A 58,312-nucleotide genomic window follows, 5' to 3' on the forward strand; every position below is an offset into this window, starting at 1 on the left:
TCGTACGACTTAACAACATGTCCGTCATGGGTTCAAGCCCCGAATGGGCCGAATCCCCTTCGTAGGTTTGACTATCCTGCTATGTGTAATAAGTAAGTCACTGAAAGCCATCCCCACTTAGTGGTACAGACATGCCTTGACCGACAACGGTTGTTGTGCCAAAGAAGAAGGTTTTAGAATATCAGTGGCCCTAGGCGGTAAGACGAGTTAAGGCCTCAGCTGGATAACGATACTATAGATACTGGATACAATAGACTATCGATCTACGGAGGATCTACCCCAAACCGACGGTGCCCCAGGCGACCGCCTAGTTCGCCCTCCGTCATCTATCTATTTGGCTCTTCACGTGGAACTATTCGACGGTTTTTATAGAAATTACCTCTTTTAGCCGCAAAATTTGCCGACCGTTGCTTTAGGATAGCAAGCCTTCGTCATCGGTATTATTAAACCAAAATTAAAGAAATAGGTATGTAAAAGTTTTCGGATTCACAATACAAACTTTAAAAACTGCACACTTTCAATGCGATGTTTTTGTATAAAAACTTATTTCATTTGCACCTTTAAAAGTTTTTGTTTTCTTCTGGCCATTCATAATAGATTGATCTATACATTTGAATTATTTCAAATACAGAGTTATAAGTATAAACTATACAATATCTACACCTTGCAATACTCTTATTACTTCACAGATGCTTACAATAATGTCAATAAATTAATAAAATAAATGAACAGTTTCACTTCCTAGGATAAACTTCAACTAAATGCTTCATAGTGTTGTACAATATGTTATAATTCCGTGCACTTTTATGACGCGTTTGATACAAACGCTAAATTATGGCCATCAGCACATCATCACGAGGAGCTTCCGTATTCCAAACTTTGTCTACACTTCAGATTTGTAAGGCTTGAACAGTTTCGGTTTCTCCGGTGTCACAGGAAGCAATGTTGTCTGGGGGCAAACAGACTGATTAACAGCCGCAGCGGCCGCGGCAGCAAGTAACAGTCCCTTTGTTGACCCGTTTAGTGATTTGACGGGACTGACGCTAGCATTACTAGAGTTGGAGGTCGATGCGGAAGTGTCAAACTTAGACACGGACACGGGGCTTAAAGAGAGCGCCGAATGTGGCGAAGCTACAGGGCTATGGCCTTGATGGTGAAGTTGATGCTGTGCTGTACCGACGGTGTCCTGCGGAGGTGTTTGCGACTTAGACATGCTGAGCGGTGCATATGGCGACGGTGGCATACTGCCAGTAACCAGCATAGAATTCGGTGCTGAATACACTCCGGGAGTCGTCGGTCCAGTTCCGGGGGCGACGGGTAATGAAGTAGCGGTTGTGCGCTGTGGGAGCGGGTATGGTGTGTAGCGCGGGTATCCGTAGGCTGTGAAGGCATGGGCACTTGCTGACATGCTGTTTGCACCCGGCACTACCGGTGGTGGAATGACCGGCATCTGGGTTAGCATAGGAGCCGGTGGGTAACCGTACGGCATGCCGACGGAGTTGGCTGCTGCCTGCAGGATCGAAGCGGCAAAGGCAGGGTCGGAGTAGACGGCAGCATAGGGCCAAGCAACCGCAATTCGCTGTCTTTTGTCCTTCATTCGCCGGTTCTGGAACCATACCTATAAGAGAAGGGGTGAACAAATAAAGAAACGGTCCATTAGCATAGGGCGTTGAGGATGAGTTTCACGGTTTAATAAAGCCACAAAGCAGCGCAAATTGTGAATCATCGGGATTCAAAGACAGTTTGAATCCGAAATGGAATTTAAGCAGAAAGCTATACGGTAGACGCAATTAGCACCTTCAAGCTGTAAAACTTCTCCTTTATCACCTTTTATCAGACCCTCTCGAAAGCATGTAGTGGCAACAATGGGCACAATTATTTCATTTCAGTAGCCATCGACACAACAATAAAAATTGGGTAGTATAGTGTCCTACGTTGAATTGACGAAGCTAAAAAGTAAAACATGAGAGGAATGTGCTACCGATCTTTCCAATCCAAACAACTATATTTTCGTATTTTATTTCATTAGTAAGCGGAATGCGTAGGAATCCGTCATAATCATAATGTTGGTGATCATGGGCAAAGGAGCCGACGAAGAAAGGATGGTGTTATTTTATTGACTTTTCTGTCTAATGAGCCGACAAAGCGCAATGGAGCGGCATCGCCACAAAGACAGGTGATAATTATATTAATTTTATAATCGTTATATATGATGGTTGCTCAAGACAACAAATGTATCGAGTGACCTGTATTGGTCCTGGGAACACGATACTAACCTTTATGGTGGACTCGGGCAGATTGAGCTGAGCTGCCAACTCACAGCGACGTGGCCGTGAGACGTAGTTTTCTTTGTAAAACTCCTTTTCCAGTCGGGCCAGCTGATCTCGCGTAAACGCGGTTCGGTAACGACGAACAGATGGGTCTAGTGGTGGTTGCTGGTTATTCCCTCCATGATCCGAAGAAGGTGGACTGTTGCAATCTGAGAGGAAACAGAAGAGCGGCTTTAGCATTTTTAGCACATAAAGTGACACAAAACCGGAAACGCCGCACGGATAGAAAGCAGAATAACTAGAGACAGTTGCATCCGTGTGACCTCACTTATCAAGGTTCAAGTGGCTCGGATCTTGCCGCCAGCAAAGGCAAAGGCTCTTCGGAATGATGAGACCATTTTTACACATGCTCAAAAGTACTTCCGCAGCTTTATTGTTGCTTGTTTAGCAATATCCACTTAGCGACCACTTTGATCTTCGGCAATCCATTTCGTCTAGTTTATAAAGCTAATGACTGTGTGACCGGAAGCGATTCTGCTTGATTCTTACCGCTTAGTGGGGATAATGGAGGAGACGCTTTTGAACTATATTGGTGCGCCATTAGATCCACCGCTAATCCGACGCTAGTCTCGCGATGCTGCAGTGCATCCATACTGTAATTTCTAAATCCTTGCATTTTCACAAAACAAGCGTTTTCAAACAATTGATCCGTGTTTTCGTTTGTTTGTTTGCACTATGCTTCACTGTTAGAGTTCTTCACTTTCGCAACAATACATTTATTGATAATATAGATTTGTTCATAAATTTTCCACACAACACTTGTACGCACACACAACCGATCAAACGATAGTGAGCAGATTTTAAAATCTATAGATAATTTTATACACCGAGCGATACGCACGGACGAGCAAATGTTTTGGACTGATGCTGTTGAGAAAAAGCATCTCACTATATATGCCTTTTATGTATTGTCAAATCTTAACGAAGAAAGGTCCGTAATTTGACCAGTTTTAGCTCCATAGTTCACTGTGTGTACGGACCAGAAATGGGGCGGAGTCTATTTTTCTCTCATACGAATAAACGAAACAAAGGGAAAACGAAAAACACGGTTGCACGCTACCTTTGGATCGCCAAAAAGGTAGCAAGGACGATTAACATTATTTTATTTAAAATTGTGATGGTTGTCTTAGAGTGAATGAAAACTGTTTTCAACATTTACAACAAAACTTACTGTTTGCACAAACTCTAACAGCCAAAGAATAAAAAAAACGTGAGCGGTCCGGTCACATAAGATTGTTTGCCGCAAGGATTATGATCCTTTTGCGATTATTACAGCATAATATCATATGCTATGTACTACTTTTCGCTACCCTATAACGAAACCACCTTCATCAACGCTGGCTAGAGAGCCCGCTTTTATAGGATATAATCGTTTGAATGCTCGAATTATTTGATACGTTTGCAAAATTAATAACGAAGACATAGGCAGCTATGTATGTAGGTGGAAACAGTACATGAATGCATGCTACTACCGTATCAGCTAGTACTGGGGAACGGCAAGGGGGAGATGTAGGGAAGAAGTTAAATACAGATAACGAACCGAGGTACATAAGCGTTATACTATGCGCGGGGCTAGGTTATCCACACCCAGAGATGTTCGTTGGCGTTGCCGTGTGTTTGGGAAAAAAAGAAACATTTCGTTGTATAATCGTACTACAACAATGCGCCTTTGAAAACATTTCGGGCGCCTTTTGGTTCGGGAATGGTTGTACGCGCTAGCTGCTAAAATATTGGCGAAATTTATGATTTTGGGTAAGTTTTCGAGCATGGTTGATGATGGCGTTTATGTGCTGTATAATCGAACATTATTACGAAAGAAAATTGATATAAAACGGTTACATGCTACAGAACTAGTAACAGTATTGTTTCATTCTTTGCTGTGCCAGGTAGATACAAATCGCAAAACAAACAACATTACTGCACGTAAATAATTACCAACCAAGGTAGTAAGATATGAAGCTTCTTACCCCGGTCGGCAACTAACGAACCTTACAGTAAGCTAGAATGCTCGACCGGGTAAAATATTAGAAAAACAAATACAGGGAGTGCAGTTTAACGCCCACAAGTTTGGAATTGGATGCTTTCGATTATCGGCGAACAATGGCTAAAACAAATATGTAATTTTATTGGACCCGACCCTGCATATTTCGTGTTGTACGTGACATTAGATCGCCTAGGTATAAATGGTCGAAGCTTCGAGGCAAACCTGGAAGGACGATCATTTAGGACGTCATTAGAGAATTTGCTTCTTTGCCTCAAATATGTTAAGGTATACATTTTCAGTTTTGTTTGGTAATATTTATCCTGGCAGGTAGATGCTATATGCCGTCAAATAACATGCTATCCGTGAAACCTTTACCACTGGATAAAAATGCAATTGATGTGAATACAATTTGTAATAAATTCGCTTCATTGGGATGAATTACTATAATGATATATACACTATGCTATAGTGATATAATACATTTATATAATATTTATTCATATTGATTGATATTGATGATATACATTCAATTATAAACCAAACTTGTTAAACTATCTATTGATATCTATAGAAAAATAAATTTGATGAGTTTATGTCACATTTCTCTTCGAGGTACTATTATTGTTGTGATTTTGTTCATGTGTTTGATTTAATAATGGTTTTTAAAATCTTCTTTTATTCACATAAGTCTTCAACAATGTAGCCTATCTAGAAAACAAACTGTCACATGGATCATGGCACGTAACATAGGCATTTATGGTGAATCTTTTACAGCTCAGGACCAAACTAGCTCTAAATGGTTTAAAGTTCAAATAGTTTTGATGTTTACAAAGAGGCAAGCACTGATAATCAAAGAGCAAAGGATTCATTTAGGATTGGGTTTTCTGGCAAAGGCTTAAACTTTGTATGTTATGATGGGTGGGTATGTAAAACAATAACAATTTCCACTAACCATCGGCATATACGCTATAAACCTGGGAGGCCTAGAAGCAGTAAAATTTTGGGCAACCATTTGGCAAATACGAAGCCCAAAATTGCTGCAATTCATTGTACATAGTATAAACGATATCGAACTGGCAAGGGCAGAAAACGCCAACGGTAAAAACCAGAAGTGTAGTTAAGTTTCAATCGGCCACGACCTTGTCGAAAAGATTGGGATGATATTTTTATGTTTATACAGCTTAATTAGTTCCAATAACCGCCTCCACAACCGCTATCGTTTGAAAAAGGTTCTCGTTCTTTTTCGGTGTCCCTGCTTTGTTTGCCTCTCGGGGTGGTTCGGTTGCTGGTCGGTGTTCATGGTGTTAATAAGATTTCGTTATGCTCAGTAGGTGCTTAGTCCCTAGAACCCGCATGAAAATTAAGTTATATGGCTACCGAAAGGTTAAGCAATACATGTCATTCAAATGGTGACCGAAGGAATGGCAAAACAGCAGTGGTAGTTTCGCATACTCTTTTTTTCAAAACAGACTACAAAAGAAAGCAACTTTTGCTAAGGACCCTTGTGGTGTCACAGCATGAAACCATGGAGTAGAGCACAATAAACAACAACAGTGGTGTGTAAACATACAAAAACAACCAACGGAGGCGACAGCACCAGTAGTTAGGACAGTATTGGGTGTTTGTTTCATCAAAACTCGATTGATTGCAACCTCATATTCTACATACGCATGGAAACAGTCGCCCATCTTAATTATGAAAGCATAGTGCGCAGAGTAGTAAATTTTGTGCAATTTTGCGTTTTATTGCCATAACGATCTTCTAAAAACCACATACTAAAGTTCCTTGGTGGTAGTGGGAACCATCAAACTTATAAAGTATTAAAGGATATTTTTTGTTAATACGGAAAAACACACAGTGCTCAAGCTATTGGAGAAAAAAGCGAGCATGATCTACTAATAAATCGTCTACGCTTATGATCTATGACAGCCATATTGTGGGAAGCTAAAAATGCTTATAACCTTCGAGGAAAACAAAATGATACGAGAAAAAAAAATCCTGCCCGAAACAGAGCTCACGGGAAAATGATCGTAAATATGAAGCGAGCGGCGTTTTACCTCACACGGAGGGTGATAAAACGCAAAATTAATATTGATCAAACGCTAAAAAATGGTAGGCAGGAGCAGCATTTAATGATGTTTCGCGCTCCGAGCAGATGAACGACATCTTAAATGGTCTTTATGTTGTCTGAGAGTGTTGTCTAAAAAAGAAACCCGAACCTTAACTTACAACATATCATGATGTAGAATAAATTTCAGAACACGCGTCTTCGAATATTACGACAACAGTCCACATGATAAGCTTTTCGTTGCATGAGAATAGGGGGGCTAGCATCATTTCACATTGTTACTGCACTATGAACTGAATGCCATGTTTGTGCACAAGTACATAGAAAATTATTTTCTTTCTGAAGCATGCGCATTTGTGTCTATTTAAAGGTATGAACAATTCGAACTATACCTAGCTGTTGCTTATGCTAGCTTTGTACTTGTTGTGTTTTTATGTATCACGCCGAGTAAGTTTAAAAGTGGCCGTAGTATAGGTATTTAAATTAGATTACCGAAGATTTCTGCAGAATCCAGAAAGTCTTTCTCGGTCAGGTAGACTAGGTGTAAATGTCTCAAACGTGCGAATCGTTCCATGCATAATTAATTGAAATGTTTCCAGCTAAAGAGATCCTGGTTACCGCTCATCACGTTGTTAAACGAAAATCTCACGTAACGGAAATAAATATCCCAAAGGTCGTGGTACTTTACAGTGAAATTCAAAAAATAACTCTTATTTCTTGTGGGTTATGTAACGTTTGAAAGAAATACAATTAAATTAAATCTTGAAAAAAAAAATCGCTGTGACATTTACGAGAGATGTTTAATAACTAAAACACTTCAGATAAAACGTAAATAAGAAAAAAATAGGTTAAAAGTACAGTATATGCTCGGTAATCCGCACTTGATTGAGTGCTGATTTGGTAAATCATAGGTCACTACTTTTGATAGAAAACTGTTCACCTCATGAATGTAGTTGTCAAAAGTGCAGATTGTCGAGGTGCGGATGATCGAGTAGGCGGATTAAAAAGGTGCGGATTACCGAGCGTATACTGTATCGGTATGCTAAATACGTACACTGTATCGGTATACCATAAAAGTAATACAACCGTCGTTTAAACCGTTGTTAAAATATCTCATACTTTTTCCTGGCTATAGATCAAAAGAAAATTAGAAAAAATAGGATACCGATAAGTGAGTACACCGATAAGGGTACGTAGTTTAAACCGTTAATAAAATATCTCATACTTTTTCCTGGCTACGGTATAATGTTGTCCTTGCATTTTTCCTGTTGTGTTCAACCAAAAGATCAATGTACACATTGAACTACTGAATTGCTCACTTAACACCCAACTGAACAAAATTGGGAGAATGAGACACTGACATATTTTACAATAGTGTCATAAATAAATAAAATAGAGATGAACTGTGAGAAAAAAATAAAACAAACTGAAGTAAAATGTATGCATCTACCTTTTTGCAAAGAGATTATTATTATGCATTTTGGTGTTTGAATTATGCTCTATGAGGATGGATAGCTTTAACAAAAGCTAAAGTGAGTTTAACAAATATTCGTCTAACTGAGTAAAATACAAAAAAGGTGAATTATGGCCGCAATAGGTATGAGTTGGTAAAACTAATGATGAGGTTTGGTAAAAACCCATTCAATTCACACGTATTGCTAAAAATTGAGCATTAAAATAGTGCAATAGCAACCAATACACTTAAATAACTGAAAAATTCCTTTGATGAGTATTCGCAGAAAGTGTTCATCTATCTAGGCTTTGAATCATCTACACTGACCAAACACTACGTAAACATGAATTAAATATATTATTATTATTATTATGAATGTGCTAGTGACTCGATTAAAATTTAATGCATTTCTGTTGTTTCAATTGCACTTCGAGCGGCCAGAGAGGCACTAAAGGCGGGAAAGGTCATGCATCGGAGCATGATGGCACAAATCATATCGTAATCCTAAGCTTAACCTATTCTAACCATTTTAAAAGATTCATTCAGATTGAAGGACATGCAGGCAACCTTATTCCTTCGTTTGATCAGCGTTTGAACATTTAACTGACACCAATTGTATGTCAAACTATCAACTAAGCAGCCATCTTTGGCCGTTATTCTAACTAAAGGAGCAGTTTAACCACCGACAAACCGACGTGACACTGGCGTTACAAAAGTGTCCCACACGAAAGTACTGTCATTTACCAGTGAGGCGAACACTTCTGTCAAAGTAAGCTCTGTTCACTGCTGCTTCGATGTAAACAACTTTTCTAAATACAAATGGCGAAGGAAGTGTGAGGCAAGATTTTGTGAGAATAATTGGACAAAACACACAGGAAAATCATTTTATAAGTTTTCAAATCAATGCAAAAGATGTGAGAAGTACATAACACAATACGCATTGGAATTTGCGAAGAAAAACAAAAAGGGGGTTTAGCAGTTTCTTCTCTGTGCCTGTGTAGTAAGCGAATCATTATAGAGATGGCGCTAGTATTTAACGTATTTTCATTTGAAATAAGGAGACAACTTTTGAAGCTCATTTTGTTCGAAGTGTCACGTCGGTTTGTCGGTGGTTTAACGTCCAAAAAATCAAATATAATACATTTAGTGAGTTATTACGAAAATATTTGAATAATACCAAACACCAAGAGTGGCCAAGTTAGGTTAGTCCCGGGTCTATGAAAATGTTTCGGTAAAATCCAAATCGTATGGACGAACTATTAAACTCATGTTGCTGGAACATTTTTGTTGCAAAAGAAACAAATCGATTTGTTTCATGTTTACTTGTTGCAGGAACATTTTCGGTCTTGTTTGCATATCAAAACGGATAAACAATAATTTCAACTTAATTTTAGAATGTTTTTGTGAGCAAATACGTGCAAAGCCTTTTAAATAAACAGACATATCCAGAAATATTGCCGCAGTATGTTCATAGATCTGGGCTTTGGGAACATCAAATAATTAATCCATTTCAAATAAGGATCTATTAACAAAATAACTTGTAATGGTTACACCATGATATCATGTTATTAGGGCTTAGTGAGGAAAGTTGATCAAACAAAATGATTCAAACTAATAGGAAAAGATATTGGGTAATATATTCTTGCAAGCTTTAAGCACTTTGAGCCCCAGTTCTGAGAAATTTTCCTTAAAAAGTGTTATGGAGAGCCGTGCTTGCCGACCCCTGGACTTGCTGTGGCAGTTGCGCTGTGGCCGCGGCAGTGGCAGATTCTAGGTGCAAAGGTGGATACAACTGGTGTAACAAAGAACGTTCTTCTCTGGATAACGCTTGAGAAGAACCAGATGCAAAAACTAGATGCAGAAGTAGATAAACCTTTAAAAATTAAAAAAAAAACGCGCCAAAGATCCTCGAACATGTAAAGAATGCCAGTGCACATAAATGATAATTTTGATGTCATATTTGTTCGGAAAAATATTTTCTGTAAAATGAATAAAGTGGGCACTTTATTTTGGCACAGTGCTTTTGATCAATTTTGGAAAACATATTTTTTCTTGAAGCATTTCTTATTTTTGACATGCTATGGTACTACACATTTTTAAGCATATCACGAACAATGTTTCAAAAAATAAAGCAGTACAAAAACTTTTTCACGAAAAAAATGTAAAAAATGTAAAATTGTTAGTAGTTCGCACTTTATTTTGCCGGCCACTGTACAATATTCTGCTAGACGAATACTTGTTAGACACACTGTGTGAAGTAGTTGCAATTTGTGTTATTCCCTGGTTTCAGAATAGTCATGAGAAAATTTCATAAAGAATTCCAACGTTGAGCCAACAGCGAGTATACTTTTCAGCGTTCAATTTCTAGGTTAACTTAAAAAATATTGTAAAACAAAAAGCTTTACTCAAGAACAGCGATTAGCTAGACTAGACACAAATCACAATAGTAAAAAATGAGTAATAAAACAATAGTTAAAAAAATATTGCCGATCTGGTCGTACAACTTAATAACATGCCCGTTATTGGTTCAAGCCCCGGATGGACTGAACCCCCATACGTAGGACTGACTATCCTGCTATGTGTAATCAAGTAAGTTACCAAAAGCCAAGACCACTTAGTGGTACAGGCAGACCTTGGCCGACAACGGTTGTTGTGCTTAGTATGTAAACCAAGTGGTCCCATCCTGTTTTTATATCCAAACTTTAACGTTACTTTTTGACAGAACGAGTGAACATTTTTATTCGAACAAGCTTATAAGCGCCTTGCAGAATACATACACTCATGAAATCTTGGTTCTATTCTCTAAAAGTTCTCAAAATGACATCAAATTGTCATTTCAAAAAGTTCTGAAAATGACATCAAATTGTCATTTCAAATTCAAATTGTAAACCTAACCAAATCCGAAACAATGTTTTTATTGGCCACGTTTTTACACGGCATATGCTGCTAGAAAATATCTATCAAACACACTTTTTCACTGAGGTAGGGAAGTCTAGCAGCCTGTGGTGAATCTTTTTCAAGCAATCCAAGCTATCCATACCTGGATGAATAACAAAAATACTTTCTCGATCGGTTACAGCGGAAAGCGAGCTAGAAACCGAGCACCTGTAGTGACTAACCAAAAACCAACAGAATAAAGGAAGAGATATGTTTAAGAATTTATGAGTATGAAGGAGAGTATAAAGTACATGGTAGTAAATCTTATCTTGTTAATCTTGACGCCAACAGCATGGAAGAGTTGCGCGCATACGCCTCTGAGACATGGACACTGTCCAAATCTGACGAAACCCTCTTAGCCGCGTTCGAGAGGAAGATGCTCAGAAGGATACTTGGCCCCGTATGTGTGGAAGGACAATGGAGGAGCCGCTATAATGACGAGCTATACGAGATGTACGGCGACCTCACTGTCGTACAGCGTATTAAGTCTTTTCAGGCCGTCCACAACGACAGAGGAGGCGTGGTAGGCCCAAATTGAGGTGGCAAGATGGCTTGGAGGCGTCCGCCATTAAGGCCGGGATAACGGAATGGCAGACGAAGGCGCGAGACCGTGAGCGGTTTCGGACACTCCTGAGGCAGGCCAAGACCGCAAAGCGGTTGTAGCGCCGGATAAGTAAGTAAGTAAGAGAGTAAATCTTATAAATCTACTAAATCTTCTTCTTCTTCTTCTTCGTCTTCTTCTTAACATTCGCTTGACAAGGCTTGCCAGTACCACTAATGGGCTAGGCTATCAATGACTTATCGATTACCATCGCAGGGGCTTGAGTCCATGATGGGCACGTTGTTAAGTCATACGAGTGATCACTGTACCACGGAACAGGTTCAAAAAATACACCTGTTCTAACTTTCCTCTGAATCTTTATCCGATTGCTATAGATCGCAATCCATGAGAATGGATCGCAATCAACTACGTCTGAATCGTTTTCAACTACGTCTGAATCGTTTTCAGCTACGTTTGGATCGCTCTCAGCTACCTTTGGATTTTGCGATAGCTCGCGCAAATTTCATTGCAGCGCACCGTTTATTCAGTACCCACGGGACACATTTGCATCCCAAGGAAAGAATTAAATAATTAATGCATTCAATTGTAAAATCTAATCGTTTTTTTTATTTGAAGCTTACATCACCATTCATACTTCATTAATTATTTGACCAAGTTTTCCAAATAAACCTATACAATTTTCTTCTTTTTGACGTCACGACCTACGTCGTCATTCAGTCCTGTTTAGGCTTTCGAAATTTGACCGAATATTCCTTCTTTGGTGTGGAGGGACAGTCTGGTTGAGAATCTATTCTGATGCGTAGAAGCGGACAAATCTGTCAAATGTTATTCATTGCTTAAATATGGGTTTTCAACACAAGCTTAATTGGTTTCAAACATAGAACAATATGAAATTGTTGCTTTTCAAATCGTCTGTTATGAGGAGAATCGTGAGGTACGCCGAACGGTCACCAAAAAAACTATGCGCCGCAACGAAATTTGCGCGAGCTACTGCAAAATCTAAAGGTGGGGGCCTTTTCGTTTTAAGTTGGTAGGCCTAAATTTCAGCTTGTCAGCTGTTTGCATTGTATAGCAGTTTTCGAGCAGCTATCTAAGTATCCATGCTAGGCTTGAACCCATGACGGGCATGTTATTGAGTCGTTCGAGTTGACGACTGTACCAAGGGACCGCATTCTGGGTTGTTTTTTTGCCGCTTTCGGATGTTTAGCCGGATAGCATACTGGATCATACAGAGGCGGGCAACTTAAGTTGGACACCTCATATTTTCACCAATTTTTCACCTATCTCTTTGCGGTACCCTGAACAGTTTTATAGACCAGTGATTTTAAATATTTTTGCAGCTTTTCCTCCATATAAGGTGCACGTAAGATTTCATTCCCCCCTCACAATTTCATTAAAGGGATGTGTGTGGGGGGGGGGGGGGGGGGGGGGTTAATGAAGAGAGCTTGGCAGTCCATGATCCATTTAGCAAAATTATGATCCAATGTATCTGGCATAGAAGCTTTGGTGTGCAGAGTATGCATCGGGCAGGACACAATACAGTATACGCTCGGTAATCTGCACCTTTTTAATCCGCACGCTCGATAATCCGCAGTTTTGACAATCAAATTCATGAGGTGAAAAGTGTTCGGTCAAAAGTAGTGAACTATGATTAAAAAGATATCTATATCTTTCTATGTTTTAAATTACAAACATTCGTTGAAGAACATGAAAATGTATGCAATGTAACAATTAACTCATGAACCGCGACAAAAATAAGAAAACACGTTAAAACGTCATTCGATAATCAGCACTCAATCAAGTGCGGATTACCGAGCGTATACTGTACAGAGTTTTCCGATAGAACTCAAGACCGTGGGACACTTTGATGAATCGACGGGAGTCAATCGCAAGACTTCGGAACGATACGTGCAAACGTTGACGATACCAGGGTCTGTGAATTTGTATCGCAAGACTGCGGTACACTTTTCTCGTGCACACTCGTGCACATTATCACCTCTCAGGGAGAGGGAGATAGAGTGGACGGTCACTTTCCCCGCGCTGTGTGTGTGTGTGTGTGTGTTTGTGTGTCCTGTATTGTAATGAAATTCGAAACGCATTTCAACACATTAATTAATTTTCGTTTATCGTCATAATAAAGCATCTTACAATATGCTTAAAATTTCATTGAAGATTTAATCAAAATAAAAAAAATATATTAGAAATGAAGTTAGGCGGACTCCTGTGCTTGTTTCAAATTAACTTCTTTACCGTTGATTGGCACGGGCAGTGATGGCCTCATCAGCAGCGGCTTGAAATAAAATAAACCATCAACGCATCGATATTGCTTCAATCCCCGAAATAAACCAGTTTCTCTCGCATCCCCAAGGTCCACCCACACAAATAGAATAAAAACATCTACCATTCAAAACACACAACCTCAATTCACACATAGCCAAATAGCCAGCTCGTACTTTATAGCTGTTTAACGAAAAATCGTTCCGATGTCGTACTTTGTGGCTAATTAAGAGATAGACGGTACTTTGCGGAACTATGGAGCTTTTTAACAGGCACATGGTACTCTCAGGAACCTTGTAGCTGATTAGTCTGATGTGTATGGTTCACGATGGAACTTGAAGGATTGTTAAGAAAGCGTACCGAACTTGGTGGAACTTTATTGCTTTTTAATGCATGACATCGGTACGAGGTGGCCCTTGTCAAAGTGTCAAAGACTGGTGCTGTCAATCATCTCGTTGCTGCTGCCCAAGCTGGTTAAGTTATTTGAAGGAGGAATATTGAGGGAAGTGATTGTGATTGTACACTAAATTGTGTGAAATGTTGTATAATTCATGAATATAATTTAAATTTAAAAATATATACATGTACACAAACAAAGCAAATCCTGTTGTTTATTTTATTGATGACGCTTGTTTGAAAATAAAACACAAAGAAAAATAATCCCCGGTACCCTGGCATAAAGAAGCTGCTTAAGCGCTGTTTGATAGACCCACCTGGAACTTTGATGTTGTTTATCTACTGCAAAAGGCGAATTTAAGCAACAATCTTTAGCATGCCAAAATTGGCTGCTTAAGCAATTTTGGCTTATTGGGTATGTACCAAGGCATACCGCAAAATTTTCTTATTTTTTTCTTCACTAAAGTTTTTTTTTTACTAAAACGGTTCAGTAATAGAATATGCTGTCAGTAATAGTAATAGAATACTGGTTTTCAGCATAAATGTCATATTTTTACTGATTTTCAGTGATAAAATTTACTGAATGCATTTCACTAATACACATTTTACCGAAAATCAGCAAAAATACAATTACTGAAAATGCAGCATCAAAACAAAACTGCCTGTCAGTCAGAACATCAAAACAAAACAATGCGGTGTCCTTTTGCTCATGATGAGCAATACAGGGTTTCCCAGGATTTATTGGTCGGGTCCCATCATTTTTTGGGCTCGTCTCACGAGTTATTCGTCGTATCCCATAGATTTTTGGTTCATTCCCATATTTTATTGGTATCATCTGATTGGATATCAATACAATTGAATTTAAAAAATCTGGGAACCAACCAATAAATCGTGCGAACACACTAAAAAATATGGGAAGCAACCAAAAAATTATGAGAACCGACCAATAAATCGTGGGAAACCCTGTAAGTTGATTTGGTAGGCGCTTACATCGGTAGGCATCGGTACCGGCAACCGTGGCGATCGTGTTGGTGTTCAAAATCTTTGCTTCAATTCACTGTGCTTGCTAAAAGTTCGTGGTGTCTGTGAGCGCTTATTGAACCATCAAAACTTATTGCTGCAAAAAATAGTATAAAAACTGTATCAAATAACATATTACTTGGATGAATATGAATTGAGGGACTGGCAATCTCTGTGCATCAATAAAAAAAACTCAATATTAAATAAGTGCAAAGTCGTCAACTCGTACGACGTAACAACATGCCCGTCATGAGTTCAAGCCCCGAATAGACCGCGCCCCCATACGTAGGACTGACTATCCTGCTATGGTATCAAAATGTAATATTAAAATGGCTTTACTGTGATTTCAGTAAACGAGCTGTCATTTTGGTGAGCACTGAACATTACTGAATGATTCAGTAAACATTCTTTTTACTGAAAGGATTACTGAACCTTCAGCTCAAAAAACTTCAGTACAATTTTACTGAACTTCAGTAAAAAAAGTTTTCTGTGCAAACACAACACACAATTAGCTGATGACGGAAGGCACGGACTGAAGCGCATGTAAGGCAAGGCAGCGATGCAGGAGGAAGAGGAAGAGAAAAAAGAAAGAAAAGCTTTTTTTTTAATTTTAGGCCTTTTTTTGCTCCGCTGCCTAAAATAGTTTGCCCATTCCCCCAGTAGAGGGTGCCAAAACTGCTCACCCCTCCGCAGATTTTACTGAAGTCTAGCACAGGAAACTGATCAAAACCAGTATAGATTTTGCACCATTTCCTGTACAGAAAACTGCTGGAATATAGCCATATTTTGACTACGGAAAACACCATCTATCGTCAAACATCAATAAAGATATTCAGCAGTTGCGTCATCTGTTGTCGTTATTATTACATTGTAATGTTTTGTATGCTTTCATCGTATGCAATTTTTTGTAAAGCAATGTTAAAAACTGATTTTATAAAGTACTCGCGCAAAACAAATTCGAGTAGTCTGCTAGCTCGCACGATGCCTTGCACTCCATACCACGTCATAGCCCCAGCGCCCTCGTATTAAACAGATTGTGTGGGCAAGCATAGTACCCCATGAACAGCGAATATTCAAGCTTGCTAAATACCTGAAATTTGATATTTCTTGTTGAAAAATCGGCAACAGAACTTATAACCCAGATTGGACGCATGTCTTAAAATTGCATGCAAAAGCACTGAAAATCTTGCCCAGATTAGGAAATAAAGCGCAATAAATTAAAATGGTTTTAAGTTTTAGCGATTCAACATTGTTAAAAACGTTTTACACAATCCGTGCTCCAATCCTGATGATTTGGTTACTCATTTTGAATGCAATTGACGTCTTGCGTGCAACCTGGGTTATAAGTTCTTTTTGCCCCGTTGCAGGTTGGACGCAAGTCTTAAAATTGCATGCAAAAGTACTGAAAATCTCGCCGCGATAGGGAAAGAGAGCTCGATAAAATGAAATTGGTTTTAAATTTTATTGATTTAACATTATAAAATACATTTAACGTAATCCGTACTCCAATCCTGACTATATTTTTAGTCATTTTGCATGTAATTTTAAGTCTCGCGTCCAACCTGGGTTATACTACTTTTGACCAAATTTGGAATCGTTAAAACTTTAAACTGATTTTTTATCGTTCTTTACGGCTCAACCGAGGCGATATATTTAGAAGTATACACTACACAAGAGAAACAACAACAAAATCACATCTATTGGGCTACGCAAAGATCTTTGTTCACAAATATTTATTTTGAAATCAACGAATGCATTAGTTAAAGGAAAGTTTGAATGGTTAATGGTTCTTTTCCTGGTGAAAATACCCAGAGGAAATAGTCTTACTTATCGCACGGTGTACCCTTAATAATTTCTCGTGTTTCTCCTACTAAAATACGATAATTGTACTGTTCTGCGTCTAAACTGGTAAAAATAAACATAGGCAAGCGATCAGAGAGTACCCACAATGTCCCTTCGTTGTCTACTTTTAAATCGTTCGGAAATACTAACGCGTCACTGTCGGAATCCACTAACCCTTGAGTGTCTGCATTCAGTGGCATTATCGTATTCCAGCATCCCACACCATCTTTGTTGACCTGCGTGTAAAAAATTACACCCGTTTCCGAATCATAAAACTCTGCGGATGACTGCGAGTTTGGTCCACGATCACCCAACAGTTTATAGTCGTAGTATGCTTGTGGGCTCTGTGCATATGATTCATTTTGCAGCACCATGTTTGATACCATAAATTCCTTGGTGCTTGAAAATGCGTGGAAATAGATGGGCCTCGTTCCGTCCTGCAAGCGTTTTCCGACAGCCATACCGAAAACACCATCAGTCCATTGAAAATTAACACCACCGATGTTGTAATCGCCGGCGAGAGGATCAAAATGGAAGAAGTTATGCTTTACACGCCACGATCGATCTTCTGCCAAAGAGTACACGATTACTGCGTAGCTTCCCAAGTCTGGAATATAGGCATGCGCATTATCGCAATCTCCACGCTCGGTATCGACAATCTACAGTTAAAATGGTACAATTGTAAAACAGGGATAATTCTTCTGATTGCAAATCTCTGACTCGATAATATATGCTACTTACAACATTGGCAAAAAATGAATCCTCTTTAAGCAGTGTGCTGTTGAAGAAGTGTCGTCGAATGAGTTTATCTGTGTACAAGTCAAAAAGCACAAGTGAAGGAGGAGCATATTGAACAGCATCACCAAGAATGTCTGCAAGTCCGGTATCCATGACCCAAAGACGGTCACACTCATCGGCGCGGACGCGGAATGTTGATATAATTGTGGCATTATTTTTCAAAAAATTGGAGCCTGAACCATCATTACGCTCTGGAAGGAAATGAAGAGTAGAACCGTGCAAAGGAATGAAACGTATGTTTATATTATTTACCTGTTGGGAGTTCATTTTCAGTCCACCCTGGATAAGGGCGCAAATCAGGACTTATCCCGTCGGAAACGTTAACATATGTCAGCGAAGCGGCTACACCCGTCTTCCACCTGCAAAGAGATATAATTGAGTTTTAACTAGTTTATTTTGGTTTAGTAAATGAGTGTTTGTAGGCTTTAATCTTTAACTATAGATTAAACGGATTTTTGATCCTGTGCGTGTAAAGACCACGGTGCCACTTTAGAACATAATAAAATGAAACGTATACTTGAACAAGGACAATCTGTTCGGGTTTCATGAGCAAAAATTAAAATTTATACCTTCTTGCAAAACAAGCCTATGTACGGCCTTTTCAAGGGCAACCCCTTTTTCTTTCGCCAGTATATATTGAGGTTGGGTTAAGCCTAAATGGCTGCCGTATATAATCTAGCAAATAAGGAAGTATTACAAGATACTACATGATTATTATTAAAATACTATGGGTGTGAATACTATTAAAATACTATTTAAAAAACACTTAATTTTTTTAAAGTTTTCTCTATCAGACTTTCCTATCAAGATCGAATGCGCTCTCCAACAGTGATCATTACAACAGTGGTCTCCAACCTGTGGTCCGTGGCGTAACAGACGTGGTCCGCAAATGATTTGATTTTTAAAAGAAAAGCTTATTACAACACACGTCTTTCATTTTTTCCCACAATCAAGATTGAACTTTAAACAGGCATGTCTAGAATAATATTAAACATAGTTTTGATGAAAAAGCTTTGAACTTAGTCTTCTAAACATATGCACTTAATATATGTGGAACTGTATTGCAAATGTATTTTCAAACACAAGTGGCCCGTGATCCTAAAAAGGTTGGAGAGCACTGCATTACATCACATATTTATGAATCATTGTTACATACAACACTAGTAAAGCAGGAAAATACAAGAGAGAACGCCGTGTACATTATTAATCAGTAATGTACAACAAATTGTATTTATTTTACACTGACAATCAACGTTAACAAAGCGAGCATGTATCCGGTCTCGTTTTATGATCAAAAGTGGGAAATGTATTCACATTTAGCACAGGTGTCGATAATATGAAATCTATTTCGATTGATTACCTTGGGACAGTAATAAACAGTTTGTCACGCCATCGTTCTAAACCCAGAGGCAGATTGTTGTGAACGATGTATTTGCCGGAATTCAAGGCAGCCACCTTAGCATCTTCTGAGGGCCAAGCGAACGAAACTTCACGCCACTTAAATTTTTCCTTCAGCTTCACACCAAAGACATCGGGCAGAAGCAACAACGCTCCAATAGTGATCACAGAGCGCACGATATTTGAAGTAACCAGTATCATTGCACTGGTTGTTTCGGTCAACCCTTGAAAGTACACTTCACAATAGTTGTAACTCACTCGTACTCGATTGTTCTACTAATGAGAGAACGATTTGATGTTGCGTCCGTATAGCTACGCGGACAATCGTCAATTGATGGTACCACCGTGTTTGCATACGAGAAAGCCTACCTACAAAACCACCAACCATTTCTCAAAAGCGAAAAGGTTTGCTCTCGTAAAACCGGCTACAAATTGCTATATCAATGCGGATCAGAGCCCTCAACCCGCGTACCGGTTTTTGTTTCATCGTACTGTTGTTCCCTGTGCTTCTCTTTCCACTTTTGTTTCTCTCAGCACTGCGATCGTCATCTGCCCGTCAAGCACACAGCTCGCTCGAAATCTGAAAACGATTTCATCGATCCACCTAGTGCATTTGTGGAGTTGTAGTCTATGGAATAGTCTTTAAAAAGATCGTCGGTGGCATGTGATGCATCAACTAGTTAAACAAACAACCGCTTTCAAGAAAGCCAAAATATTAATGTATGTTTAAAATCCTTCGACTGGGACTCGCCGAACACCTACGGTAAATTACCAGGGCATAGCACCGGGCATAGTAACAAAAGCATAGCGCCAAAACGCCTCTTCAATTGCATAAGATCACTTGTTTCGACGTGACGAACAATCACGATCGCGATCTTCTAAATTATAAACTTGGTTAGCAACGCAACGAGTTTTTCTTTTCTTTTTAAACGTGATTATTGCCATTGCGTTCAACTAACAAAGCTACCTGCTACCGCCCCTCAAACGTAAAGGTATATAGGCTTGAAGCCAGTAAAAAATAGCTGAATATTCAAAACATCTTCTTCCGACATGTTTTGCTTCGATCGCCTGTACCAAATCCGGGTCAAAACCACGATTTTACGCTATTCAAGTAGCTCTAACAAGGCATAACAAGATGTTTAAGTTCGAGATGATTATTGGGGTTTTGTAAACTATTCAGAGGGAATAAAGGTAGCAACTATCAAACAGTTACAGACAATTGATGAGTCGTTGAACTTCTCTCCTTATGATTACGTTCACTTCTGTTCGTTTGTAAATGCACTGTAAACATATTGTGTTTGATTTGCGAAAGCACCAAATATTTTATACATATCTCGTAGAGAGTAGCAAAACGGTGGTGTAAACAAATATTTAACTTTACATCTCTGTTTGTTGCTGTTGAATTAATATTACAATTTGATCTGCACAACTTTTGTTCTGTATATATACATTAAAATCGTTCAACAATTGACCTAGAACCAGTTTATTCTTTACGATTCGATGAGCATGAATAAATAGAAATTCGTTACAAAAAAGGCTATCGAAAGAGCAGTGATGTAATGTAATGGCATCAAATAGCAGTGGCACATAATGCCAAAACAATGAACACAATACGCAGAGGTGCTATACATGTGTACTAGTGATGGGCGGGTCGACCCGAACCTATCCGATCGGAGTCATCCGTACGCGACCCGGAGTCGTTCGGATCGACCCGAATGGTAAAAGTAGGTTCAGTAGGTGCAACGACTCCGGTAGGTTAGTTAGTTTGTTTGTCTGAACAGTTTAGAGAGGCTTTGGCTCCTGTGGAGTTCATTCGCCTCTTTACTCCGGTAGGTGCCAGATAACAGAAGTGACTCCGACCCGTTGGTGCAACGAGTTCGGCTCGGGTCGGGCCAAGGTGGGTTTATTTAAACCCGTTGTTGCATCGATCCGAACGATGAGTAAGTGCGAGAAAGCATAAGCGACTCCGATCTGTTGGTGAAGCGAGTTCGAGTTGGGTCGAGTCAAGGTAGGTTCAATACTTGACCCGAACTCGCTGCACCAACGGGTCGGAGTCGCAAATGCTTTCTCGCACCTACTCATCATTCTGGTAAACTCGAACTCGTTGCACCCGCGAGTCGGATTTGATTCCGACTCCGACCTAGCGCGCCCGTTGCACCCACGGGTCGGAAACGATTGGCTCGGACCCGACTCCGGGTCGGGTCGTGAAATGAATCGTATGTCCCACCACTATTGTGTACGTATTACGATGTTGCTTGAATGTGCTTTTTGTTTGTTCAACTAGTGTCGTTATATAAATGAAAATATTCAATAAATTGTAAAATTAACAACATCTATGTTGTCAGTCTTAGCAAACTTTTATTAAAAAGTGTACAAAACAAAAATCAAACGAATTAAATATCTGTAATGAAAATATGTCATTACCTTGTATGTGGTACTATTCCCTTGGAATGCTGATTACTTTTCACACAATATAACGCATGCTGTGCATTGAAAGTGTCAAGGAGAGTGCAACAAATAATTGATTTCACACCTATTCAAAACGTTACCTTACGTGATGTGCAGAATGACGTTAATTCATGTAGGAGACGTCTTTGTTGGAGCCCATGTTGATCATTTATCATCAGAATGAAATCGGAGCTGTTAATAAACGAATACAAAATAAAAACAAAATAATGATATGTTATATACTTTAACGTGACTCAAAGGTAACATACCTCAAAGCCTGCTATCAAAGATTTTTGGTGTGTTGTGAGAAGATCGACTACCATACATTTTTTCTAAAATCGAAATCGTATGAGTTGAATCTTTTGAATTTTAACGTTACATTCCTATTGGCCACATTTAACGCAAAATCACCGATTCCATTTTATTCACAACCGTGTAACCCTACCATTGCGATGAAATTGTAAGTTTACATGTTAAATCTTTCATCGTTCTGTATCTTGCAATTATATTACAATAAAAGTCCATGCGTATGGAATAATAATAACAGGAGACGTTATTGAGTTTTGTTAAAATATACACTTTTTAAAATATTACTTTATTACGCTTCATGTATCCTACATAGCAGAAAATTTATTTCAGTGTTTTGAGCGTTGCTTTCTCCTATTTTATTGAGGAATTGTCGTATGAATTAAATTTCACTAGAATTACAATTTATTCACTACTATGCATGCTTTTACTTTCAATTTCAATTGTATTCTGCAATTCAGATAAACCACCATCGTTTCATTTCATAATAAGAGTACATCATAACATATTTTTCAAGGATTCCTTCTGCACCTTCGTTGAAACATTTACAGTTACTTTTGAGCTAGCGCGGTTGAAGATGATCGATTGAATTGCATTCCTCCAGCAGTGGTGCCATTTGCGGATTCATTAAAAGGTTGTGCAGTATTTTTATTTTCCCGTTCTGTTAGTCGCTGCTTGAGCAGTCGTATTTTGTCTTCTTTCTGAAAATTTATCAAGCAAACAAATATTTTATCATTGTTTATATGAATTGAAACCATGCTAGAAAAGTACGAATCAACGATACAGTCTGAATTCACTGGTTGAACTTCGATTGTCTGCCAACTTTTGAATATGTGATTTTTTAGTTGGCACGTTTTTCCATACAAAAATATTCTATTTTTTCCCATACAAGCGAATGCATTTTAAATGAACTTTCAGCCAACTATCGAGCGGTCAACTAAAATGCACGCCAACTAAAAAGCGTTCAACTATTGAATTCAGACGGTATACAGGTAATTCCCGAAATAAAGGGGAGGGGGGGATTTAGAGGTGAATAAAATTCTACTTTTTTATACTAAAATATATCACTTATATATTTTAAGTATTTATTACTTGACCTAGAATCCTTATTCTTATTCTTATTCTTTGACCTAGAATCGTATCTACATTTTTTCGTAGCCTCCTATAAAACTATTCATGGAAAATACCCCACCATCTTTAATTGTGTATAAATAAGAAATATGGAAATACAAATATAATACGTAAAGCAGTTCACATTTACTCATACTTTACTTTAGCGGCGGTCGCCATAACCTGGAAATTTTATCATTCTTATACAATGTCCCAGATATATGCTAACTTTGAGACTGCCTGGACAGTCCGAGTGGTATGCATCATTTCCGAATTTTCCAAAAAGTCTCAAAGTCAGAAAATGGGTGAAAATATGAGTCTGACTTTGAGGAGCCACCAGCAAACAAGAACTAAAACACATGCTACATGCCATCTTCGAGGATACCTTCCCAAAAACAGCCACTATGAGTAATTTACTGCTCACATCGTTCATCGAATTATTAAGACTGAATGTTAAAATCTTCTTCCTCAGTGGATAACAATTAGTACACCCATTATTCCTGTCTCGTAATCTACAATCTACTTTAGTTTCATTCAAATAACTGCCAAAGTTCTTCGCGGGCCGGATGCAAAGAGTTAGCAGACCGCTTGTGGCCCGCGGGCTGTATGTTTGACATACAGTCAGTCCATAAAGTCTAGCTGAATATTTTGCAGAAAAAGGCAAGTTGTGGCCGCAATTGGCATGGGGCGGTAAAAGTAATGATGAGGTTTGATAAAAAAAACTATCAATACACACGTACTGCTAAAAAATAACCATTTAAATAGTGCAATAACAACTAAATTAATTAAAAAACTAAAAAAAAGTAGTCTGATTGGCGCGCAAAAAGTATTCGTCTATTAGACTTTTGGCGTAATATGCGTTAGACAACAAAGGCTATGGAATCAAAAAATGTTTTGATCTTGTTTCTCATTGTATTTATGACTATTATTGACAACTTGACCACCGCCATAACTCATTTGAACCTCAAAAAGGGCGTATTTTGACCCCCGCATCCTATGAGACTTGTTCCAATGAATCTTTGGTAGAAATATTATATTTCCGGATCACGTGGCCTAGTTCCATTGAAAAATTAGCAATTGATATCATATTGAGAGTCTTCCAAATCGTTTTCATCAGTATAGTTTCAGCAGGTTTGGTGTTTTGGACAAATGACAATGCTCTGTATGTTCTCCCGCTCGACTGACCTTGAAACATGTGGTACTTTTTATGTAAATTTTCTCAGAACTGGGGCTCAAAGTACTTAAAATCTGCAAGTATATGTTTCCAAATCTTTTTTCTTATCAATTTGAATCATTTTTCTAGCTCACCTTTCCTCACTGAGCCCTAGTATCATGACACCATGGTGCTACCGTTACACGAGATTTGCTGCTGCATCTTAGTAGACTGTTTTCGCTACAGTAGACGGTGGCGATATGACCTTGACGAGTTAAACTTGTAGTCATATGTTAGTAGAGCCTATTTTGAAATTAATTTTTGATTTATTTGATGGTCCTCACCAGATTTGGCCACATTCTGCGTATGGTATTATTCAAACAAAACATTTTTGTAACAACTCAGTCATTCAAGAAATAACATGACCAGCTACGATGAAATGCAGCATGACCCATCAACCAAATGTGACCCATATATTTTCCTGATCTTATTGGCCAACATAAAATTCACTAATTCCTGAGTAATATTTGATTTGTTGGACATTAAACCGCTTCTTTCGTTAGATTAACCGTCAAGGATGGCTGCTTACAAGGCAGTTTGTCACACAATTAGTGTGAAAAAATGGACAAACGTTGATAAAATGAACGAATGAGGCCTCCCACATGCCTTGTAGCCTTCGAAAACGGGTAGGATAGGTTATGCATAGGATTAAGGTACGATTTTCATCATCATGCTCGATTCATTTAACTTTCCCCCCTTAAGTGTCTCTCTGACCGCTTGAAGTGCCATTGAAACAACAGAAATGCATTGATTTAGAAGGAAGTCACCAGCAGATTGATAATGATAAATCTAATTCACGTCTTCGTAGTGTTTGTCCAGCGTAAATATTTAAAAAGCTAGATGGACGAATACTTTTGCGCGCCCATCAAACGACTTTTTTTAGTTTTTTTATGGATTTTGGTTGCTATTGCACTATTTTAATGCTTATTTTTTAGCAATACGTGTGTATTCATAGTCCTTTTATCAAATCTAATGATTACTTTTACCGTCCCATGCCTATTTCGGCCATAATTCGCCTATTTCTTTAAAAAAAATGAGCTAGACCAGCTCTGACAAACTTATTTCATCAGAGGACCGCAAGTACAAATTTTCAGTGATTCGCGGGTCGCAAAGTTGAGAATGGAAAAAATACCCCAATATTTATGTAAAATACTACTTAGATTTTTATTGTTAATCTAATTGATTTTTTGTACTACTCGCCTCTTATCTGGAATCGTTTGTTATGTACAAATTCACGATGTTATTTTTATATGTGCTCTTTTTTATATTAGAAAAAATGTTTATTGTACTTTCAATGGTATTATTAAAATAGGATATTTTTCATTACTCGCGTTCTCTTACGGCAGTTGTGCTAGAAAATATCTGTCAAACACACTTTTTCACTGAAGTAGGGGAAGTCTAGCAGCCTGTGGTGAATCTTTTTCAAGCAATCCGAACTATCCATCGCTGGATGAATAACAAAAATATTTGCTTGCGTAAAGAGCTTTATTTTTCACAATTGTTGCTTTTATCGTACACGAGGGCTTTCTATCGTTTTTTGTGTGTCGTAGGAAAAGCCGTTCTGTTCGCTGTCATTCCTATTTTTTGCAGTTCTTGTAGATTAGATTATTTCACCCGAGATAAGTATAAGTAGCCTAATTTTAAACTGTTTACACTTGTAATTTTTTGACAGATCAAGGAAAAAATTGTAATAACTCGTGTTTGAACATTATTTTTCGCTAATTTCCAAGTTCCAAGTGTTCTGGTGGCATATTCATTTCTTATAACAATTCGTATTTTACGAATAACTTTTTTTAAATAACGATAATTTTATCTGACGAAGATTCGTGGAGTGTGATCCCATACAGATCGGCAAATCTGTTTTTGACACTTGAAGGGAGATGATTCACGAATTGAGGAATTGAGGACTGTGTGAGCTTATCTATTAATTAGCTTTGTATTGCAAGACTTCGGCATTTCGATTGTTTTTATCCTTGATCTAAATCCTTTAGGCTTAAGCGTAATCATATAATTTTTGTTTTAATTTTTGGGGAGGTTGGAAAGTACATTAATTCGTCTTGCAGAATGGGGGGTACAAATAATTGCAACTTGGCTACAATCACTTTTATTAACATTTATGGTGGCATGATTATGACCAAAAACAGTGGCTCCAATCGAACATCAATGATGTAACATTCTAAGGTTGGAAAAAATTCGGAACCGAATGAATCCTTTACTCGGCAGTCGGGGGCATGGAGATTGTCAAATTTGGTGGGACAAACGATGACTCCAACGGTTCCGAATGGCTCCTAACGGCTCTATAGGCTTCGGACGGCACCGAACGAAACTGTTGGTTTGATTTGGCCAGATTCGACGTCGGAATAGCTAAGATCGGAAATGGTTTTGAGCCGTGGATGCGATTCTGAAATCAATCACTAGTTCTTGCGAAGTTTCCTAGTGTGTGTATCAAGTTATTTTCATTCCTTTTTCGTTTGTAGACAGTTGACGCAAATCTATTTTTCCATACAGAATGTGCAATCGAGTGTGCACAAAATTTTGCTAATAGTCAGAATTTAATCAAAACATAATACGACTGAGCTTGCATTCGATTGCATGATTCTTAAGGGTCTCGATTGATATGTACGATTGTGTAGAATAAGTTTATGAGATGTTATGGGTACATTTATGTCAATTTCGAAAAATATACCAACAAAAGGATTGTTCTTCTCTGGAAAATTTAATACACTTTGACAAATAGTAATAACAGATTTATGGTTTGTAGTGCTTTTAACCAATTCTCAAAATATTCTCGCGGGCCGCATTCAGAATCGACGCGGGCCGCCAGTTTGACATACCTGAGCTAGACGAATACTTTTTAAACTGACTGCATCTGCTCTAGAAGGTTAACGGCAAAAAGAACTTATAATCCAGGTTGGACGCATGTCTTAAAATTGCATGCAAAAGTACTGAAAATCTCGATTGAAAAAAATAGAGCACGATAAAATGAAATCTCTTCTCTATAATCAAATTCTAGTAAATGCTAATCAGCGTTTCTTTCCAGCAGTAGCTTGGATGCTTTTTGATTAGTTTACATCGATACAATGGTAACCGCTTTGGTAGTGGAAAATGCAACGCCGACTTGATTTAGTGTTTTTCGAGAAGAAAGGAAAGAATGATAATAGATAATTCGATAGTTGAATGCCTTTGCGTGGACTTTCGAGATTTTTCCATATTTTTGCCTAATTTTTAGAAAAAAAACATAGCTATAGAATGCCATCAACGACGTGTTAGGACAGTGTTTCAATAAGTGGTCTGAGGAATTGTCCAGGAAGCCTCAAAGTCAGAAGAAAGGTGGCGCCACTGCAAATCCGGATGTATGAAAAAGTCGCCACAACATTTCTATAAAAAAGTAGCTGAAAAAATAACCTTCTTTTACTGTTAACGGGTTATGCCGGCCTATACAGGCTTGCGATACTTATTAAGTACCGCGTAGTCGGATAGTCAATCCTTGCTTAGGGCGACCGTAGATATGAGGCTTGAATCCAGGATGGGCATGTTGTTAACTTGGCCTAGTTGACGATAATACCGTTACGCCCACGATGTAAAAACAAAAAAAAACTATAGGAAAACAATTGAACTGGACTGGATAGTTTTATAACTGAGACATATTTAGATACTATTAAGGTTCTAAATTACAAAAGAGGACCAGTATGGGTTTGGAATTAGTTCCAGTAACCATAGGTATATGTTACACGATCTGCATGGGGTTAGGATCAGTTCCAGGACCGTTATAGTTTCAGTGTAAGTTCTGGTATGCTTCAGTGTCGTTAACAGAAGTGGTCCGCAAAATAATGGATTTTTTTATTTATTAAATTCAGTTCTACGGACTTAACTACAGACCTTAAGCTAATTTTAAACTAAAGTAATTTTTAACTTAAACTAGTTTAAAATAAATAAAAAACTTATTACACTATATATCCTTGCAATTTAGTTACCCAAAATCATGCTAATATTTTCAAATGGCATGTCTAGAATAAGATTTATACATAGTTATTATCAAAAAGCTTTGAACCAAGTCCACGAAATTTATGCCCTCAATATACGTCCGCCGCGATTGATTGTACGTATACGCTCGGTAATTCGCACATGACTGAATGCAGATTATCGAAAGATTTTTTGACGTGTTTCCTTATTTTTGTCGCGGTTCATGAGTTAATTGTTACATTGCATACATTTTTATGTTCTTCAAAGAAAGTTTGTAATTTAAAAAATAGGAAGATATTATCTTTTTAATCATAGTTCACTACATTTAGCCGAACACTTTCGCCTTTTCGAAAAAATGCTATGAGACCACCTGGACTACATACACTTTGATTCCAGATTCCACCACCTGATCTCTTTAATGCATCTTGGGATAAATGTAAACAAAACCGTGTTTTCGAGCAGGTACTCGAAACTAATTCTAGCTTTGTGGCTAGAATAATCTAGACTGAAAATTGCAGGCTAGTTTTTTGTGTGGTTTTGTATGGAGTGTTTACATGATTTCAGCCTCCAACTGTCAAACTCCATACAAAAAACTAACTAGAATCGTGAAGGCCCCCAATGTTGGTGAACACTGCGGTATTGGATCGAGATCAATTCCATGACCGGTAAGGAACTAGGATCAATTCCAGGTACTGGTGCATGACTAAATTAAACACCTTAATGGGATTGGAATCAGTTCCAGCACCAGAATGAGTTCGGTATTTCAGGATCGACATAGGTTTGGGATTAGTCCCAGGATCGGTATACATGAATTCTGAACCAGTTTCTCTTAATGCATCCCTTGGAATTAAACATCGCCAGGAACATGCGTTGCATTTTCAAAAATACTTTTCACGCATCATAAAGGGTTTCCCACGATTTTTTGGGCTCGTCTGACGATTTATTTATCGTAGCAACCGCACTAACTACCAAAGCGGTGGAGAAACTTGCGAGCTCGATATTGCGTTCATGGTGCTGGGTACGATGCAACAGAGAGTGATCGGGTGGTGGCCGGTCAATGAACAGATGTCTAGGTTGAGGTGCATGGTGCAGGTGCAGGTCGTGGCAGATTCTTCAACCTGAGCATTATAAATGTGCACAGTCCTTGAGAGCACCGATGACGAGAAGGAGGCCCTCTATACGCAGCTGCAGAGGGAGTACAACCGTTGCCCAAAACATGACATTAAGGTCGTCATCTGAGACCCTAATGCTCAGGTCGGACAGGAGGAGGTATATAAACCAACGATTGGAAGCTTCTATGACCCTTCTATTCCACCAGCTGACAAACGACAACGGCCTCAGGCTCATAAAATTTACCTCCCTCAAGCACATGAGTATCCGCAGCACCTTCTTCCAGCATGCACGCCGTCTTAGCTACACCTGGAGACACAGGGTGATTCGAAGTCCTATATCGATTACGTTCAGATTGATGGAAGGCACTTCTCGGATATTATCGACGTTGAACGGTATAGAGGCGCAAACGTCGACTTGACCATGTCCTGGTTATGGTAAAGCTACGCCAGAAACTCTCCGTGGCTAACAACCAACGGAGCCACCCCAAGGCTCAAACTGAACTGGTTGAAGTGTACTGAGATGCGCTCGGGGAAGCGCTTCTAGCCGACAACAACATCGCCGCGATTCCCTTCGCAGACCACTGGCGTATAGTGGAACAAGCCATCAGCAGTGCAGCCCAACACAAAATCGGCCGCTTACCACGCAGAGAGAAAAAGGAATGGTTCGACGAAGAGTGCAGACAAGTACTATCCGAGAAGAATGCAGCGAGCGCCCGCATGCTATGGCATGAAACCCTTCAGAACGTGGAAAACAACAGACGACTGAGGATACAGTAAACTCTGCTCTTCCAGGCCAAACATTGCCGTTTTGGAGAGTCAGATGAACAGCTGCTGGAGCAGCTAGCCAAGTAGAACTATCGGAGGAGTGGAAGCTGGGTGTCATCCATCCAGTCTACAAAAAGGATGACAGACTGGACTGCTCGAACTTTCGAACCATCACAGTCCTTAATGCGGCCTACAAGATCCTATCCCAGATCATGTTCTGCAGCCTTGCACCCCTTGCTACAAATTTTGTCGCCAGTTACCAAGCTGGGTTTGTTGAAAGCAAACCCACCACCGACCAAATCTTTACTCTAAGGTAGATCCTGCAGTAGTCCTGAGCGCAAATCCCTCGCCAAATCTCCAATTTCTTGTCTTCGCAGATGACATCGTCATCATCGGCAGGACAACGGCGCAGGTGTGTGAGACGTGCAACTGACTCAAACACGAAGCAGCAAAAATTGGATACAGGTGGGCTTATCCCGAACAATTTGACAGACGTGCTGCAGAAAAATGAAAACGAAATGACAGGAGGGGATTCGATCATTTGTTGATGTATGCGTGTAAATTCCAATGGCTGTTTTGTTTGATGTGTCGTAGTGTGGGTGAAAAGATACGTATCACCGTATTAATACACGATGCGCAATCTCACATTGTGCATATATTCGTTTTGTCAATAAAAATATCATATCGCGTAGCCAACCCTGAGCTATAAACGTCATTTCCATACAATTTCAGATTGCGCCATGATTGCGCATAAATTTTCAAGATTATATGGTCGAGATATATAAATATTTTTTGACAGTTAAATATATCAAACCGATCCGTTTGACAGATAAATATATGCGCAATCTGAGATTGCGCATCGTTTATTCATACGGTCACAATCGAATCCACTCCATTCGTCATTCGTTCGTCCAATATGGCCTTCCCGCCAAACCTATAAGCCCACCTAGTCCCTATACCCACTTTGTTTAAATAGGCTGTTACATGTAGGTGTTTAACTCTAATTTAGCCATGATGGATGGAGGTTTCTATGGAGATGGGCAGTTAGGTAGTTATGCGTGCTAAAGACTTTGTATAAGTTAGATAGTGGTAATCGCTATTACGGGCGTGCGGGCGTGTGTGCGGGAAAATCAAAATTGTTTGATTCTGACGCATACGATTTCAAACTGTCACCCGCTGCGGGTGTCAAATTCCATACATTTTCAGAAAACGCCCGCACGCCCGCAAGAGCGATTACCACTGCCTTAATAAGTAACTTGAGATGCCTTACCTGTCAAATGAAGATTTATCAAAGTACACTGGACCAAAGTGGGTAAAGGGACCAGGTGGGTTAATAGGTTTGGCGGGAACGCCATATTGGACGAACGAATGGCAAGAGTGAATTCGATTATGATACGTATTTTTTTATCCATACTAAGAGGTGGTTCTGTTGGCAGTGTATGTAGCAATACCGCACTGATACGGGTATGGTCCGACACCTCTCGAAGGTTAATATAGGATCTCCATACCCTACTCCGACTCAATACGTCCATGGCGTACAGAACGGTAACATATCTCTCCAATAATCTGAGCTTGAGTACACGGGGAAACCCAACCCCTTGGGAGTATGGGTTATATGGCTAATTTGAGCGGGGGGAGGGGATGGTCAGCGTCTGGTCTCCATGTTAGGGGCGGCTGGCTGGCCCTTCTGTCCTGGCATCCTAAGGGACATAAATCAAGGATGCGTAAGCCCTTCGACGATACAGGAGGTTGGGGGAGAGGCCTTGCAAGCCACCCCTAGAAAACCCCAAATGCAAAGAAAAGTAACCAAGAGATTTCGAACCGGACTAAACGATACCGACCCACGCAACCGAACAAGGCTAACGATTGGAAACTCGGGACATGGAACTGCAGGTCCCTCACAGCAGCTGGAAGTACCCGCTTTCTTGCGGACGAGGTGAGGGCCCGTGGCTTCGGAATAGTAGCACTTCAGGAAGTGCGCTGGAAAGGAGTGACGGAACGCCCGTATCGCAGTGATTGCATGATCTACCAGAGCGGTGGTGAAAAACATGAACTCGGTACGGCGTTCCTGGTCATAGGTGAGATGCGGAAACGAGTGATCGGGTGGTGGCCGATCAATGAGCGGATGTGCAGGTTGAGGATTCGTGGCAGGTTCTTCAACCTGAGCATTATAACTGTGCATATTCCGCATCTTAAGGGCACCGATGACGATAAAGACAACTTCTATACGCTGCTGGAGTGGGAGTACGAATGCTGCCCACAACACGATGTCAAAATTGTCATAGGGGATTTTAATGCTCAGGTCGGACAGTAGAAGGCATTTAAACCGACGATAGGAAGTTTCAGCGCCCACAAGCTGACGAATGATAACGGGCTTCGGCTCGTCAACTTCGCCTCCACCAAACACATGACCATCCGCAGCACCTTCTTCCAGCACGCACCTCGCTTCAGCTACACCTGGAGATCACCGCAGCCGACATTATCCCAGATCGACCACGTTCTCATCGATGGAAGGCACTTCTCGAATGTAATCGACGTAAGAACCTACAGAGGAGCAAACGTCGACTCAGACCATTTCCTGGTTATGGTTAAGTTACGCCAAAAACTATGCGTGGCTAATAAACTGCGCTACCAGCCTACTCCAAGGCTCAACACAGACCGGCTGAGACAAGCTGATATGGCGAGGGTCTTCGCAATCGTGCTTGGGGAAGCGCTGCCGGAGAACACCACTACCGAGGCGTTGTCTCTCATCGACCACTGGCGTGTGGTGGAGCAAGCCATCATCAGCACGGCCGAGCGAACAATTGGCCGCGTGTCCCGTAACCAGAATAAGGAATGGTTTGATGATGAGTGCAGACGAGCACTCTACGAGAAGAACGCCGCGCGTACCCGCATGCTCCAGCGCAGAATGTGGAAGAATACAGACGACTGAGGAGGCAGCAGACCCGGCTGTTCCAGGACAAGAAGCGCAGCTTCGAGGAGTCGGATGAGCAACTCATGCAGCAGCTATCCCAATCGGGGGAAACTCGCAAGTTCTACAGGATGCTAAATGCGGCACGAAGTGGGATTTCTCCCTTGACCGCCATTTGCGCAACGAAGAGGGAGATATCCTGTCGGACGAGCGAGAGGTGATCGACAGATGGAAGTGCCACTTCCACGGACACCTGAATGGAGCAGATACCGGAGCAAAAGCAGGAAGCAGAGGAGAGCAGCCCTACGACAGCCAGTATGGCGATGACGAAGTGTCCCCGCCATCTTTGGACGAAGTCATTGGTGCCATCAAATATCTGAAATGTAACAAGTCAGCTGGCAGCGATGGTCTATTGGCCGAACTGTTCAAGGATGGGGGATCAGGAAGAACTACCGGACGAGTGGAAATTGGGTGTCATACACCCAGTGTACAAAAAGGGCGACAGGCTGGACTGTGCCAACTTACAAGCCATCACAGTTCTGAATACTGCCTACAAGATCCTGTCCCGAATACACTTCTGCAGACTTTCGCCCCTTGCTGCTGATTTCGTCGGCAGCTACCAAGCTGGATTTGTTGGAGGCAAATCGACCACCGACCAAATCTTTACTCTACGGCAGATCCTCCAGAAATGCCGAGAGCACCAGATCCCTACGCACCACCTGTTCATCGACTTCAAGGCAGCCTACGATACCATAGATCGGAATGAGCTATGGAACACCATGCAGCAGTACGGATTCTCTGGGAAGCTGCTACTGCTGTTTAGGGCCACTATGGACGGAGTGCAGTGCAAGGTGAGAGTGACGAACATACTTTCGGATTCGTTCGAATCTCACCGGGCTCTGAGGCAAGGGGACGGACTCTCCTGTTTGCTGTTCAACATCGCTCTGGAAGGTGTCATGCTTCGACATCCGGGGCACGATTTTCACCCGATCTCTTCAATTCCTTGGTTTCGCGGATGACATCGACATCATCGGATGTACAACTGCGGCGGTGTGCGAAGCGTACACCCGACTGGAACGCGAGGCTGAGAGGATTGTATTGAGGATCAATGCGACGAAGACAAAGTACTTGCTTGCCGGGGGCTCTGTACGTGATAGAGCTCGACTCGGAAGAAGAGTATCAGTTGACGGCGACGATCTCCAGGTGGTAGAGGAGTTCTGCTACCTTGGTACGATCGTAACTTCGGACAACAACGTAAGCAGCGAAATCCGAAGGCGCATTGTTCAGGGAAGTCGTGCCTACTACGGGCTCCACAAACTCCGGCGATCCAGAAGACTCCAGCAACACACGAAATGCGCCATATATCGCACACTGATTCGTCCGGTAGTCCTCTACGGGTACGAGTCTTGGACTATGCTAACGGAGGACGCCAATGCACTTGCCATTTTCGAACGACGGGTGCTAAGGACTATCTTTGGCGGTGTGTGCGAGCAGGGCGTGTGGAGAAGGAGGATGAACCACGAGCTAGCTGAGCTTTTTGGCGGTGCTGATATCCTGACGGTCATGAAAGCCGGAAGGATACGATGGCTGCGATACGTGATGAAGATGCTGGACTCATGCCCCACCAGGAGGGTGCTCGTCAGCGAGCCGTTCAGCACGAGGCGTAGAGGAGCACAGCGAGCTCGTTGGCTGGATCAGGTGGAGTCGAACCTGTCGGAGATCGAATGCAGCCATGGTTGGAGGACTGCAGCCCATGACCAAGTTTCCTGGAAACGGATTGGCGACCTGGCCATGTCTACTCGCACATGAGCAGGCCAAGAAGAAGAAGAAGACGAGATAACAACCACAACAGCCATTGGAATTCACACGCATACATCAACAAAAGATGGAATTCCCTCCATCTTTTCGGGAATCGTTCGGGATAAGTGCACCTGTGTATTATACCCACTTTGCACTAAACGGACCGACCCGTAGTAATTTATGGATCGTGATGCAAACGCAAGCTTTCTAAATAAACTGTCACTCAAATATCAATTAAACGGAAAGCATGCTAACTAATAAAAGTTCAACTATTGAATTTTGACTGTACTCTATTTCTTAACACTACTTACTTGAGCTATCAATTTCTGTAAATCATCATTTTCGGAAATTAATTTTTGGTATCGTTCCTCGTCTTCCTTTGAAATTCCAGTATCATTGCTGAATTTGGATTCGACCTTATCCTTTGGATGTCGCAATACTTCTATCACCTGCATTGAATGAACAAATAAAATTCATGTGAATAACATGTTGGCGCGTATTGCTTTTTATACACTGTATACCTTCGGAACGAATATGAGTAACATGCTGAGAAAACAGCAAAATATGACAGCTAATGCAACAAACGCAAAGGAAGCATCTTGTTGCGAAGCTATCACCATGGCAACAGGGGCAGTTATTAGACATAGCACTACAACGTTGTAAATGCTCATTCCTACGTAGCGAGAATCGTTTATCTGCTTCACTTTAATGGAACGTGTTTCATATGCCAAGAATAGTCCAAACACCAGTATTAATCCTTTGAATCCATATATAACCCCTGAAAAAAAAATCCTTTCTTTAATATTCTCAATCAAAAATTAATATTATAAATTGCAAATGTACAATTAGCCAGATAAGAGGTTTCTCTTGTGTAACTGTTTTTTTTTTTTATTTCTCGTTCAATTGATAACGGTGATCCCTGTGAATGTTCTTAAGTCTAATCTAAGTTTAAATTAAATAGATCGATCTAAAAAATCGTTAGTAACTCATTTTGAAGGCTATTTTTAAAGGATTGTAATGTGACCCCAAAATCGAAAATATGACATGCTTCATTAAATACCCGAATCATGAAGTTGACGGAGCAATGAAACTAAAATCTGTAAACATTTATTTATACTGTTTCCGGGTTAGTTTCTAATGTGAACGGCATTATTCAACAATCGAGGTTCTTTTAACAACCCAGTTGCTACAAATAATGACGGCTGTTGAAAACAGAGCCACAAAACAGTGTATTATCTAATCTTAAAGCCTCAATCTTCTTTCGGTCTTACTTCTCATATAGCAGTCGAAAATGGTCATGTTTGAATTGCTTGATTGCTTAAGTCTCGCTTAATTACCCCGTATGTGGTTCTAATTACAGAATGTATTTTTTCTAAGTTAATATTTTGAGTGCAGTAATTGGCACGAACCTTAGGCAACTGCCAAACACACCGAAAAACCACCTTCTTTTTTCGATCGACTGATTTCGATCCACCCGTCGGCGCATTCAAATCCAAATGAAATTGCTGTCAGTTTGTTTCTGTTGTGCAAACTAACAATTTGACACAAATATCACTAAAGTTTTGCAATTATTCTCATCAAAATTGAGCAAAGAAAAACTCGGTTGTATTTTGCTTACAATAACAAGCGTTATTTTTCGGTTGTACTTTTTTCGTTACGGTGATTGTTTTGGTGTGTTTGGCAGCGGCCTTTAACTTCTATTTCAATACTTAGCTCTTTTCACCAACGTGGAAAACTCTTGAAGCGTTGGTTAAATCTCAAATAAAATACTGTGAAATCTCTCCAACATGTAGTCTCTTCAAGATGAATTGTTTCTTTAAGATGAACATTTTGACGGTCCTTTCATATTCCATACATTATATGTCTCTGCAAGACGAATATTTCCCATATTCCCAGAAGAGACATTTAATGCCATAATGCCTTTCATGCATTTGCGATTTGGCAGCCAAAATTCGTTAAGATGAATTTTTGGATGATTGTATTGATGATTGTTTATAAAAATATTGATCAAAGGAGACCATGTTTTTCAGTAGTTTATTGGATACATAGCAACACAGCAACACCTTCATCAGTTTTGTTTCAAAACGTGAATATCCCTCTAAACTGACGGTCCCTTGAAGATTCACCTTAGAGAGATTTGACTGTGTAGCATATCTGCTATACATAAAATATTATAATACACACTATCAGCTATAGACATATTGTAACACAAACTTTGGAAGCCAAACCACACTATTGTAACACATTCATTACACATTCAGTAAATCAGATCATACCATAGCCACGCAACCAGAAGAGCTCAGGCCACACCGTTCATATAAAAACAATTGTGACACACTTAACAGAACCAACCGAAACGTATAACATAAGCAGGAACAGTTTATGCATTATAACCCAAAGCAGGAACAGTATAAGCATTAAACCCAAAACAGGAACTTAGTGATAACAACCATCGTTCTTGTCAACAAAAGACAAACGTAACTAGCTGAGTGAAAACAATAACTTTTCGACATACAACCCGGAACCAAATATGAGAAACCCTTAACTTCTTTTGAGCATAAATAAAACCAACTCCGATCATGACAGGTCAGATTCGTTCGGACTGTCAGGATAGGACTATGCCCATCCTACATCTATCGACTTCTCATTTAAAGAGTTTAGTTATGTCCCCCTACCCAAGGTAAGGCAAACGATGACCTTCCTTACACGATGTTTGAAGGCCACCCTGGCCAACGCGAGTTCAAAGTTACTACATTGCGATGGACCCAAAATCGAACATACCATGACTATCTCAAAACATACCACATGGCGACCGTAACAGTCATCAAACATACCACAACTGTATTTAATATCGTTGTATCCATGGAACGATATCTGCTTGAAAACTCCTGTCCGCTGCACGACAAACCGAAAAAAACACGAAACGTAACGAAAAAATTGTCAGCTGAAGTATAATCCATTGTAACGCTCTTTTTTCGGTCGACTGATTTCGGTCCACCCTTTCGGCGAGCGAAAGCGTTACCGCGCGGCTACATGAGGTGAAATATACAGAAATAAAAATAATATCTTCTTAAGCAGAACATTCCCTAAATGGAAGAAATTATGAATTGTTGACTCAAAATTACCGAAGTACTCGATATTGAAGTTATTTAATTGATTTAATTACGATTTTGTGCACGTTATTGGTTTAAATTGCACATCAGCTGGTTGCTGTGATGCTTTATCCGTCAGATATTTCGCCTGTCAAATAGTTCATTTCGCTGTATATTTCACCTCATGTGGCCTCGCGGTTAGGAAATTGTTGTTAGTTTGCGTCTGCATTGCAATCCAACAATTTGACACAAATTAATCTAAAATTTTCCAATTATTCTCATCTAAATTGAGGGAAATAAAACTTAACTTTTTATCATTCCTTGCATGCAATCTTTTGACGGGTGCAAAGAAAAACTGTGTATTTTGGTACTTAAATTTATTTTAGGATCCCAGCACATAAAAGAACATGTATCAAATTGTTTTCAATGATTTCAAAACAGTGAAAATATGTAAGGGATACAATTCGCCATGAAACAATCGTTCCGTGGAAAGTTACAAAAACTATGGCTGATTAATTTTTAAAGCGCAAAAGACAAAGACATTTCATCTCGGCTATAAATTGGAAATACAAGGATGTATTGACAGAAACAAAAATGTTATCAAAATTATCTTGGGCTTTTGGGTTAGAAGCAGTGTATGATTAATGCTGCTCTAAGGTGTAAGTCCCCCCGAGCTTATAGAAACTTCACTTATTTAATTAAATACATAATATGAGGATTTCCATGTTTATGTTTCTATTAAGATGAATTGTATGTTCTTACCTAACCAGACTGAATTATTATGACTCTCGCAGTGTTCCAGCTCCGGTCGTATTTTAACGTCATCATTAGATGAAATCGGATCTTCCAGTGGAAATGTTTCCAGTCGTCTTTGAAGAGGATCCTGCATTTGCCAGGTGAGTAGTATCACCAAGTCCACTGCCAAAAGTCCCGATACCATAGTATAAAGTTTCCACGGCTCTACTTTTTTCTACAAGATTGAGTAAGAAATCACATTATTCCTCTTTAGTTTCATTCTCAATCACTCAATCACCGAACCTTAGGGTCTGTTTTAGTTTTCGTTGTAAAGCGATGCACACGCCAAACTTTGCTAAACATTGCTCCATACGCTAAGGTGAAACCGGTAGAGAGAATCCATGCTCGTGCTTGGCATACCTGTTGCAAAAAAAGAAAAAAAGAAATAATTTCAATTGCTCTCTTTTTAAAGCATCCTGAAAGTACGACTCTACCTTAGGGTAGTTTTCAGCGGTTATAAATTGTCCATCAATACCAAGCAAAATGACAGAAACGAGGCATATAATAACACCAAACAGCATGATAGTATTGCAAACTGGATGTGACGACTGAATAACCCTGCAAGTTGAATTGGTGTAGTTTAGCAAATATTTTGTGCAATAAATGAAGTTTGGTCATGCCAAAAATAGCTATCATCAAAAATAAAGTACATTATTTAAAATCTTCAATTGCCTGCCAACTATAGAATGTCAGGAGGGACGAGTTTTGCGTATTGGTAGATTGTGTGTGTTTATAGTTGGCCAATTTTCCATACAAAAATTTAACATTATTTCCTTATAGGTCTGGACATGGACGATCATATCAGTTGCCATGGATAACGGTGATTTTGACTGAAGTTTTCAAGCAGCAATCGTTCCGTGGAAACAAGGCTTATGCTTTATAATTGAACTAGCACCTGCCAACTATAAACATCATGTAAAAACATTCCAACCAAAAAACGTTCATCTATTGAATTCTGACGGTATTGTAGTATCATAAAATACGTTGATCGGAACTACCTCAACAATAGATTCCGATGTAAAAAATGGATCAGGCTTAAATTAATGGCAATTAACTACGAAAAACTGCAAACAATGCCGATGGTAAGCTGACAGATATATAAGATAGCCTCTACTATTAGCACGATAATAGTTTAAAACCAATAAGTCAATTAATTAAGTTAAAGCACGAGTAATTTCTCGAATTTGAAGTTGTTTAAAATGTAAATCAAGCAATACGGCCTTTTGGACCGTTCCTCCTCAATAAATAAAATGCGAATCAAAACGGAACAATGTTCTGTGTTAATAAAAGAATGTTAAGGCTATAACAGTTACCTTCGATGTCTGTGCCAAATGTTGAACACAATCAGAGTTACCGCCACTAATATGCCAAAACTCGATATTGTACTCATACAGATAAACAGTGGCAATGAAACTGTTCTTAAAACCCTTCGTACAATCGTTCGATCCTGTGGAACCTACAAGTTGCAAGAATGGTACGAATTATTTTTCATTCGCGCATTCAAAATACTAAAGACGACAAATATTAACAGCTAACCTTTTCTCCATCCCACTTTTCCTTGTCAAACCAGGTGAGATTATCAGCCTGTGTATCGTAGTAACCCAACTTGTAATATTGGCCATCAATCATTTGTTCAATCTGAGTTAATGCAATTCGATCGCCTTGAGAGCTGAAGGCAACCACACCCTGTTGAAGAAAATAAGATATTGGATAAAAGTATATCTAATCGGTAGTTATATGCTGTGTGTAATGTTCTACTTACTGAAACGCCTAGAAATTGTGTGGAATTCATGGCGGCATAAATAGCGTTCGCTATTTCCTTATCGGTATATGTAAAATCTTTAAGATTTTTTCCCGAGTTTTGCTCGGTAAGCCGTTGCATCGTCTTGTTGAATGCAAGGGCCACACTCCATACTGCATCGTAGGCGAGTGGAGCTTCTTGATATCCCTCTGGGTACCGGTTATGGTTGATGTCATATCCCTCTTCAATCAATGCAGCATTCAAACGTTTCCTAAATTATATCAAAGTTAGTGTGTGCATCTTACTATTGATAAATGTTTTGGGTAGATTGTCAACATACCGAAAATCTTCCGATGACATTCCTGAGATTGTTTTTTGATTGTTCTGGTTCCACATTAGTGCTTCAGTGGTCAAATGGCCTTCGGCAGCTATTTTCATTTGTTCTTTAGTGCATGAAATGTTTTCATTTTTCAGGTTCACCTCGTACCAGTTATCCTCGTACCACCCTTAAAGGATCGTTAGGATAGTCATATAAAAAGAAGGTGACATACAAAGCTACTTATTAAAAAGACAAATTACTAACCAATAAAAAACCATACGTATGCTCTCCCGTATAGCTGTTGTTTATACATCTCACATAGTACACGACGTGCAGCAACCACATAAAACAATCCCACTATAATACGAGCATCCTGTCGCCGTAAGTTCCGTACTGCATCCGTAGGATCAGAAAGGAATGATTGTCTTGTTACTATTTCGATGCCAGCATCTTTACATCTTGTTTCTAAATCTTCCACTGTCTTTAAGTAGAATTGGTTAAGGAAATCAGATGATCGCATATCGATGACTTAAATGCTGTATCCTACCGATATAAACACTTCCTCTGCCTGTTGTAAGATGGCAACTCTAGACCAACCAAACTTCTGCATCAGCTTAATTCTAGTGGGATTATGTACAGTAGCAGATGGATGTGTTCTGAAGAGCGTTGGAAATCGACTTCGATCGGATAGAGCTGGACTGGAAGCACCGTAGCATAGCTAAATCATGTGGAAGTAATAAGGGAACAGAATTGTATGTATATATCTGTATACAGGTGTCCCTCGAGATACGACTGTATTTGGGACCGAAAAAATGTCCCAAAGCAAGGCGTAAGTCGAAAAAGTCGTATGTCGAATATCTATGAATATTAAGTTTATAACCGAAATTGAAGAGTTGGAATCTATGATATCGTGTATTTTATTTAAAATAATGTTTGATAATGTAATAATTATATTTTAAAAACCGTACACAATATAGATATTCAAGATAGGGTAGTTGTGGAATCTTTGGAAATGTGTGTATAACGGTTATCAGCCCAGATATTCAAAAAAAAAATACATCAATTTCTTGTCAATGACAACTTTTAACTGTCAAAATCAAAATCATCGTATCTGCGAATCGTCGTAACTCGAGGGGGTCGTAACTCCGGGGACGCCTGTACGTGTATACATGTATAATATAAAATAATATATATAGTCAACTGCCGATGAGACTGTCATAAAAGAAGGGTTTTCCAATTAGAGAGGTTGAAAGTGATTAAAAATTTTATTCAGTTCAACACGATTACAGATTAAAGCATACATCATTCAATAACCATGGCAACACTATACTCTGATAAGAGGGATTTCAGAGGTTTTCCAAATTAAAGGGGCAAAAATGTACTGAAGATGAGGGGACTGTTGTTCAACTAAGAGTTGTTGTTCAACAAAAATGTTCAACTAAGAGTGGTTTTCCAATTTGTGGAGGTCTCAGATTAGAGAGAGAGACTACATCTTCAAAGTTAACATCCTCCTCCCTTTTCATCGTTTCCAAAACATATTCGACGTTGCATTTTCTATAGTCAAAAGATATTGCCATAGTATGGATCTTTGGAAGAGAACAGGTCGATGCAAAGCCCGTTGCTAGGATGTCATTTTCAGTTCGCTTTTAATAGTTTCATGAAAAAGTGTTTGCAAATAACGGGTAATAGTGTGCTGTGGCCAAACACTCATGGAGACATATGAAGAAGTAATTTGAATCCATTTTGTATTGAACATTGAACATTGATAGACTTTTTCATTGTTTGCCATTCTGTAATCACGAATCACCACCGTTTGCAGCGGTCTTTCCGGAGGAACCAAAAGCTTATTAGTCTTAAAACGGCACAGTACATGTCCCCACTTGATATGAGAAGTCCTATTAACGTTCAATTAACCACTGGGAGTAAAATGAAACATCCAATCGGCACACACAGGAACTATACACATACCTTCCTTTGCTTATAACCCGGCGACGAATGATAAATGAGATCCTTGGATTGTATCAGCCATATAATATTCTAATTACTCAAATGAGGAAAAGAAAATGAGTGCAAAATGCTGAACAAAACGCTCTTTCACTTCATAGCAACGTCCATCGCTAAACATAAACAATCTTCACTTCAAATGTCAAATTTTTCCCATGGCTTTTAGTCAATTTATTCTAAATGCATCGACCTGGTCTCTTTCAAAGATCTTGGTATGGATGTTAGCTGAGCAAAAGTTCTGACATCCATAGAACTGCAAGAAAGTAATGCTGATCAACATTTACTAGATTTTTATTATAGAGAATACAGTGAAATCTCATTAAGGTGTAGTCTCATAAAAAAAAAAAATATTTCCATAAGATGAACATTTTAACGGTCCCGTATCATTCCATACATTTTATTTCTCTTCAAGATGAATGTTTCCCTAAGACGAATATCCTTCAAGCTTCATATGCTTTTTGGCAACCGAAATTCTCTAACCGGACTCCCACATAACGGGACTTAAATCCTTCATCGAAGGCCTGTCCTTTAACGGACTGCTGCAGTTATCGGGGATTAAAAATCGTAAACGCCAACTTGACATTGTATTAGCAAATGCTAATACTGCTGCGGTCTATTCGATTCGTGTCTTCGTATCTACACGTCTTCCTCCCCTCCATAATCCTTTTCTCCTTTGTTATGGTTGCGCCTTTACCCTTACCCCGCCCTTAGTTTTTTAAGTTAAATTATGTTTGTTAATCCCACGAGCAAGCCAAAGTAAGAGAAAATAAATAAATCATTCAATCAACAAAAGTAGTGGTATTTGATCAAAAAGATAAATACCGTTCTATTTTGTTTTAATATAAGCTTTCTTTGTAAAACACAAAAATTTATCATAAATTATAAATAACTCATGGAACGAGACAAAAAAAAACACACCAAAACGACATTTGATATTCCACCGAAGTGCGAATGAAGTGCGAATTACCGAGCGTGAACTGTAATACCTTCATTCATTCATTTCCTCAACATGAATATCTCTCTAAACTGACGATCCCTTGAAGATTCACCTTAGAGAGATTTCACTGTAGTTAATTGGGACCTTTATGGGTACATACCCCCATATATTTGTGGAATCAGGATGCGCGCAAAGGTTTTTTAAGGACAACGCAATTCGCAGGTAGCCTCTTAAATCCAAAATACACATTAAGACTAAGTAGTTCCATGAACTTTTACATAATCCGTACTGGAACTGAATCTGCATCCAGGACTTAGAGTTGGTTTTAAATCTACACAGGGCTTGGAACTGATTGTGACATCAGACCGGTCCTGCAGCTGATCCTGGTTTCATTTCGGTTTTGGAACTGATCTTGACACCATACCTATACTGAAACTTCTATACCGGTCCTGGAACCCATATACAGTGAACCCTCTCTTATTTGACACCTTAATTTGAAAAACCTCTCTTATTTGAACATTTTCTACAGTCCCTTCATTTTCAGTACATTTTTGACCCTCTAATTTGGAAAACCTCTGAAATATGTATCCCTCTTATATGTGTATGGTTATTGAACGATGTATGTTCAAATTGGCAATCGTGTTCGCAGATTCCTATAGCAACAGTTAAGCCTGCATACTAAATGTTCTGTCTGTTTCTTGTTTGCATGGACTTTTCATTCACTTTCAACCTCTGTAATTTGAAACCCCCTCTTATTCAACAGTCCCATCGCCTCTCAAATAAGAGAGAGTTTACTGTAAGTACTTAAACTGAACCCATACCAGTCATGGAAATATACAAGGCAAACAATGGAAATAAATTGAATGTTGAATGGAACAGATCATTTGCCTTTACTAATTCTGGCATTGATTCCGTTTGCATAAGACTGACTATCCTGCTGCTTGCTATTGAATAAAGCCTAGAAAGTCTGTGTAGACCAGCATGTTCTAGTACAGCGATCGGCAAAGTGCGGCTCGCGAGCCGCATGCGGCTCTGAACAGTTCATATATTTTATAGAACTTTCACACATTTTTGCTGGTGGTTTAACAATTTGACTCTTCACGTGAAACTTTACGAAAATTATTGTAGAATTTGGCTCTTTCGGTCGTAAAGTTTGCCGACCGCTTTTCTAGTAGGACGGATGTTTAATTTGACATAAAAAATTGAAAAGTATCCATCTCAGTTAAGGATCCATTAGGCCTTGTTTTTCCTGTTTTTTTATTTATAGCAGGAACATTTAGGTCACTTCTAAAACCCAAGATTTTTTAAGGACTTGTGGAGTACTGCTCGATTGTTCAGTACTGAATCAACCAGTATACACACATAAACATCCACACACATACACCATAAACATACGCACAACATGATTCGAACATTCTTTATATATCTTTCTTACGCTAACGCTATCGACTGAGTAAATTGTTATTTCCGTGCGATCCGAAAATAGTAGTAAAATGCTCCGAAGGGTAATAAGTGCACAGTAGAATACAAAAAGGAAAGAAAAAAGAAATAAGACGGTAGTCCAATACACAACTTAAACAAAAGTATCCAGCAAGTTTCAAAGTTACCACGCATCTAATGTAATGCATAAGAAACATTAGGTATCTGATGTAAGATGACAGACTCTTTCTCAGTTAAAAAAATATCTAAACTATCCAACTAAAATTGTATCATTCTTCTCCTAACCTTTCAGAACACTCATAACTAAGCCGGCGTTGCGTTTTCCATAACCAAAGCGGTTGTATTATATGGATGTAAACTAAAAACATCCAAGCTCCCATGGAACGCTGATTTGTCTGTACTAAAAGTTTATTACAAAGATTCTTCACAATTTAGTGTAAATGCCGGGGGACACTGTCCGTACTCGCTAGTGTAACTTCAATTTTCACTAGCGCATCTGGTGGCGCCAGACCGAAGTATTTTTTCAAACAATTTTGAGCCGCTTCAGAAAATATGTTATTTTTCCATGTTTTTTACTTAAATCGGGCAAGAAAAGTTTTGTTCAAGGTAGATATGTTTTCACATGTTTTCTACGCATTGCATCCATTTTCGGAATGTAAAACAATGAAAATAATACTTTATTTTGAGATTCAGCACGACCATTACCTCCATGACCAAGAAAAGCTTCCACCAGCCGCCGCCGAATGCGCTAGTCAAAATCGAAATTACACTAGCGAGTACGGGCAATGTTCCCCAGCCTTAAGGAAATAATATATTTCTACTTATCAATACATTCGAGTCTGTATTCCTTCATTAAAACTAATTATATTGAATTATTTGTATCCAACTGGCTATGGAATAAAGCAATCATTTCAACACATGAATTTCCATCGGTCCAGTGGTACAATTTTACAACATGATGGTCATAGGTTCATGCCCCGTATGGATCGGCCATCTCAAACTTAGGACTGACCATCCTGCTATGGGCACTTCGATTTGGTACCAAATGGCCAAGACTATTAGCGGCTAAGGCAGACATAAATCATCAAAATTGGTGGCGCTATTGCTCCAAAGAAGAAGAACAAGAATAATCTCGGACATAAATGGTCATTGACTGTATGTCCGATAAAGGTGGATAAGGAGAGGGTTATCTATAAGGCACAATCTTAAACCATAAAATAAATTTAAAATAATCAATACACGTTTCGTTAATTAGATTCATCCTATTAGAAGGCAAAATTCATTTTAGGAACGAATAGAAACAGGAGAGAGCGCCACCTGGAGCGTGAGGTGCATTTGAGAGAGTTAGTGAGAATAATGCTCGCAAAACACGGCGATGTGAAACTTATGAAATAAACTGGGAAAATACGTACGTTGGCAATACTCGATAGCCATAGGCAATAGGATCCATTTAGTGCGATAAGCAAATAAATCCTTCGAAAAGTGTTCAAAAGATTGTGTTAATTTTCAAAACAATTTTGCTTTCCCTCAAACTTAGCACAATATGGCATAGCCGTGAACTTTACTGACATTGCGCAAGTCCCCGAAAATTTTTGATGTACAGGCGTACCCCGAGTTACGACCCTCTCGAGTTACGACGATTCGCAGATACGACGATTTTGATTTTGACAGTTAAAAGTTGTTATTGAGACGAAATTGATACGTATTTTTGAATTTCTGTGCAGATAACCGATACAAACATATTTTCTCAGATTCCACAACTCCTCCATCTTGAATATCTATATTGTGTAAACGGCTTTTGGAGGAAAAAATGATACATTATCGTATATTGTTTTACATAAAATATACGATTTCATAGATTCCGACTCTTCAATTTCGGTTATAAACTTTATATTCACAGATATTCGACATACGACTATTTCAACTTACGCCTTGCTTTGGGACATTTTCGGTCCCAAATACAGTCGTATCTCGGGGGACACCTGTATATCCCTATACCCGGTTAATATAATAAGTATATATAAATAATAGATAATAATAACAATAACAGATAGACGGACATAGATTATATTTACCACTACCAAATTCCACATTTTGGCTGCCTCTGCCACAGTAGTGCAGACAGTGCTACACCCTGCCAATAGCATGAGTTTTTGAGGGGAGTTGTACAGTAAATTATACATGACGCTTGCTCCCAAGCCTGGTTCACACTGTAAAATAGCAGATTTGTTTTCGATTATCAATAGTAATACTACTGGGGTTTTGCCTATCACTCGCCTCACTGTCGTTGCTGTGTAGTGTTAAGTTAAATCCTGGCAAGAGATCCGGATTTTCATTCACGTCCTGTAAAGCAAGCTTGGCGGCTGGCATGCAGGCTTGTCCTCCTTGCCAACCACCCTTTCCTGCTATAGGAAAGATGCCACCAATATGCAACTGATTAGCTCCATTCACGCTACTGATAAAAAGTATCAAAATTATTAGATAAAACACTGATGAATTTTTCCAGAAATATTCAACCTATAAATAAGAATAAAACAAACTTGTAGAATAGAGCGTATAAGTAATATAATTGTCGCATGATGATATACTCACACTATTATCTGTTGTGTTAAAACATCCCTTATAAGGGCTTGATGTTTTATATTTCATCGTGATGGTGATATTGATTATTGCACAATTTTGCTAAACGCAGAGTATTTAATTTAACGTCGTTTTATATCTGTAAAAGCATAACATTTACATTATATTATATTCTTTATATCATTCTAAATTATATCACATATCTTAAATACACCACCAATCATATTCCGTAGGGTTTAAATAATGATTTTAAAGAACAAACTGCATGGTATTATTATAAACACAGTGAAAACATTATGAATACTTATATTTTCATACCATTTATGTGAGACTGTCAAAATATTTTATCTGTATCGAATACTTTAACTGTACCCTGTGTATTGAATTAAGCTATAGTGTGCGACCATATACATCATATCATACTAAGCAGTGATGTAATTATACAATCTGCATTATCAATCGATTTGCTTTACCCGATTACTGTAGAGAGCTTACATACTCTCATTATTCCATGTACAAGATAATGAAAAAAAGTAAATAAATTATAAATTCACCTGTAGTAGACGGGGTGTATACCAAAGTGGCTAAACAGTACTGAACAAACTGTTGAATCGCTGCAAAACAGAAGACTTTCTGTTGAAATCTTAAAGAACCTACATCCTGGACCTACATCCTGGTCAAATATTTTCATATTATCTTCTAGAAAAGTTGGTTTTACTGGGACACTTACACTGTTTAGTTAAGTTACACATCTCAAAAAAAATTATGTATATACACATTAAAATGCAGGATATCTAGTAAGCGTCGAAAGTAATTACCATATCATTCATTTTATTACACCAGCGTGTTGAGTAACACATTATCGAGATGATGTATACACACAACATTTCCCAAATAAAACTGTGGATAAACGATAAATGCTATCGATATTCACCGTTAACGTGTTTGGTCACAGTTACAAGATGTACATAAATTATTTAGAACTAAAACGTACCTTCTGTGAAAGCTTTACTAATATCATTAATCCATTTAACAAGCAGTACATTCTATTCCAATGTTTCTGCCTTGTTTCATTTTTTGTAATGTAATTGTTGCGCATGCGCTATCATCACAATTTGTCTGTGTGAGTGTAGAGCCTGTATGGTAAAATATCTAACGCATGCTGCCGATATTGTAAATGTGTTAGTAAAGTATATGTTTGGGCTTTTATCTTTTTATGACGTTTACACTTCAATATGACGTTAAAACTTCAAATTATTTGAAACAAACATTTCAACAAAATTTGTTGTTCTTTTTTTCGTTTGAAACAACCATTTAAAGCATATTTCTGATTCTTTTGGTAATAGAATAGACAATGTTACCCTGAAATTAAGACATAAGAGAATTAAACATATGATATTACCTGAAATTGCTAATCAAACTTAGCGAGTTAATTAGAAAAATCGTTACATCTAAGTGATATAAGTGTTGCAAAGTGATAAATAAACGGCTGTAGCACAGTGGCGCTGATGTTACGAATACTAAATCTAAAGGCCGGGGGACATTGTCCGTACTCGCTAGTGTAATTTATATTTTCACTAGCGCATCTGGCGGCGGCTGGTGGAAGCTTTTTTGGTCATCAAGGGAATGGTCGTGCTAAATCTCAAAATAAAGTATTATTTTCATCGTTTTCCAATGCGAACATGGATGCAATGTGTAGAAAACATGTGTATCTACCTTGAACAAAACTTTTCTTGTCCGATTTAAATTTAAAAAAAATGGAAAAATAACATATTTTCTGAAGCGGCTTCAAATTGTTTGGAAATATGCTTCGGTTAGCCGCCGCCAGGTGTGCTAGTGAAAATTGAAGTTACACTAGCGAGTACGAACAGTGTCCTCCGGCCTTAATGTAGATGATGACGCATAGCTCGGTTTTATCAAGGTGTGTTTATTAAGGAGGTGAATTGTTAGCGCGTTTTCCGGGCGCCATCATTGAGTATTGTTATGTCAAATCGCATACAATTTTCTATACCCCCCTCCAGCCCTCACCGATTTTACAGGGTTTCACACTTTATCTCAAGACCGCGGGACCTCTTCCCGAATCTGTCTTAGCCAAAGCCAAGACTGCGGTATGATGCTTGAAAACGTTGATGATACCTGAATTCATCGGATGCAATGCTGAATCTGCGGCACATTTCTCGAAACACACTGGTCCGCGCCGAGGACATGCGGTCGAATATTTTTTTACACGGATAACCTTTGTGTACATCTATGTACTGAAAACAGTAAATTATTTTTTAGTGTTTTTACCAGAAAAAATTATTTAAACAGTTCAAACTACTTTCTTAACACTTGTAAATATTTTAATAAAACAAATATGCATTCACTCATTTTATTAAATTGTCTTTTTTGGTAAAAACACGAAAAAATAATTCACTGTTTTCAGTACACTGATGTACACAAAGGTTATCCGTGTAAAAAAATATTCGGCCGCATGTCCTCGGCGCGGACCAGTGTGTTTCGAGAAATGTGCCGCAGATTCAGCATTGCATCAACGTTTTCAGGTATCATCAACGATTTCAAGCATCATACCGCAATCTTGGCTTTGGCTAAGACAGATTCGGGAAGGGGTCCCGCGGTCTTGAGATAAAGTGTGAAACCCTGTAATACCGGAGCCCACAGTATTGTTATGTCAAGTCGTGAAATGTCAATTTGCTCTGAAGCACTTCACCTCCTAATATCCATACACCTTGGGTTTTATTGCCCTTTTCTCAAAAGTGACAACTAATATTTTTTTGTATAAAACGAAAGAACTATTTTCAACCAAAGGTGTTTTTAACCGGCAAAATATAACATAATTATAAATTACATATTACCGTGACATTTCAGTTACAAGTACAGTAGAACGTCGATTATCCGGGGACGGATTAACCGGCGGGCGGCTTAACCGTGCGCATAAAATTGACAGCTGTTCAATCGTGACGAACATTTGCATCGATAGTCAAGTTGGTAAACAATTTTTGTATGCAGCTATCTAGTGTTTAGTGATATTTTAGTGTTTCATTTTTGTTCATAAAAAGTTGTCAAACCTGTAGTAATTTATTAAAAGCGTATTCTACTAATGATTAACCGATTGTTTCAAAGTGAATTGTTAGTAAAATCAGTAAATGTTATAATTTTTCTATGAATTTGACGTTTTTTGAACAATTATCCGTGGATTTGATTAACCGGCAACCGTCCGGTCTCGAGATGCCCGGATAATCGACGTTCAACTGTAATGGTTTAAAAGTACACAATCAGGACACGAGCAATCTAGCTATCTTCATTTTAAGGTAATGAAGATATAGTAATACTACTACTAGTAATAGTACTAATAATTATAATTATAATTATAATTTATAATATAATAAAAATTATAATTATAGCAATACGGCCGAAGACTTTCCTTATAATTATAATACCCAAAAAGCCATAATTGCTTAAGCAGCCAATTTTGGCAAGCCAAAGATAGCTGCTTGAATTCGCCTTTTGCAATACATAAACAGCATCAAAATTCCAGGTGGTCCTTCTAAATAGCGTCTAAGAAGCTTCCTTAAGCCAAGGTGCCTGGGATTATTTTTCTTTGTGTTTTATTTTCAAGCAAACGTCACCGATGAAATAATTGTCGATTGACAACAAGATTTGTTTTGTTTAAGTAAATGTGTTTATTTTTAAATCCTTAACATTCATGAATTACACAACATTTCACACAATTTACTGTACAATCACAATCACTTCCCTCAAAATCCCTTCTTTTTGTCTAACTCTAACTTTTGCAGCAGCAATGAGACGCCTCGTGTCTCGTGTCGCCTGAGACGCAATCATGTCTGTGTTTGACACTTTGACAAGACCCACCTCGTACCGATGTCATGCATTAAAAAGCTGTAAAGTTCCACCAAGTTCGGTACGCTTTCTTAACAAGCCTTAAAGTTCCAATATGAACCATACACATCAGGCTAATCAGCTACAAGGTTCCTGAGAGTACCATGTGCTTGTTAAAAAGCTCCATAGTTCCGCAAAGTACCGTCTATCTCATAATGAGCCATAAAGTACGACATCGGAACGATTTTTCGTTAAACAGCCCCCAATCAGCTATAAAGTACGAGCTGGCTGTTTGGGTATAATTATAATTATAATTATAGTTCTAGTTATAATAATAATAATAATAGAAATAATAATAGTAATAATAATAATAAGAATGAAAATTATAATAATAATAATAATAATAGTAATAATAATAATAATAACAATAATAATAATAATAATAATAATAATAATAATAATAATAATACTTATAATAATAATAATAATAAAAATAAAAATAAAAATTATAATAATAATAACAATAGGTGGGAGCACAGGCTACAAAACTCCTGGGCGTCCATGAAAAACCACCATGGAGGAGTGGGAGTTTAGGGTACAATTTATTTATTTATTTATTTATTTATTTATTGAAGATGATTGCGTGGCGCGCGCAGGGGCCTTTGCAATATTAAAAATAAAAAAATACTTAAAATAACCTTTATTGCTATATATTTGACAACAGACATGAACATTGAAACGTGGCAAAGGTAATATTGAAGTCAAAAAAGCAGTAGAACTTATTGAAAGCTTTACACATTGAAATAATTGGATCATGAGCTCCTCTGTAAGTACGGGCCCGGTCTATTTTGATCAGAAAATTCCGAGGACGTAGTGCGTGGTCAGGGGCGTATAAATTGATCTTAAGAAGAAGCTCAGGAGCATCAATTTCGCCTTTTATTAATTTTGCTACAAAAACTGCTTGTGCTACCTCCCTACGTCTCTCTAAGGACTGCAATCCTAGAAGAAGCCGTCTAGTTTGATATGTTAGAGGCTGGTCTATGTTCCACCGTAAAGTTCTTATAGCTATTTTTGTGATTTTTTGTTAATGTGCGGAGACCATGTTACAACATTGAATTCAAGTAAGGCGACGAACAGGTGTTTTAAACAGAAACTGTCATTAAAATCAGATGTCAGACGATGAATGAAACCAAGCTGCTGATATGCTTTGTCGATGACGTACGAATATTGTTGACGGAAGGAGAGTGATGAGTCAAGAATAGTACCGAGGTCCTTAGTTTCTATGTTACATGGGATTATACACGAGTCAAGATTATAGTCTCGCTTGATAGGGTCTTTTTTTTTATTCAGTAGGGACGGCTTTGCCGTATTGCTTTTGGTCTTTTTACGAGTAAAACTAATCACGCAACACTTACTGAACACAAGGATAGCGAGTTCGCAGAGCACCAATTGCTAAATTCGTCTAGGCTGTGCTGGAGTGTCGAGCTGTTCGAATTATTTCTAATGGTCGCATAAATCTTGATATCGTGCGCATACATAAGCAAACATTGATTTGGAAGCGCAAATACCACATCATTAATAAATAGGATAAACAATACTGGGCCAATGTTACTTCCCTGTGGTATACCAGACGAACTAACGAACACGTTGGACAAGCACTTATTGATTTTAACACAGTATAATCTTTGGTTTAAATATGATTTTAACCATATGACTAGATTATTATGAAAGCCAAGCCGGCTCAGTTTCGCAAGGAGTATGTCATGGTTAATCCGATCAAATGCTGACATGAAATCAGTATAAATTGCATCGATCTGTGACTTGCCGACCATTGCCGTAAGGCATTCAGACACGAATTGAAAGAGATTGGTCGACACCGATCGTTTGGGAACAAACCCGTGCTGGCTTGGACAGATATAATTCAAGCCACCCCTGACTAACGCTTCCTGGACAAGAACTTCGAGTATTTTTGCTGATGCACATAGGGAAGTTACGCCACGATAATTAGATATAACATGTCCCGGACCTTTTTTTATGAACGGGTGTCATCCACGAAGATTTCCACATAGTAGGATATGTAGAACTGTGCAGAGAAATCTTAAACAGATGGACAAAATGGTGCAAGAAGGACCTTCCAGTCAACGGGCTCAGCCCGTACGACGAACGCAAAACAGAAACAGCAGCACTATAAATCACCAAGGCAATGCTGCACCTGCTAATGTTACTGTGGCTTATAGACAACAGTCATTCACTTTGGCAGGAGGCCAAAGTCAGCGGATTGTGTGGAGGAGAGAGATAAACCATTACGTGATCCGTTGCTACTATGTTTGCACGAGGATGGAGATGGACATGTTCGGTAGAACGGAGAGCTCGCGCGAGTCGAGTAGGATTTCTGTTGGGCTTAATACAATTGACCAAAATACATCAAGGGCGAGTGAGGATCGTGATTTGGATGAACCGACCGCTTCAGGATTTTCAGTGGTTACCCAACACCGACAGTTATGAGACGAACTAACCCTCCAGATGGCGACAGCTGTTACGCAGTTCCGTGTGACAGACCCCTTGTATCGTCACCGGCTACCAAAACTGCATAATTCTTACCGCCTGAAAACTGCAGTAAGCATCATAAACCAAGATGTCCTACCGCAGTATTATAGTGTGGGGAACATTGAGGATCTGCAGTTAATTGTGTATTCGGCTACGGTGGCTGTTGTACAAACGCTCGGATTGCGGACCTATCCGCAAGGAGACAGCAAAGGTCGACCATGCTCCAAGGCTGAAAACCCCCCCTGGATGCGACGTCTGGAAAACCGGATCAACGAAACACGGACAAAGATTGGTCGATTGAAGGATTATCAACGGGGAAATCGAACTGTGAGGGTGGTCTGCCAGATTGCTGAAATTGTTAAACCTAAAGAACTAAGAGACTTCACTGATGCCAACATAACGGAGATATTCGCAAAAAGATTACGACGTTATGCTGAATGCTAGAAGCGGAAAGAAGAAAACCGAATGTTTAACATTATTTATTTATTTATTTGCTTTATTTTTACGGCAAGGCCGTATTGCCGACTTATGTCGAAGTATATTTCCAAAGGAGTTTCTTCCAGTGGTACAGCCTTAACCGCCTGAAGGCCGCCTATTTTTGCCTTGATAGCGACAGATTCTAGAATGCCCTGTTGGGGGATTGTTATTCGGGAAAAGGTGTGACTCCTTTTAATTCCGATTAACACTCCTCCACCCCTTGATTGTCGGTCTTGACGTATTATATTATATCCCAGGATAGTTATGCTTATATCCGAAAATAGACAAGTTTAAAAGAGGGTGAAAACATCGTAATTGTTTTCACCGACTAGTATATTAAAAAGGTCTAGTTTACCAACAAAACTTCTACAATTCCATTGGAGAATGCTGGTCATTTTATTTATTATTCCATTCTAACCATCATACTCAAGCTTGGCCATTGAGACAACCATTGTTTAATCAATCCTTTCAGAAAAGGAATTGCACATGTCACTAATCCTTTTAAGGGCATTGGAAGATTCATAGCCTCAATTAATGACTCCATCATTTCTGCCAGTGTGGGTATTGTGGTGGCAGAGTGTTGAGATACCGTGCTCGGTGAATTCGGGAACGCAAGGTTCGTTCTGGCCCTTTTATTTACGATTTTTTTTATATGCCCTTTTTTAACGCATATGTTGGTCCTCGGGTTACCTGAGCTTGCACTACCCGTGATACGTCAACTTCATCCGTTTCACACAGGATTTCAAAGCGATTATTTTCCGCATGTTTTAGAGCTTCGGCAAAGCTACCGCGAGATCTTTCTTGTATGGTTTTTTCTATTCCCTACTGTTTTTCTTGTACACCGGACATATTACAGTTTCGTGCCAAGTGTCTTTGCAATGAGGACATCTTTGCTCAGGTGCATTGCAATCTTTTGTAAGGTGTCCCCCTTTACATTTGCCGCAAGAATTTTTGTTAGAGCAGTTGGGTTCCGAGTGTCCGATTTGGTTACATCTCTCACAAGTTGGAACCCGTGGGATGAACGGTCTCGTAATTGGTACTCCAACCCACTCAATCATTAAATATTTGGGTAGGATGTTAACCTCAAAAGTCACTCTTACTGCAGCCGTTTCGCGACACAATTTTGTCCCATCCTCTGTTGTCGCTGCTGCGTACAACTTTTTTGCGTGTACCACCTTCACATACGGAATCGGAATAGTGAGTAGAAAGCACCCCTACCTTTTTTAATTTAATCCAGCGGATAGTCGAGGTCCTCGATTATCCCTGTAATTTCCACTGCACTACCGGGGATATACACACGATATTGCCTTGTATATTCCGTGTCCGAAGCGATTGCGTTAGCTTGCGTACGGTCTTTCGCAGTCATTCTTATTTTGTATAATAGCACCCGGACGATGGTTTGACTCCTCTGAGTTTTTCGAACATGAACCCATACCTTCTTTATCAAATTGTTCTGGAAACCCTGCCTGGCTTTTCTTTTTTTGCCGTAGCAAATCTTCTGAACTCTTCTTCTTACATTTCCACATACCTATTCGCCAGAGACCTAGTTTAACCGTTCAAATAGACATACAGCGTCAACGTCGCGCGCCACAAAAAGTAGCTCAATTTTGCAAACAAAGCTACTCGTCTCGTGTGATTTTTTCTTCATCCGAAATAATCGAATTACAGTGGAGCGCCGTTTATTCGGGTACCTTTTATTCGGCTTTCCGTTTATCCGTGCTGTTGAGAAATGACAGCTCAATACAAAGGTGACATTGCGTTATGAGGAGGGTATTCGAAAAAGCGATTATAAGAGCACATTGTCATAACAAAAAACACTATAATTCATGGCAAATTTCAAATATTCTCGTTGGAAAAACATGAAGTTAATGAAAACTGGGTTATTTTTATCAGAAAATAAGAAAATTTTAAAAAACCTAATCAGGAATGGGTAATAAAATAATCATTTGACTCATTACCCGTGTTATTCGCTTATCCGGGCGAGTTGAAGTCCCGAGAAGCCCGGATAAACGGCGCTTCACTGTATCTAGTTTGTTTATAAGCAATATTAATGCCGAACACAAAAAAATTAATTTGAATATATTTTATCCTATTTTTGTGTGTTTTCAAATAGGGTAACTGTACCAGTTTTCGGCAGGCTAGTGCAACAGTTTCACAAAAATTGCTCACACATAAATATTTTTCATTATTTTTCTTGAATGTGTTGTTATTCTGGTTGATAAACTATCATAGTATGTTACAATATTTTTTATTTGCCGGTTCAAAGCCCTTTTTCATAAATATTCGTGAAAATGCAAACATTGATTTTGCTCCTATTTTCGGCAGTTTGTTCACCGACAAACCGACGTGTCACTTCGAACAAAATGAGCTTCAAAAGTTGGCTCCTGATTTCAAATGAAAATACGTTAAACACTAGCGCCATCTCTATAATGATTCGCTTACTACACTGACACAGAGAAGAAACTGTCAAATCCCCTTTTTGTTTTTCTTCGCAAATTCCAATGCGTATTGTTTTATATACTTCTCACATCTTTTGCATTGAATTGGAAACTTATAAAATGATTTTCCTGGGTGTTTTGCCCAATAATTCTCACAAAATCTTGTCTCACACTTCCTTTGCCATTTGTATTTAGAAAAGTTGTTTACATCGAAGCAGCAGTGAACAGAGCTTACTTTGACAGAAGGGATCGCCTCACTGGTAAATGTCAGCGCTTTCGGGTGGGACACTTTTGTAACGCCAGTGTCACGTCGGTTTGTCGGTGGTTTGTTCCTATTTTCGGCAGGCTGTGTTCCTATTTTCGGCAGCGCGAATACGGGTCAGAAAATGTTTGTATCAATGTGAATATGTACAAAAAAATGTTTAATTCAATTTAACACTCTTACTTTCCTAAGATTGGTGTTAAAAAGCACTTTAATTATTAATTTTATGTTGCTTATTTTGGCCCGTTTTGACAGCCATTTTGATGCGTCGTTTAAACAAAGCAGCCATTGACAGTTTGATGGTTATAGCGTACGGTGCGAACTGGCTTACAAATATTTATTTTTCTCTTAAGTTAGTGCATTGTTTGTCGTAAAATTGGTGATATTTGGTACAAGAAAGGTCATATTATGTTTCGACATACGCATTGAAGTGTTTCTGATCATTGAAGTGTGTTCTGACCCACAACATTGAGCTGTCAAAAATGAACATTTATTGTGTACCTATTTTCGGCAGCATATAAAGTAAAAAATAACTTGTTTATCGTGATTTTAAAATTCCGAACAAGTTAGAATAAATTAATTAAGCATAAAATCTTTAATATACACCACTTTTTCATTGTTTTACTGTTCTGATTCTCTTAATCACAAAACCTGCCGAACGATTGGCTGACAGCAAAGCTGCCGAAAAAAATCACAATTTATTTGATATTTTAGAAAATATGTAATGAAATGGTGTGAAACTTCGTATGTGAATATCAAATAAGTACAGTTTCACTGCAAAATTGTATTTTGTGAAATTTTTTACCGCATTTGTGCAGAATTTCACGTTTTTAGCTACCCTGCCGAAAATAGGTACACTGCCGAAAACTGGTACAGTTACCCTATAACCGTATTAATACACGATGCGCAATCTTAGATTACGCATATATTCGTTTTATCAAAAAATATTTCATTTCGCGTAGCCAGTCCTGAGCTATAAACGTCATTTCCATAAACTTTCAGATTGCGCCAAGATTGCGCATAAATTTTCAAGATTATCGGGGCGAGTACCGGCTTCGAACGACGAAATCCGTTCGACGCTCATGAGAGAATGAGAATCATGAGATACAACTGTCAAGCATTAAAAGATTGAATCTAAGATTCAAGG

The 58,312-nt window shown here is 38.9% G+C and overlaps 3 protein-coding genes across 8 annotated transcripts; all 3 read right to left on the minus strand.

Moving 5' to 3' along the window:
- Positions 1 to 515: 515 nt before the first annotated feature.
- Positions 516 to 3,211, minus strand: LOC4578234 (segmentation protein even-skipped). Its single transcript, XM_001238160.3, has 3 exons — positions 2,820 to 3,211; positions 2,277 to 2,479; positions 516 to 1,618 (listed from the first exon to the last, which is right to left on the minus strand). Exons 1-3 carry the CDS (start codon positions 2,944 to 2,946, stop codon positions 884 to 886), a joined length of 1,065 nt encoding a protein of 354 aa, XP_001238161.2. The 5' UTR covers positions 2,947 to 3,211; the 3' UTR covers positions 516 to 883.
- A 13,514-nt stretch (positions 3,212 to 16,725) lies between these two features.
- On the minus strand, positions 16,726 to 19,601 carry LOC1279703 (L-dopachrome tautomerase yellow-f2). Its single transcript, XM_061655505.1, has 4 exons — positions 19,028 to 19,601; positions 17,920 to 18,026; positions 17,611 to 17,858; positions 16,726 to 17,528 (listed from the first exon to the last, which is right to left on the minus strand). Exons 1-4 carry the CDS (start codon positions 19,264 to 19,266, stop codon positions 16,851 to 16,853), a joined length of 1,272 nt encoding a protein of 423 aa, XP_061511489.1. The 5' UTR covers positions 19,267 to 19,601; the 3' UTR covers positions 16,726 to 16,850.
- Positions 19,602 to 22,074: 2,473 nt separating this feature from the next.
- On the minus strand, positions 22,075 to 48,735 carry LOC1279704 (gamma-aminobutyric acid type B receptor subunit 1). 6 transcript variants are annotated; one of them, XM_061655499.1, is made up of 17 exons: positions 48,596 to 48,674; positions 48,420 to 48,521; positions 47,614 to 47,740; positions 47,299 to 47,538; positions 47,097 to 47,231; positions 41,188 to 41,358; positions 40,905 to 41,121; positions 40,662 to 40,827; positions 40,343 to 40,592; positions 40,117 to 40,266; positions 39,894 to 40,036; positions 39,015 to 39,138; positions 38,824 to 38,940; positions 38,548 to 38,755; positions 35,215 to 35,471; positions 35,005 to 35,142; positions 22,075 to 22,520 (listed from the first exon to the last, which is right to left on the minus strand). In XM_061655499.1, the coding sequence occupies exons 3-17, from the start codon at positions 47,668 to 47,670 to the stop codon at positions 22,371 to 22,373; spliced, it is 2,523 nt and encodes an 840-aa protein (XP_061511483.1). In that variant the 5' UTR covers positions 47,671 to 47,740; positions 48,420 to 48,521; positions 48,596 to 48,674; the 3' UTR covers positions 22,075 to 22,370. The 6 variants fall into 6 exon arrangements, with proteins under 6 accessions (XP_061511483.1, XP_061511486.1, XP_061511484.1 ...); XM_061655502.1 differs by having other exon boundaries at positions 48,420 to 48,501; positions 48,596 to 48,612; XM_061655500.1 differs by lacking the exon at positions 48,420 to 48,521 and having other exon boundaries at positions 48,596 to 48,735.
- Between the last annotated feature and the right edge of the window lie 9,577 nt (positions 48,736 to 58,312).

The sequence above is a fragment of the Anopheles gambiae genome, chromosome 3, assembly GCF_943734735.2.
Source record: "Anopheles gambiae chromosome 3, idAnoGambNW_F1_1, whole genome shotgun sequence".
In the NCBI taxonomy this organism is placed as follows: domain Eukaryota; kingdom Metazoa; phylum Arthropoda; class Insecta; order Diptera; family Culicidae; genus Anopheles; species Anopheles gambiae.

What these genes read in the sequence shown, in the direction of transcription:
- LOC1279703 (XM_061655505.1), bottom strand. Translation starts at nt 19,266, where the DNA reads ATGATACTGGTTACTTCAAATATCGTGCGCTCTGTGATCACTATTGGA. An exon ending in CTGTTTATTACTGTCCCAAG is followed by an intron (nt 18,027 to 19,027) that starts GTAATCAATCGA and finishes ATCTCTTTGCAG; the next exon opens with GTGGAAGACGGGTGTAGCCG. An exon ending in TGAAAATGAACTCCCAACAG is followed by an intron (nt 17,859 to 17,919) that starts GTAAATAATATA and finishes ATTTCCTTCCAG; the next exon opens with AGCGTAATGATGGTTCAGGC.
- LOC1279704 (XM_061655500.1), bottom strand. Translation starts at nt 47,670, where the DNA reads ATGAAATATAAAACATCAAGCCCTTATAAGGGATGTTTTAACACAACA. An exon ending in ATACGTATGGTTTTTTATTG is followed by an intron (nt 40,828 to 40,904) that starts GTTAGTAATTTG and finishes CGATCCTTTAAG; the next exon opens with GGTGGTACGAGGATAACTGG. An exon ending in ATTTGGCACAGACATCGAAG is followed by an intron (nt 39,139 to 39,893) that starts GTAACTGTTATA and finishes TTCAACTTGCAG; the next exon opens with GGTTATTCAGTCGTCACATC.
- LOC4578234 (XM_001238160.3), bottom strand. Translation starts at nt 2,946, where the DNA reads ATGCAAGGATTTAGAAATTACAGTATGGATGCACTGCAGCATCGCGAG. An exon ending in TCCATTATCCCCACTAAGCG is followed by an intron (nt 2,480 to 2,819) that starts GTAAGAATCAAG and finishes GTTTCCTCTCAG; the next exon opens with ATTGCAACAGTCCACCTTCT. An exon ending in TGCCCGAGTCCACCATAAAG is followed by an intron (nt 1,619 to 2,276) that starts GTTAGTATCGTG and finishes CTTCTCTTATAG; the next exon opens with GTATGGTTCCAGAACCGGCG.